The 70,281-nt window shown below is 50.1% G+C and overlaps 2 protein-coding genes and 1 non-coding gene across 5 annotated transcripts; all 3 read left to right on the top strand.

The window, feature by feature from the left end:
* The first annotated feature begins 36,717 nt into the window (after positions 1–36,717).
* LOC121458178 lies at positions 36,718–36,820 on the top strand. The gene has a single exon (XR_005975817.1). It is a non-coding gene; the product is annotated as a U6 spliceosomal RNA (small nuclear RNA).
* A 12,858-nt stretch (positions 36,821–49,678) lies between these two features.
* Positions 49,679–54,848, top strand: Syt8 (synaptotagmin 8). 2 transcript variants are annotated; one of them, XM_041666899.1, is made up of 9 exons: positions 49,679–49,948; positions 52,414–52,624; positions 52,768–52,916; positions 53,304–53,402; positions 53,546–53,704; positions 53,778–53,945; positions 54,083–54,188; positions 54,292–54,425; positions 54,519–54,848. In XM_041666899.1, the coding sequence occupies exons 2-9, from the start codon at positions 52,531–52,533 to the stop codon at positions 54,750–54,752; spliced, it is 1,143 nt and encodes a 380-aa protein (XP_041522833.1). In that variant the 5' UTR covers positions 49,679–49,948; positions 52,414–52,530; the 3' UTR covers positions 54,753–54,848. The 2 variants fall into 2 exon arrangements, with proteins under 2 accessions (XP_041522833.1, XP_041522832.1); XM_041666898.1 differs by having other exon boundaries at positions 52,744–52,916.
* Positions 54,849–55,730: 882 nt separating this feature from the next.
* Tnni2 (troponin I2, fast skeletal type) lies at positions 55,731–58,855 on the top strand. 2 transcript variants are annotated; one of them, XM_041666896.1, is made up of 8 exons: positions 55,731–55,929; positions 56,891–56,920; positions 57,127–57,133; positions 57,583–57,624; positions 57,792–57,920; positions 58,061–58,150; positions 58,353–58,529; positions 58,665–58,855. In XM_041666896.1, exons 2-8 carry the CDS (start codon positions 56,913–56,915, stop codon positions 58,758–58,760), a joined length of 549 nt encoding a protein of 182 aa, XP_041522830.1. In that variant the 5' UTR covers positions 55,731–55,929; positions 56,891–56,912; the 3' UTR covers positions 58,761–58,855. The 2 variants fall into 2 exon arrangements, with proteins under 2 accessions (XP_041522830.1, XP_041522831.1); XM_041666897.1 differs by lacking the exon at positions 55,731–55,929 and adding an exon at positions 56,225–56,278.
* Positions 58,856–70,281: the final 11,426 nt, after the last annotated feature.

Below are 70,281 nucleotides of genomic sequence, written 5' to 3'. Positions count from 1 at the left end.
GTGCAGAAAGTCCTGCCTTCCTGGAGTCTATATGTCAGGTGAGGAGAGACAGATAGGAACCAGGCAGTTCATGCAGACCTCGAAAGCTGGCACAGAAATGGGGTGCAGGAAGTCATGGGGATATTGCAGTCACAGGGCCCTCATTTGAGCAGCTATAAGGAGGTGAACAAGAGCCAAGGACACTGGAAAGTAAAGAGGCCAGAAGGTAGCTTGAGTCTTGGTCTATTAGGAGAGAAGAGAAAGAGATGGGGGAGGAGTAGACAGGGACACTGGGTGCTCAGGAAAGGATGAAGGCAACTGAGAGATGCAGCAGCTGTCCAGGAAAAAGGAAGCAGTACATCATTCTCATTCAGGGCTTCATCCCAATCAGAGTGGGTGAAGCTAAGTGCTGGGTGTGCAAAACCTGTGCACAGAAGCGATCTAAAGATCAAGCCCCGGAGCTTCCCAACAATATGAGGCTAAAATGAGGGGACACAACAAAGGAAACCAAACAGTACTCATCTGGAGGCAGAGGCCAAGAGAGAGGAGTGCCTGGGAGCCCCAAAGAAAGTGTCTTATGGGAGGAGTGGCTACGAGTTAGGCGGAAGACAGAAGCCACCACGAGACATTGAGATTTGGCAATCTGACCCGGACACCAGTCATGTCAGTGAAGAGGGGGTGACTGTTCTGTTCCGTAATCAAGACAGGACGGTGTTGACAGAGACGTGGGTGGCAGCGAAGGAAGAGTGTCACCCGTGGATCTGTCCAGGTGATGGGAAGGGCAGTGGGGGAAAGATAATCTCGAATAAACTGCAATTGCAGTAGAGTTAATGATCCTTCCCTCGCATCAAACTGAGCAATCGATAAATCCCAGAGGCACTGGAGACTTAGCGGGGAGCAAACAAAGATGCCTTTCTCCAGGACTTGGGAATCAGCAGGTTTGTTTAAACAGCAAGTGTTGGAAGGAGATTGCTGTGCGTTCCAGACCAGTCTGAGCTATAGGGTGGGACACTTTCTTAAAAACAAACAACAAACAAACAAAACAAAAAAAATAAACAAAAATGGCCAACTGATCTAAACAATCACATGACCAAAGACAGAATCTCAGAGGCAATTATTCAGAATAGATGCCTGGCACCTTCTGTCACCAGGGAATTACAGATTGAAACAACAATGAGACGCACCGCACACCTACTGGGTAGCCCAAATCCAGAAGGATGACGACATTGGTTTAAGGCAGGGCAGGGGCGTAGTGGGCAGTCCCACTCATTGTGGTGAGGATGCAGAATGGCGTAGCCACTTTGGAAAGCAGTGTGCTGTTCTCTTTCAAAACCAAATGTCCTCTTGTTGTACAATCCAGCAATTGTTCTCCTGGGTATTTACTTGGAGAAGCTAAAGACTGAAGTGAGGCACGACGGCTTGTGACCGCCAGGAGAGCTGGAGAGCAGTCTGGGCCGCTAGATCCTGCCTCAAGAAACAACAGAAAAGAAACGTATGTTCCCACAAGAACTCACACATGCAGGACAGCGGGGACTTTATTCACAATGGCACCCATCTGAAGGAACCCCGATGTCTTCAGAAAGTGGTTGGATAAAAGTGTGGTGTGTGTCCACAGGGGAGGATAGGATTCAGGGTGACAAAGAATCGAGCTGTGGAGTCATGACATGAGGACCCAGAGATGCACATTGCTAACAGAAAAGCTAAACATTTGAAGCAGCGTGAGCCCGGAGAAGCGTGGAGAGGAAGGCAAACATGTATCTGAGGGCTTCTTCATGACAATGACACTCTTCTGTCTAATGCTAGTGGTGGAAATGTCACATGCAAGATGCAGAAGGAGCAGCCCAGGCCTCAGAAGTAGGCTTCTGGCTGCCTTTGGTCCTGTGTATTTTGAGCTCTTAGTTAAGGGTAACGAAGAGTAGAATAGGGCTTCCACGCTGTCTGAGTCCCTCCCTGGTGGTGGCCCCTCTGAGCCAGTTCTCAGGCCCCATTTCCTCATTTCCCCAGCTCCAGGCGGAGGTTGGGAAATGTCTATGAAGGCTTCTGGTTGGGGGTTACTGGGACTACAGGCCTCCTGGAGGTTGCCCTGCCTCCTTCCGGTCTCACATCAGCTGGCCTGAGTTCTGCTAAGGAACCTCTATTTCTTACTGCCAAGATGTGTGGTCAGGTCTCATAAAGGTCAGGGAACCCTGATTGCTCTTCAAGCAGAGGAGGGAGGGGGACTTGGTCGGGGGAGGGGGAGGGAAATGGGAAGCGGTTGCAGGGAGGAGGCAGAAATCCTTAATAAATAAATAAATTTAAAAAAAAAGATGTGTGGTCAGGCAGAGCTCAGCTCTGGCTGGCTTCAGGTCAGCTTACAGCTTTCCCTCTGTATGCTTCCTCTTCAAGGTGCTCCCCCCCCCCCCCAACATGCCCCAGTCCCAGTCTCCCCTGCTCTCTCTCTTTCTGCCTCCGAAGCCCTATCGTATGTGCAGCCTCCATTTAACTCTCTACAGAGGGTGGGGTATAAGCTGGGGACATCAGGATGGAAGGAGACTTCAGTGTGTGTGTGTGTGTGTGTGTGTGTGTGTGTGTGTGTGCGTGTGTGTGTGTAAGCCTTCCTTGGAGTTAGCCTCCAGGTCTGCCAGCCTTGCAGGTAGGCTCTGAGACCCCTGTCCCATTGTTGTCATTAAATAACACAAGGAGGAGCCGTGTCCAGATCTCCTTGACCCCACGGAGCACTGAGATGCCCATAGAATCTCTGAGTACAGGGGTGGAAGGAGGAAATGGAGCTAGAAGGTTGTGGGTGGCCCCAGTGCTAAGTGGGAAATGGTTTCACCTCAACCTCCAACCTTGTGATGAGATGCTGAGTCACCCCATTCCTCCTTGCCCCTCCCCCTCCTGGCTGAGTCATTCATCTGAGACCTCAAGGCCAAGCAACTCAGGCCCTAGGAGGAAGGGGGTGTGGCTCCCTGGCACCCAACAAATTTCCCTACAAGTTTTTCAGGGGGCATCTAAGGCCATTTGAAAGAACGAGCCATGAGTTAGCTGAAAGGAGGGACTTTAGCTGTTGGGAGGAGGAGCAGGGATGGGACAGCTGGCATAGTTAAGGCAGGGGGGTTCCCCTTAATACAAAGGTAACTAAGGATCTGCCTTCAGCCCTAACAATGTCCAATACTCCTAGGGTGCCTGAAGGTCTCTGCTGACTGTCCCAAACATGAGGCCAGCTTGGTTTCCAGGAACAGCAGAGCCCTGCAGATAGGTCACAAGGAGATCACCCCCAAGCAAGAGCAATCACCTTCAAATCACCTTACAGAGCCAGAAGTGAGATGTGGCCAGCAGCACCACAGCTGAACCAGAACCAGTCACCCAGCCCACCTCTCACCTTGCCAAGTTCTCCTGTTTAAGTTCAGAGCTCTCACCAGTGCCCTGATGTGTATCTTTTCAACGTGGCTTTGGGGGTTAAAATCCCTTCTTGCCGCTTTACCGTGTTGCTGTTTTCTTTGGGGTGAGTGACCATAGGTGACATCTTGGCAATCCAGAGTTGGGCCTCTGGCTTAGGACTAATTACTGGTAGGTGTAGGGTATAGGGGTGAGAGCAGACATTAGAAGAGAGTTGGTGAAGAGAAGTCCAGAGTTCCAGTGACCCATAAGCCCTCTAAAGAGGTCAAGCCCTGGGGTGTGGTATTCCTCCATCTTGGCTGTTCTGGGGGAGCTGGGTATCTGTTAGTCATATGGACACCCATGAGCCCACAGGCTCGCGTGCCTTATAGATGACTACAAAAAGGCTGGATAGGTGACTTGCTATTTTCCAAGTTGGCCACATTGGAGAATGAGGTCAGGAGAAGCTGATGAGAGAGAGAGAGAGAGAGAGAGAGAGAGAGACAGAGAGAGAGACAGAGAGAGAGAGACAGAGAGAGAGAGAGACAGAGAGAGAGAGACAGAGAGAGAGAGACAGAGAGAGAGAGAGGTCTAAGAGAGGAGATGGAGGTGATCAAGAGAGGCATACAGAGACCCTGAGGGGCAGAAGTCTCCAGGAACCTGGTCGGGGAAGACTTGTGAGAAACCTAGAGATGACAGGTTCAACTAGTGGGCCATGAATCGTGCATGCGGGCATGAAGCTGGGTTGGGGGAGGCAGGAGGAAAATTTATTCTGTTCCACTTAGTGCCTGAACAAGTTCCATCACTGTCACCTTTGGGTAGATAGAACATTTGCCCGTGCTCGATGCCTTCTTGTGGGCTCTGGGTATGATGGCAAATTTTTTTTGTGTGTGTACCGAGATGTTAGTAGACATCTAGCACTCTAGATGTTCCTGTGAAGGTATTTTCTAATGGAATTAACATTGTCCTCAGCAGGTCATGAGGAAAGCACACAATGTAAGCAGGCCATGTCTAATCAGGTAAATACCTTAGAGAAAAATGCTTCCCCAGGAGCAAGTGTTTTCCTGCCCCCTTCTTGGAGGTCCAGCTACTCCTCAACTGTAGCCAGTTGTTTAAAATAAGTTTCCCTCCCTCCTCATATCCTGTGTTTGGCTCCTAGAGGACCGTGATGAAGACAGGCAGGCTTGGGGAAGGAGCCCTGGGAGGTGCCTGGATGGTCAGAAGCCATGCAATCTTGCCACATAGTGGAAGAAAACAGGCTTGAACTGAGACTATGGCATCAATAATAGAAGAAGAGCTTGGGCACGACAGCAGAGGAGTGCTTACCTAGAACACAGGAAACCCTGTATTGCATCCCCAGGACTGTAAAAAGTAGAGAAGGAAGGAGGCAGGGTGGGGGACAGGGAGAAGGAATGAGACAAAGGCAATAGGTGCTGGGACGCAGATGTCACACTGCTTCCTGCCTGTGTCTGTGTCCTATGGCTGCTGTCATAAGGGAATACAAACTGTGGGACTTAAAACAACACATCCTTGTCCTCTTGCAACTCCAGAGTCCAGAAGTCCAAACTCAATGGCTCTGTACTGCTTGCTGTCTTATGAGCATACTGTGCCGTCTCGGAGGGCTGGAGGAGACTCTGCTCCCTTCTTCCTCAGCTTCTTGTGGTCCTAAAGTCCAAGGCTAAGACCCCACCCTGAACCTCCAAAGATTTCTCTCTACTCTCCACTTTCCCCCCTCACATCTCCAGCAACCATCTTGCTTTCTCTGGAAGGACCCATATTTTACGCTGTGAGGTCCCCTCTTCCATTTCAGCTGCCAGGGACCCAAAAAAGGACATCTCAGAATGGGATGTTATTCTAGTGACCAAACTGTGATTGGTGGAAATGGAGAAGGCTGTGTTTAGAGTAGAGAGCATGTGGTATCTGGGAGTTGGACCCATCACTGGAATCCCCAGGACCAGAAAATGATGTTGGAGAAAAGCTGGTGAAGTTTGCACGAGGATACGATTGGTGGAAAACGACGGCTGGGAGAAGTGTAAGACTATGAAGGGATGGAAAGAGGTCACGTGGAAGGAGAGGTGAGATTAGGTGGTCAGAGTCAAGTGATATGGGTCAACAGGAAGATCAGAAGGGACAGGTTCTGGGGGTGGGCTGACAACCTGGACTGTATATTCAGGATAGTCATAATGATCTTCATAGAGACTTACCAGGGCTGGCCTGGGGTCACTTCAGAGCCAGAGAACTCCACAGATGCCATCTGTTATGTGACTTTTACTCATGTGGCTTTTGGGGGCGCACCACCCAGCTCCCAAATAAATCACACTAGAGGCTTATTCTTAGTTATGAATGCCTTACCTTAGCTCAGCTTGTTTCTTGCCTGCTTTTCTTATCTTACATTATCCCAACTACCTTTTGCTTCTGGACTTTTATCTTTTTAAGTTCTGTATATCTTACTTTCCTTCTTACAGTTTATGTTCCTTGATCTTAACTGTGTTTGGAACTCACCCACTGTGCTCTAACCTTGGGCACCCTTCCCTCCTGGCACACGGGCTAAGATCAGGCTACTCCTGGGAGCCTTCTGGCCCTGCCTCTGGGACCCCACCTGGTATTACATTTCTCTTATGCTCTGCCTATCCCCTCTGGCCTTGGGAGACAACGTCTCTCAGCTTTGTGCATGCAACCACACTGGGACAGAGTGGGTAGGTGACCCACCCTATAGCTATGGCCACCATCGACATCACTGCAGATATGGCCACCAGTGTTTCAGCAGGAGAGAGACCTGTCTGACCTCCATTTTCAGTTGCTCTGGCCTAGACCTTAGGGAAATTCTGACTTCCCAACACTGAAGGGCCACAGGACATCCTGCCTTACAGAGTGTGTCCCTGCTGCAGAGTGAAAGGATGGAGAGAGCCTAGCATCCCTGTTTTATGACTGTGGTCCAGCTCCTATACCTGGGGCAAGGCATTAACCCTGGGATGACCTTGTCATGCATGAGCCTGGTAGAAAAGAGCTGGCTCCTGGGAGGCCAGGGCAGGGACTCATCCTTCAGTCCTGCCCGGGAACCTGTTTTGCAGGGGCTCCAGGAAAATACTTTAATATCTGCCCTCCACCCACAGCCACAAGGCCTGTTCCCCAGGGTAGGCCGGTGGCAGCGGTCAGTACCTTTCTGACTTTGGATACCAGCTTCCTGTGGCACCTGCCCCTCCCAGGCAGCTGGATCAACGGGTCTGGGTTTACAACACCCCCTCCTTGGAGCAATGACTCAGGAGGAAAGGGAGTGGTGGGTGGGCCATGTGTCCCCTCCATCCCTGAACAGATCCCCAGCTCTTCAGGCCTGAATGGCCACGGTAAAGCTGGCTGGAAGGATGGGGCGGTACATCTCAGAGATAAATCTGAGAGCCCACTTCTCACTGTGGAGAACGATGCTGGCAGTGACACAATACTGTCCTCTGCGTGTCCCTGCTTCACTTATAACAGTAAGGATAGATTAGCCAGCCCTGTGGCTGTGGGTGAACCCTTCACCTCTGCAGACCTCAGTATCTCTACTGTCAGCTCTGTGGCTCTCATGAGTATGGGGTGGGTCACCTACCCACTCTGTCCCACTGTGGTTGCATGCACAAAGCTGAGAGACTTTGTCTCCCAAGGCCAGAGGGAGAGCGTGAGAGAAATGAATACCAGGTGGGGTTCCAGAGGCAGGGCCAGAGGGCTCCCAGGAGTAGCCTGATCTTAGCTGTGTGCCAGGAGGGAAGGGTGCCCAAGGCCAGAGCACAGTGGGTAAGTTCCACACACAGCTAAGATCAAGGAACACAAGCAGGGCACAGGGGAAGGCTGCAGGTGTGTAACTGAACCCTTCCCTCCTGCCATAGGGACTCCACAGTTCTAACAAATGACATTTATTCAACTCCAGCTATACTTAGCCTAGAGCCTTCGGAAACCAAGAGCCTGAAGAATGGAGGTATAGCTTCACTGGTACTTGCCTAGTACGCCCCAAGCCCTGGGCACAACCCTAATACCACATAAGCCAGGTGTGGTGCACACCTATAATCCCAGTGCTTGGGAAATGTAAGCAAGTAGGATCTGAAATTCAAAGCCATCCTTGTCTACTGAGGCAGTTAGAAGCCTAGGCTAGCAGCTAGCATGCCTTTAATCCCAGCACTTGGGAGGTAGAGGCAGGCGGATCTCTGTGAATTCGAGGCCAGCCTGGTCTACAAGAGCTAGTCCCCAGGACAGGCTCCAAAGCTACAGAGAAACCCTGTCTCAAAACAAAACAAAAAAACCAGAAACAAAAAAAGCCTAGGCTAGCAGCACCTTCCCTGCACGGGGATCTGGTACAAAACCTTCTGGAATCAAGGCCCCAAGACAAGAACTCTGTGGTTAGTTGTCACAAGAGGTGTGAGCTTGGGCAATAGTTAGGTTTCATGTCTGGACCTGAGCGCAGGGCCTCTGGCTTCTGTGCCCTCCCTCTAAGAGAGAGAGAGAGAGAGAGAGAGAGAGAGAGAGAGAAAGAGGCAAGAAGACAGGAAGGGGTGGCAAGAGGTCCCCAAACTCCCTGAGTCCATCATACCCAGGTATACCAAAAGGTTACCCTGTGGGGCACCATGTTGGGAGCCTCAGCAAAGAAAAATTGAGGTGTGACTGCTGCAGAGAAGAGAGTGGCTCTGCATCCAGTCTAGGCAGGTCAGAGGTTGCTGGTAGTGCTGGAAACAGGGTCCCTTAGTGGTCACAGCCCAGACACCGGATCCCTCTCTCTCTCACTCTTCTGCACTGGGTTTCTAGGAATACATTGTGAGACAGCTTCACCTGCAGGGGTCAGTGGACAGGAAGAGAATAGTGGGGTTCGCACGGCCCCATCACATCAGGCCTCTCCTCCGGGTGTTCTTGGGACAGCCTGGAGTCCAATGGGAGCCAGCCTCTGGGTGGGGTTCTGTACCAATGTATCCAAAGTGAATGCCTACTCCCTCCCAGGATGGAGTGCCCGCAGTAGGACAGGGACCTTTCCTTGGTTCTCCCCTCATTTCAGGGTGATGCTGTGTGGGCATCCAAGATGGCTCCTGGGCACAGAAAGAAAGCTTAGGTTACTGAGCACAGGGCCAAGAGACAACCAAGAAGGGATGGGAGGGACTTTGATGGCTTCACTCTTCTGTCCACAAGGCCTTCTTCACACCAAGCACTGCAGAGAGACGGCCATCTCTGTAGTTGTGCAGGGAAGGGTGTGCTGTGGGGGACCTGGAAGAGACAGACTTTAGCAGGGCTGGTGATGTACATCTGACCCCAAGCTCTCACACTCAATGAGCCTAAAGACAGAGAAAGATCACATACTTCCTCTCTGAGTGTCCATCACCATGTGACTGTTGGCCCCAGGGTGCTGACCTTTGTGCATATGACCAGGGCTCTTCCTGCAGATTTCATGCCAGCCAGCAACTTCCTTCCCTTTCTGGAAGCTGTTCTTGCTGCCCCTATATTGGTATTGTCATGTGATGCTGGCCTTGGCTCCTCGACCCCAACTCTGGTCCTCAGGAAGGCAGCCCCTTCCTCTCTTGGCCACAGATGACCACCCTGCATGCACATAAATGAATCTCCCCACGGGTCAGAGCCTTTTCAGAAGTAAATCCTGCACAGATGCTCTGCTGTGTGGCCTTTGACCCAGGCTCTGGCTGCAGGAGATGGTCTTCCTGCCTTAGAGGCCGGGTTTGTCAAGCCCTTCCCCTGAAGAGACCACTTTGGATATCCGCTTCCAACTAGGCTGTGTCCCCAGAGATATTCCAAGGAGTGCAGAGAGGTACAGTCACCTGGCCCTACTGGCTATGGGTCTGCCGTCATTGATGTTGATTGTCAATGTGACAGAGCCTAGAATCATACAGAGCTCACACCTCTGCACACCTCTGTATGTGAGGGATTTTCTAGATGGGATTAGTTGGGATGGGAAGACACCCAAAATATTGAGTGGCATCATTCCATGGTCCAGAGGAGAGAAAATGCTGAGCGGTGGTGTTTATCTTGCTTTGTTTCCTGTTAGCAGATTATATGTGATCGGCTGCCTCATGCTCCTGCCACCGCGTCTCCCCCACTACAGTAGCTTGTGAGCCAGAGCTGGGGCTGGCTGGTGGCGCACGCCTTTAATCCCAGCACTTGGGAGGCAAAGGCAGGCGGATCTCTGTGAGTTCAAGGCCAGTCTGGGCTACGAAGTGAGACCCGCGTAGCAAAGAAAAACCAAAAGCAGCAGAGTGGTGGTGGTGCACGCCTTTAATCCCAACACTAGGGAGGGCGGGCGGGCGGATCTCTGTGAGTTCAAGGCCAGCATGGTCTACAGAGCTAGTTCCAGGACTTGCTACAAAGCTACCAAGAAACCCGGTCACAAAAACAAACAAACAAATAAACAAACAGAAAAGAGAAACCAAAAACAAAATACCGACCCTCAAGAAAGCTTCCGTCCCTACAGTTGCTTCTGTCGGGTATTTTGCCACAGGAGGGGACAAAGATAACATCTGGCCTGCCCAAGTGTATGGACTTGAGCAGGGTGCTCAAAGTCTAGGATGGGAGGTGACATTTCAGACCTCAGAGACCACGGTGCGATCAAAATGAAGGGCAAGAGTTACCTGTAGATGGTGGCCCCCAGCTGCCTTTCACACCCATAGACCACACCACAGCCACCAGACTGTCTTCTTTCATCCCCTCCACCCTTGCCCAAGGCTGGGCCTTGTCCCTGTGCCCCAGATGAGGACACTCAGGCCACCCACAGGAGGAAGTTGCTCAAGGATACAGCATCTCCTAGTCTGGACTTTTTCGTCACCTGTGCAGTTTTGAGGTAGTCCTTGTCTCCATCAGGGTTATGACTGGGCTCTCCCATTTAGAAGCTGTATCTGTGAGTCAGGCATCAGGATCCCTGATGGGCCCAAGGCTGTGGTACCCTAGTGCAGAATGTCCCAACACAGGGCCTCCCTCCCGTAGACAGCGGAGTGGAGGAGCTCTCAGGTCCTGCCCATTCCATTCCTCTCCTTGCTAGGCCTGGGCAGGAAGAGCCGGCAGGTCCTGAACAGGAGAAATTCTAGCCCACAGACTCAGCCACATACCCCGGCTGGACTAGGAGGAAGGCCCACACCCTGAGGCCCACAGAGCAGTCCCACTGCCACTCACCTATACTGGCATCTACCCATGCCTCTACCTTCTATCTCTGTCCTTCCCACTTCTTAGTTCACTGTCTTGTCCTGGGCTAGAATTAGCCCCAAAGATGCCTGCATGATCCCGGAATCAGAGGTTAAGGAGTTTGTGATGGCTTGAATCAGATAACCTGTCTCACTTCGAGACTCGAGCTCTGTTTTAAGCCCCACAATCGGGTCCACTCACTGCAGTGTGGTGATGGTGACAGCTAGTTAATGCAGGCTCTTCCGCTTTCTGCAGGACTCCTGGAAACTTCCAGGATTCTACCTACCCAGACCCAAAGCCCTCACAGCCTTAGCCTGCCTTGATTGTGGGGTAGCAGCTCCACCCGCAACCCAGGACCTACCAGGCAGGTGCAGACCCCTCTGTCCTTCTTGCTTGCTGTGTGAGGACACTGCAGTGTTCCCCAACCAACTCTCCCACATTCTGAGCCATATATCAGCCGTGTTTTGTTCCCATAGCCTGTTTACAGCAAGTGTTTATCACCGCCTCTCTTGTAGCCTGATTGTCCACAGGAAACCGGACGTTTTGGGATTTGGACACTTGAAACATTCTGGGATACGTCCCCTGGCACAGTGCAGACATCTTCAGTTCCCCATACTTCATGCTGCTCCCTCCCCATCCCCAAAGTCCCCAGTAGACTCTGATCATCTTGTCCCTGCAGATGAGCTGAAGTTTTATATAGATGGAACCAGACATCATGTGTCTGTCCTTGTCTGGCTTCCGGCACTCGGCGTGATTATTTTGAGATTGCATCCACATCGCCTGGATTTCACTGCATTTGTTTCCCACAGCTGCAGTAAACAACTTGCTGGGCTTTAGTGGATTGTGGAGGTCAGAATTCCTAGGGGTCATAGAACTCAAGTCTGGTGTCAACCGGATTACAGGAGGAAACCCCCAGCTCCTTTCCTCCCAGCTCCCAGACCTCTGAGTCCCTTGGCTCTGAGCAAGGGACTGAGCAATGCAGAGCAGGCATTGGCCATTGGGGCACTGATGTCATCGTGTCAGATCCACCTCCCAGGCCTCAACTTCAGCTTTTGTAAGCACCTCGTGATTAGGTGATTACATTCCTCATTCTGTGATCCTTGATAATCTCCCGTTGAGGTCGGCTGCTTAGCAACCAGAATCCCTGGTACTGGGTTCCTAGTGCTGGCCTATGAGGAACTAACACACACACACATACACAGATTCCCGGAGCCTGAGGCGTGAGCCTCCTTGGGGACCACTTTTCTGCCCCCCTGCCACTCTCAATCCCTCATTAGTTTTAATTCCTGAGTAGTTTTCCAACGTGCATAGGTTGGTCTACTCATTTAACTGTCGGAGGTCTTTTGTCGGATTCCAGGTTGAGGCTATTACAAGCAAAGCTGCAGGAAATTTCACACACAAATTTGTCTTCTCTGGGGTTTATTATGGTTTTGCGTCTGTACAAAGACTCGTCAGAGTTTGGGGAGATACAACGTAAAAGTTTGGGTAACTGAACACATTCAAGTGGTGTCCTCAACACCCTCCTCGCCACCATTCAGTCTGGCTAATTAGATTCTAGCCGTTCTGGTCAGGGTGTGAGACGAGGTGCGGCACAACCTTCTGGCTCTAATTCGCATTTCCCTAATGGGCTATCAAGTCCCGGGATGTGTTCATTCAGACGTTTCCCTATTGGATTGTTTGTCCTGACTACTGAAAGGGACGAACGAATTCTTTTTATATTAGAGATCTAAGCCCTGTCTCGAATCTGATATTTTCTCCCTGTCTGTGGCTTTTCTTTTCATTTTTTTGATTGTGTGTTTCAAAGAGAAGGTTTTTGTTGTATTTTTGTTTTTGTTTTTGTTTTTTTATTTTTTCCCCCTGTAGCCCAGGCTTGCTTGGAACACACTATGTAGCCAAGGGTGGCCTTGTACTCATGAGAATCCTACTGCCTCAGCTTCTTGAGTGCTAATATTACAGGTGTGAGCTGCCATCCCCATTTTTTTCTAAAAAAGCATTTTATAAATTGATTGATTACTTTTCTCTAATTCCATTTTATGCTGTATTTTTAAAAGATTTTGCTGCTAAATTCAAGGTGTTGTGCTTTTCTTTAATTGATCCTGAATCAACACAAGAGGGAATGTCAGTAGGGGACAATCTACATTGGGTCGGCCTGTGACCATGTTTGTTGATTCGTTGATGTGGAAAAACCCAGGCCACTGTGAGCAGCACTATCACTTAGGCATGCGTGTCACATGTACTTTGGGATTTGACTTGCTGGCCTGACTGCAGAGATTTGCACTTATGCCTCAGACTGTGTTGGGTTCTTCTCTTACTGAACTTCGGCGTGCTGCGGAGTCAGGGTGGTGCTGCCTTCTGAACAAGCTTGGAAGACATGGCTTCTCACCTTCATGGAACAATTCCCTGGTAGTTGATGCCACACTTTAGAGGTTGGGAGGTGCTTACCTATAGAGCCTTCTGGGGGTTTTCCTTGCAGGAATATTCTGTGCGCACATGTTCATGTATGTGGAGTCCAGAGAACAGCCTTAGGTATTATTCCTCAGGAGCCCTGCATCTCCTTTGAGACAGGGTTTCTCACTGCCCTGTAACTGGCCAACTAGATTAGCCTGGCTGGACAGTGTGTCCCAGGGGTTCTACCTTTCTCCACCTCCCCAGCACTAGGGTTATAAACCCCCACCATTACCCCTGGCTTTTTACATGGGTTCTCGTTTTTTCTTTTTTGTTCTGTTTTGGTTTGGTTTGGTTTTCTGAGACAGGGTTTCTCTGTGAAACAGCCCTAATTGTCCTGTAACTAGTTCTGTAGACCAGGTTGACCTTGAACTCACAGAGATCCACCAGTCTCTGTCTCCCAAGTGCTGGGATTAAAAGTTGGGTTTTTTTTGGTTTGGGGGTTTTTGTTGTTGTTTGTTTGTTTTTTAATAGAGAATGGGGTCCCGTTCTTTACCATTGTCAGACAACAGGAATGGACTAAAGGGCCTCTATGCTCCTGACTAAGATGACAGATAAACCCTCCAAGTCACTACTGCCCCAGTAGCTTTATGTCCGTGAAGGAAGTTGAGATTGTAGCTAAGAATGTTCCTTCATGCAAGGCAGGGGTAGCGCCCACCTTTAGTCCTAGCACTCAGGAGTCAGAAGCAGGAGGATCTCTGTGAGTTCAAGGCCAACCTGTTTTACAGAGTGAGTTCCAGAACAGCTAGGGCTATACAATGATACCCCATCTCCAAAACCAAAAGCCAAAACCAAACCAAAACAAAGCAAAACCTTCAGGACTGGAAAGATGTATCGGTCAGTAAGGTGCTTGCCTTGCAAACATGGAGTCCTGAGTTTGGGAGAGCGCTCCCCTAGAATGCATGAATCCTGGGTTCCATCCTCAGAACCCATGAACCAGTGGGATAGAGCACACTTGGAACCACAACACTCGGGAAACAGAGGAAGGAGGATCCGGAATTCAAAGGCATCCTCAGCCACAAAGCGGGTTTGAAGTCAGTCTGGGCAACATGAGACCCTGTCTTTTTAAAAAAAAAAAAATTGAATTTCTGGGTTCCATTAAAGAAGTTTGGATAACTGGCTCCACTGGGCCTTTCTTCTCCAACTCATGCAGAGTTAGACAAAGCTTCACACTCTGTAGTTTTGTTTGCACTGAGGTCAGAATGCTTCCTGACTTTTCCTGCTTGAGGTCTCCAGCTCCTGTCTGCTAATCTCAGCATTACATCAGAGTTCTGTTGCTGGGTAACAAACGCAACAAGACATAGAAGTGAAAACCCACCCACACTTGCTGCATAGTGGTCGGTGAAGACCAGGCTGGGCTCTGGAGTCGGGACTCAGCTGCCTATGCTCATGCCTGGACCATGGGGTCCACTCCCAAGATCCTGTTTGTGGGTAGAACTCAAGCCCTTGTGTTTGCAAGACTGATAATAGGTCTTTAAAAAGGACAGGGGAGAGGGTTTGGAAAGATGGCTTAGCAGGAAGACTCAGCTCAGATCCTGGCAGGCACCCTTTATAACCCAGCATCTTGTGCACACCAGCTCCAAGGAGGGCGGAGACAGGAGGATTGCTGGGATTTGCTGGATTCCACACTAGCAGAGAAAACCCAAGCTTCAGGTTCATGGAGAGACCCTGCCTTAAAGGAACAGGTGGAGGGTGGTAGACGAGGATGCTCAAAGACCTCTTCTGAACTCTGTGTGTGCACAAACATGCACACCCATACACAGATATAATTTTTTTTTTAAAAAAAAAGGAGAGCTTGGGCTGGAGAGATGGCTCAGCGGTTAAGAGCATCGCCTGCTCTTCCAAAGGTCCTTTTCAATTCCCAGCAACCACATGGTGGCTCACAACCATCTGTAATGAGGTCTAGTGTCCTCTTCTGGCCTGCAGGCATACATACAGACAGAATATTGTATACATAATAAATAAATAAATTTATAAAAAGAAAACAAAGGAGAGCTTGGTATGGTGGCACACACCTAGAATCCAGCACTACGGTCAGAAGAATCATTTGTTCAAGGTCAAGGCCAGCCTGAGTCACATGACATTCTGTCTTCATTTGAAGCTGCACTTGAAACAAACAACTTAGGGGAGAAAAGTGTTTATTTCAGGTCAAAATTCCAGGCAATAGTCCATCAGAGTGGAGAAGTTACAGCCTCAGGAGCTTCAAATAGCTGGTCACATGATATCCGCAGTCAGGAACAGAGCAAAATACATACATACGTGCATGCCTGCTTGCATGTGCCTGCCTCAGTTTCTCCACTCCTTGTTCAGGACCCCCTGCCTAGGGAATGGTGCTGCCCATATTGGACTGGGTCTTCCCATGTCAATTAAAAATCTAGACAACCTATCCCAGAGATGCCTGCAGACCAAGCTGATCTAGACAATTCCTCAAATGAGACTCTCTTCCCAGGAGAGTCTAGGTTGTATCCAGTTGACAGTTTAAATTAACCAGCGCAGGTGCTTTCACTGTGTGTGCGCAGGTTTCATGTGGACATCCGTGAAGTTGCCGGATGGATTCTATGGTCAATCGGGCTAAGGTTTAGAGGAAACTGCCAAACTGTCTTCTAAAGCGGCCTTACCGTTCTGCACGCTCAGCAGCTTTCTGCTGTCTGACATCCTTGCCAGCCCCTGGTGATGTCACCCGGTGAGCATTAGCTATTCTAACAGCAATACAGTGGTATCTCATGGTTGTTTTAGTTGTCATATGACACTGAGCATCTTTTCATATGCCTATTTGCCACCTGCATCCTGCATATCTTTGATGGTGAGATTTCCTTCTATATATACCTTTGCCTATATTGTAAGGCATCTATAGGATATGTGTGTCTTTGAACTCAGAGCTTTGTATATGCTGGGCAATCCCTCTCAACTGGGTTATGTGCTTCACCTCACTCATTTGTAATATCTTTATTACATGTCTTTACTGGAGAGAGAGAGAGAGAGAGAGAGAGAGAGAGAGAGAGAGAGAGAGAAGCATGAATGAGAAAGCAAGAGGAAAACTTCCGGGAGTCTGTTTTCTTCTTTCATCATGTGGGTCTTGGGATCAAACTCATGTCGTCAGACTCAGCAGCAGTACCTATACTTGAAGAGTTGTCTTTCCAACCTCTTTGCAATTTTTTAAGGGTTGTTTATATACTTTGGGATCCAAGTAAATTATCAGATAAATGTCACAAACGTTTTCTGCCCAGAAACTTTAAACTAAAAAAAAAAAATCATTACTTCCCATATGTGTACAAGTGTTTGCCTGCATGTGTGTATATGTACCACGTCTACAGCAGCCAGAAGCACACTGGATTCCCCTGGAACTAGTTTTACAGACAACCGTGAGCCATGATGTGGGTGGTAGGAATGGAACCTTTGTCTTCTCAAGAGCAGCCAGTGCTCTTAACTGCTGAAACATCTCCCATCCCCAGAAGTTTTAAATTTTAGTGGATCCCAGGTTATCAGCCCTTCCTTCACAGGCAGTGTCTCTGCTGTCCCTCCGAGGTCGGCTAACCGGCTCTTCTGTTCTACTTATCTTGGGGGATTTTGTGAGTTTGCTGTGCAGCTGGGATTCATTCATTTGCTTACCTAGCTATTATCTGTTTGTCCGCCTGTCTATTTATTTATTTATTGTGGTGCTGGGATCAGCCCCAGGACATTGCTTATACTAGCTGGGCCTGTGCTCTTCCACTGAGCTGCACCCCAGTCCTGGGATACACTTTGAAGTAAGTTTTGAAATCAGTGCCTAAAATTCTTCTTTCTTCATCGTGCATTGCCTGTGGAAGTCCAGGTGTTCGGCATCATTTGGGACAAATCTAATCTTGCCTCCCTGGTCAGAGTCCAGAGGATTCTATTGTGCGAGCCTCTTCCTGGATTACAGAAAGTTTATTGGGCTGTTTGTCTTTTCTTTTGCCTATACTACACAGCTTTTAGTCTTTTTAAAAATATTTTTATTTATGTGTGTGCGTGCACACACACACACACACACACACACGATTGTGCGTGTCTCTGTGTGCATATGCCATATATGTGCAGTGTCCAGAGCAGCCAGAAGAGGGTGTCACATCCCCTGGAGCTGGTGTTATAGAGGGTTGTGAGCTGCCCAATATGGGTACTGAGAACCAAACTCAGGTCTTCTGCAAGAGCAGCAAGTGCTCTTAACCACTGAGCCAACTCTCCAGTTCCTGTAGTAAAATTTGAGGGCAGGTTGTGCCAGTCATTGGAGTGGGTTTCTCTACAATACTGTGTTGGCTATTTGGGGGTCTTTTGCCTTTTCATATAAATTTTATACTCTGTCTTTTTTAAATTGATATTTATTGAGCTCTACATTTTTCTCTGCTCCCCTCCCTGCCTCTCCTCCCCTCTTCAGTCCTCCCCCAAGGTCCCCATGCACCCAGTTTACTCAGGAGATCTTGTCTTTTTCTACTTTCTACTTCCCGTGTAGATTAGATCTATGTAAGTCTCGCTTAGTGTCCTCAAACCTTGAAATACCTCTCGGATGTTTTTGTGGTTTTTTTTAAATTATCTTTGCTTTAGCTTTTGGATGGGGTCTTGCTGTGCTGCCTGAACTTGAACTCAAGGTCTCTAGCCTCTCAGATGCTGAAGTTACAGGTATCCACCACCATGCCTGGCTTACCTGCTGAGGTTTTTTTTTCTTAATTGCATAGTTTTAAACCTACTTTGAGAAGAATAGAAATATTCAGGATATTAGTCTTCTACCCAGGAACATGAAGTTACCTGTTTATCCTTAGAGTTATGTTGTTTATCCCTGTAGTTTTGGGGAAAGTTTTGTTGTATCGGGGCTTTAGTGGCTCCTCTATAGTTAAAAGCACTGTTGCTCTTGAAGAGGCCTGGAGCTCAGTACAGCACTTATATCAGATGGCTCACATCTGTAACTCTAGTTCTAGAGGGTCTAATGACACCAAGAATGCACATGGTGAACAGACAGACAAGTAGGCAAAACACCCAAATACATGAAAAAAATTAAAATTGAGATTTAAAAAAAAAGAATGACTAGAGAAACATGCTTTGGTTGGTCCAGTTTCTGGATCTATTTGGGATTTAAGGGTAGAGAATTGAGTCTTAATAGGTTAAAGAAGAGGGAAACTGTTCTAGCCAATAGGCATGTTTCTGGGGTTCAGGAGGAGCTCACCCATTCCTCCCTAGATGTTCAAGGAAGATTTTAATCTGTAAGGGACCAGCTTCAGGTGTGAGCACTGACTACCCAGATCTGAGCTCACTTGCCCATGGTCCACCCAGGACACTTGACCTCAAGGAAGATGGATAAAGAGGACACACATCCCAAGCCTTGGGCAGTCCTTGTGAATCAGAGTGAGAGTCCCAGAACTGGAGCAGGGCAAGGGCCCCTGTTTCCAGACGCAACGTGACTGGGCTTGAAGCCCTAATTGGACCAAGGGACAAGAGCAAACACAGTCTGAATCAGAGATCCTATCTCACTGAAGTCTTGCTACAGGTGGGTACTTCCTGGACGAAGGGCACAGAACAAACTCATCTGCCTTGATGTACGATGCTAGCAGGCTGCAGCTCTGGAAGGGAGCCAGGGAGGTGATAACTCTGGCTGGAGAAGACATACGTGGGTGTGCGTGTTCATTCTGGTGCATGTGTGTGCATGCTTGCGGGGGCCAGAGGACAACCTTGGGTATTGTTTCTCAGAAGCCAACTGCCTTGTTTTGAGACAAGGCCTCTCACTGAAGATGGAGCTTGCCATGAATGCTAGAGCGGCTGGCCATTGAGCTAGAGCGGCTGGCCATTGAGCTAGAGCGGCTGGCCATTGAGCTAGAGTGGCTGGCCATTGAGCTAGAGCGGCTGGCCATTGAGCTCTAAAGACCTGCCTGTCTCTGACTCCCCAACACTTGCCATGAATGCTAGAGTGGCTGGCCATTGAGCTCTAAAGACCTGCCTGTCTCTGACTCCCCAACACTTGCCATGAATGCTAGAGTGGCTGGCCATTGAGCTCTAAAGACCTGCCTGTCTCTGACTCCCCAACACTTGGATTACAGGAGTGTGGCATCACACATGGCTTTCTTATGTGAGTTCTGTGGTTCAACTAGTGTCTTTACACTTGCAAAACAAACATCTTACTATTTTCTAATTTTTTAAAGAAAAAATTATTTCTCTCTCTCTCTCTCCTCTCTCTCTCTCTCTCTCTCTCTCTCTCTCTCTCTCTCTGTGTGTGTGTGTGTGTGTGTGTGTATGTGTGTGTGTGTGTAAGAGAGAGAATATGTGTGGAGGTCAGAGGACAATTTGTGCGAGGGAACTTTCCCCTTCCACCATGTGGGTTCCAGGAATTGAACTCGGGTCATTAGGTTTGATGACAAGTGCCTTTACCCACTGAGCCGTCTCGCTGGCCCCGTACTCTAGTTTTGAATAAGAACTAACTGAGTATGCTGAGGGATCATGTCTGGGGTTTGAGAAAAAAGGACAAGCGTTTTCCCTGGGTCTGAGCTCAGCTGATAGCCACGCTGAAGCAAATGCAAGGTCTTGTGGAAAGACCCTCTGGCTGTTCCTAACCATTGCCAGTTTCGCAACGCGTTCTGTCATATGAGAATGGGGAGCCGATGACTGGATTCCTGAGCTGAGCTCGAAGACGAAATCTAGTCTGTCATTAAACCTTTGGCAGTTGGGGCATCCAAAGTCATGAAATAGACCCAATAGATGCCTCCAGAAGAGACTGGTTGGAGGCTGAATCAACTTGAGCTCTTCATGACTGGAGAAAGATGAAGGAACCACAAGGCAGAAGGGTCCGTGCCCTGCACACCTCTCTGTAGGGCATGTATGAACCACATAGCGATCTCGGAGAATAAGCGAGGTGCCGTGAGCTCAGCACGTACAGCGGCCTGATGTGTATGAATCACCAGCTGCCAGTTTTATGACAACACTGCCTTACGTTACTGTCATTGTCACCATCTCGGTATGTAGAGGACCTTTCCATGTCAGAGACCTAGTTAGTCATTGACCAAGATGAAATACATAAGTAGCCCAGAAGAAGGACAATTCCCTTAATGGATGGAGGCTTCCAGTAAGTAATTGCAAAGAAAATATTAACCACTGCTCGTTAAGCTGTGAATACAAAGCAAAGCAAACAACCAGCTCCTGATGGAGAAGGAATTGTTCATGCTCCCTGAGCTGTACAGGTCACGTGTGCATGTTGTGTGCGTTTGCTGTGCGTGCTTGTTATGTGTGCATGTCATATGTGCTAGTGTACTTGAGCATGCAGGTATGTGCTTGTGTGCGTGCATGTATGTGTAGGCCAGATGTCAACCTTAGATGTCATTCCTGAAACACTGTCTGCCTTTTGTTTGTTTGAAATCGTCTCTCTCTGGCCTGGAGCTCACCAAGTAGGCTAGGCTGGCAAGATCTTCCTGTTTCCACTTCCTACCACTGGGGTCACAAGTGCATGCCACTGTGCTCAGATTTCCTTTTCTACACCTGGAGATCGACTCAGGTCCTCACATTTGCAAGGCGTGCCCCCCACTGCCTGAGCCATCCCCCTAGGCCTTGTACTCCACCCCCCACCCCCTCCCCACTAGCTGAGGACTGAGCCCAGGGCCTTGCTAGGCAAGCACTCTACTACTGAGCTAAATCCCCAACTTGCTTGATTTTTTTTTACTCTCTTAACACGACAGAAAATAATACAAAACAAATGCCTAGAAGGGGTGGAGTACGCCTTTAATTCCAACCCTCAGAGGCAGAGGCAAGTATGTCTCTATGAGTTCCAGGTCAGCCATGGCTATACAGTGAGACCCTGTCTCAAAAATCAAACCAAAACAGAAGGAAAGGGATGCAAATGCAAGTCCTGGGATAGCTCTGGTCGTCTCTATTAATTACCTCTCTTATAACAAAATACTTGAAAGAAATAATCTCGGGGAGAAAGGGGTTTACTGTGGCTTCAACCTCACAGGGATTTGCCATCGTGGTAGGAGGCATGGTGGTTCCTAACACTAAGCTTATTAGTGTTGTCCTTGTTAAATGACAGAAGCAGCTTAGAGAAAGAAAGACGAATTTTGGTTCCCAGTCTTGAGGTAGGGGTGGGCGCGGTGGCTGCAGCTGCAGCTTTGGTACTAGAGCCTATGGCTGGTCACACCATGGGGGCAGATAAGAAGCAGAGGAAGGCTCAGCCTGGAACTGAAGCTGAGACCAGGCTACCCACAAGTTTCCTGTGCAGCCTGTGGCCAGGTCCAGTCTCCTGAAATGGTCAGCTGGGCCCCACATGTTTCACCACATTAAATGAAAATTTACCAGCAGAATCACTGTTTTCTTATGAAGCTGGAGCGGCAGATGGTTGTGCTCTGCCATGTGGGTCCGGGAACTGAACTCAGGTCCTCTGCAAGAGCAGTCAGTGCTCTTAACAATAGAGCCATATCTCCAGCCCCATGAAGGAAACTTTTTTAATTTGATAACCGTTAACTGCCCAAAACTCTACTGGGCAGCCAGAGAGATGGCTCAGCAAGTAAAGGCATTCGCTGCAAGCCTGACTACCTGAGTATGGTACCAGGGACCCACATGGTAGAGGACTGAACTGACTCGTGATGGTCGTCTGACCTCTGACCTCCACACAGAAGCTGAGGCACAAGTGTGTCCTCCCTAGATAGATAGGTAGATAGATAGACAGACAGACAGACAGACAGACAGACAGACAGATAAATAATGTAATAAAAAAATGTTTTTGTTGTTTTTGAGACAGGGTTTCTCTGTGTAGCCCTGGCTTTCCTGGAGCTTGCTCTGTAGACCAGGCTAGCCTCAAATTCAGGGAGTCACCCGCCTCTGCCTCCCGAGGCCTGGGATAAAGATGTGTGCTACCACTGCCTAGCAATAAGATATTTTTTTTAAGTTAAGACAACCACTGTGATTAAATACTCATTGTTGAGTGCCAGATTAGCTTAAGCTATGATGCAAGGCTATGTCCTAAAAATAAAAATGAAAGAGCAGAAAGTCAGAAGAAAGGGAGGAAAGAAGAAAGAAATAACGAAGGAAGGAAGGGAGGGAGGGAGGGAGGAAGGAAGGAAACTGGACACGAGCTCCCATTGTCACTATTTCTTCCTTAGACCTGGCAGAGTTCTGATCAGTCGGGGTAGGAGAAGAAAAAGTCTACATGTAAGGAAGGAAATGTGTGAGGATATAAAATAAGTAGGAAGAAAATCCTTTTTTTATTCCAAGACAGGGTTTCTCTGTGTAACAGTCCTAGCTGCTCTGGAACTCACTTTGTAGATCAGGTTGGCCTTAAGCTCACAGAGATCCACCTACCTCTGCCTTCCGAGTGCTAGGATTAAAGGTGTGTGCCACCACCACCCGGCTAAGAAAATCTTTTTGTTCTCAGGTGACAGGACTGTTCACCCAGAAAACCAAAGGGAATCTACAGGAAAAAAAAAAGCTAGCAAGAGGTTCTAACAAGAGGTTCTAGCAAGAGGTTCTAGCAAGAGGTTCTAGCAAGAGGTTCTAGCAAGAGGTTCTAGCAAGAGGTTCTAGCAAGGGTCCACACAGAGCAACACAAATCAGAGCACACCTCTACATGGAGGACAAGAGAACACAAACTTAAAAATACACTGGCTTTGGGGCTGGGAAGGCGGTTCAGTGGTTAATAGTGTGAACTGTGCTTCCAGCGGTCCTGAGTTCAGTTCCCAGCCCTCCTTAAGTTGGCTCAGAACACTCTATATATTTCCAGTATGCGCTCTCCCCCTTCCTTCCTTCCATCTCTCTCTCTCTCTCTCTCTCTCTCTCTCTCTCTCTCTCTCTCTGTCTGTCTCTGTCTGTCTCTCTCTCACACACACGGATAAAAACCAAAATTAATCCTTAAAACAAATGTTAGTTTGGCATGGTAGCTCACACCTGCATTTCCAGCCCTCAAAAAGGAGTTAGGAAGATTTCTGTGAGTTCTAAGCAAGCCTGGGCTACAAAGTGAGACCCTGTCTCAAAGCAAGTGCATTATCAATAACGTGGTAAGAAAAATATCCTAGAAATAATTCTAAAGTACATGTCTGTGACACTGATGGAGAAAATCATAAAAAAAAAATTAAAGTGGACAAAATGGAAGGACCTTGCTTTGTCCCCCAGACCTGTAGCCAGAGTCACCCCAGTAACTGTGGTTGCTGTCACAAGGTGTGGGGGGAAGGACGACAGGGGACAGGGGAGGGAGGATGGGGATGAGACAGGACATGACCGAGACTACACATGCTTCCTAACACTGAGAAGGAAGAAATGGTTAGGGACAGAGTGAGCACAGAAGAGGGGTCGCTGTGTGTTCTTGGGGGGCGGTGAGAGGAAGGATGTGTCTATACTCAGAGGGTTGGGTGTGTAGCTGTTGAGAAGAAGCTAGGCTTGTGGCCCAGGGCCAGCATTCAAAAGGTCTGTTTCATGGCTCTCTGAGGCTCAGATCCATTGAGGACAGCTTCAGCAGGGCAGATTGTACAGTGGTCAGGCAACTGAATGGTTTTGGTCAAGATGCACAAAGACAGTGGGAGAGAACCAAGGATTCCTGCAGGGACCCACACAGAGGAGTCCCTGTTTGTGGATCTGTGGTAGCTGGTTGATTTTCAATGAGGCTAGATCTAGAATCGCCATGGAAGGAAACCTCTAGGCCTGTCCGTGAGGGAGTTTCTGGGTTGGGTTAATTAATGTGGGAGACCTCCCCTGAATGTGGACAGCGGCATCATGGACTTGGGTCTAGAACTGACTGAAACAGAGGAAGTGAGCAGAGCACAGGCATTCTCTCTCTGCTTCCTGACTGTGTGACCGGTTGGTTGGTTGCCTCATGCTCCTGCCTCCACACCTTCTCCGCCATGACGGACAGCACTGTGAGCCAAAGCAAAGTTTCTCTTCCTTGAGTTGCTTAAATTGTTGGGTGCTTTGTCCCAGCAGCAAGAGAAGTCGCTGCTCCAGAGCCCAAACCAGAGAGTCAGGGCACAGGAAAAAGAAATCTCATCTTGAATGTGGACACTTAAAAAAATACGTCAGCTAGTCCGACTGTGGAATGTGACAAAAGTCCTTGACCAGCTTGGGTTTGGCCCATAAGCAGAAGAATTCCTCAGCATCCCTGGCTTTTGGGCGCTAAGGTGAGGTCAGGGATGTGGATGGGCTTAGGGTGGGGCCTTGTTCCAGATAAGCTTTGAGTGAGCACCTTCTAGCCAAGCTCCTGGGGCTCCTGTGAACAAACTGAGGAGCCTCTGTTGATGGAGGAGATAACAAAAAGTGGATGGACAGGTGGGGATTGAGACATCAGCAGGTGTGGTGTGTGTTCTGGGTGAAGACAAAACCATGCCACAGGTGAGTTGTTTGCCAGTCACGCTTACTTCCTGGTGGGACAAATCCCTAGCCTGTCCTCTTGAAGTCCCCTGTTTGCCAGCTCTGCCCCTCGCTCGCCTCCCTGAGTAGCAGGAACATAGAAGGTCCGCTAACCGTGAGGTTCTTCTTGACTGCACTTCTCTTTGATGTAAGTTTTACAAATCCTGCCCTGATTTGGCTTATAATTAGACCCAGGTTCTGGAAGAGTTTGGAGACAGTGAGCCTCTTCTATAGGGAATGGTTCCACCTCTATTCATTGCTTGTCTCTTTGCCACAATAAAATACCTGTCAAAAGAAACTTGGGAAAGAAGGGGTTTATGAGGCTAAAAATTCAAGGGTCTAGCCCATCATGGTGGGGACGGCATGGTGGTAGGAGCATGAGGTCACAGTATGCCCAGTCAGGAAGTAGAGCAGGTTGAAGGCTGGTGCTCATTTTGCTTTCTTGTTTTTGATTTGGTCTGGGACTGCTCCCCCCCCCCACAAAATGGTGCTGCCCTCATTCAGGGTGGGTCAGTTAACCCAATCTAGAAACTCCCGTATAGACATACCCAGAGGCTTACCTCCCCGGTGGACACCAGTATGAGCTATCACAAGGACTAAAGATAGGGTGATCTCATAAACGATGTGGAGAATAAAAAAGCCCGTCCTGGTCAAGACTGCTGTCCCTTGGCCTTTTGTAAGAAGTCACCAGGTGTCATCTGTTGCTACAAGAGCTTTTGCTGTCTGAGTCAGATGGGGTGTTAACTTCCCTGAGAGTCATTTGTTTCTAAGAGAGTTTCAGTGTGTTTGCCAGGGAGCAGTCTGTAGCCTTCTCGTGTTTAAACAACAGGTTCCTTGGCTTAGAAGTCTTTGTCTCTGAGGGCGACATGGGTTGTTGTCAAGATGCCCTGGCTCTATCTGTTCAGAATTTGTCATTCTTTGTCTTCTTGCAGAACTTATTTGTGGGTCGTGTGAGCATCTCTAATACACCTTTGTTTAAATTTCATTAGTGTTTATTGTGGTGCTGGAGTGTGTCTCAGTGGCAGACAGTGGTAGAGGCCTTGCCTGACCATGCACAGGGCCTTGGGTTGCATCCCTACCACAGAAAACAAACAAGAATACCATGTGTATTTGTGTGTGTGTGTTACTGTATAAACTTGTTAGTGTGGGTGTGCACATGTGTAATAGGGTCTCACTATGTACCTGGTACTTGCTATGTAAACCATGCTGGCCTTGAACTTACAAAGATTCCCCTCCCCACCTTTGCCTCACAAGTACTAGGATTAAATGCATTCACCACCATGTCTGACCCCCATCTATATGTACACACACACACACACACACACACACACACACACATTTTATCCTATTTATTTTTAGATTTACCTTATTAGTGTGTGTGTGTGTGTGTGTGTGTGTGTGTGAGAGAGAGAGAGAGAGAGAGAGAGAGAGAGAGAGAGAGAGAGAGAGAGAGAGAACAGGTGCCCACAAGGTCCAGAAGGGAGCCCTGGAAACCTGGATCTTGAGTTAGAAGCACTTGTGAGCCACTGATGTGGGTACTGGTGATCTAACTCAGGTCCTTGGTAGAGGAGGATGCACCTTGAACCTTTGAGCCATCTCTTCAACTCCCACCCTTATTTTTGAGGCAGAGTCTCTCAGTGAACCTGAAGCTCACTGTTTTGGCTAACATGGCTGGCCAATGAGCTTCAGTGACCCCTGGTCTTCACTCTGGCCCAGTGCTGGGGTTACAAGTAGAAGCCCTCACGTGGGTTCTGGGAGGCTGAACTCAGGTCCCCAGGCTTATGCACCAGGGACTCTACTGGCTAAGCCATGTCCCTAGCCCACCCTGTCTTATTTTTAGAAACAGTTGAACTCCAGGGATGAGTGGCTACCTGCTAATTTAATCCTCACCTCCTTCTGTCATAATGACTGGTTTTCTTCTAAGCACAGTCTTATCAGCTGTGTTCTTTAAATTCAATGGACTCTGGGAATAGAATGTATTTTCTGTTTTTGTAATTGCTCCATTTGAATTCCATCTCATTTCTGAGATAACTATTCCCTGACCTCTAACTGTCTAGAATGTCTTTGCTTTGAGTTTGAAAGCATCTCTCCGGGTACCTTTCTTTGGTTTTCGGAGAGCATTCTGCTCAGATTGAGGTCTGTATGAGACGGGTAGACAGGGGTGCAGGAGACTTGTGTGAATGGAAGTTACCAGAGGAAAAAAAGCCACACCTTTGCTAAAGTTTCAACAAGCTGATTGACTGATAACTGCTTCTGTGAGTGTGGGGAGCTGGAATGTTGCAGGTCCAGAGCCAAATTAACTTGGGCAATCTTCAAAAGCCCCATAAAAAGTCATTTATTGACCGACTTGTGTGTGACCTAACATCCTCATGACTATCAAGCAAATCATTTTGGACTGCATTGACTTGAAGGAGCCCCTAGCTGCTACCAACCCAAAGGCTAAAAATATCATCAGACGGCATTCAAGGCCTATAGTAGATACTCCCCTATTCTTCTGTACCCCACCTACCTGATGTTTCCATCAGTATACTTGAAAAGTGTACTTATTTGTGACTTTCTTTGTTCCGTTACTATTGAAACATCATAGAACTCTCTCTTACCACACTGGTATTTGTAGGCAACCTGCATCTGTGTTCCCTAGCCATGGTCACTCAGATGTGTCTCCAGAATAAACTGACTCTTGTTCCCTCTGAGGTGAGAGCTGTCAGTGTGTGTATGTTCATGACATTTACTTATGGGCTTGCTTACTGTCAGTTTATTGAAAATAGATTCTTTTCTCCAACAATATTATCTTTAGTATAGTTTCTCCTCTCTCTATTTCTCCCAGTCCCTCCCTATCTCTCCCCTCTCCAGATCCACTCCTTTTCTGTTTCTCATTAGAAAAGAACAGGCTTCTAGGAGATAGCAACCAAATGTGGCAAAATAAAATATAACAAGGTAAAACCAAAATCGTCACATCAAGGCTGGACGAAGTAAACCAACAGAAGGAAAAGAGCCCCAAGAGTAGCCACAAATCATCAGAAAGGCTTCAGCTAATGGGAGCAGATGCAGAGAGCCACGGCCAAACGTTGAATCCCTTCTCTTGGAGCTCAGGGAAACCCTGCAGAAGATGAGGAGGAAGAATTGTCGAAGCCAGAAGGGTTGAGGACACCAGGAGAATAGGGTCCACAGAATCAACTAAGCAAGGCTCAAAGGAGCTCATAGAGACCCAAGTAGCAATCAGGGAGCCTGTATGGGTCTGTGCTAGGTTGTCTGCATATATGCATATATGCATAGTTGTGTCACTTGGTGTTTTTGTGGACCTCTAGCAGCAGGAGTGGGGGCTGTGTCTGACTCTTTTTTTAATATTTATTTATTATGTATACAATATTCTGTCTGTGTGCATATCTGCAGGCCATAAGAGGGCACCAGACTTCTTTACAGATGGTTGTGAGCCATCATGTGGTTGCTGGAAATAGAACTCAGGACCTTTGGAAGAGCAGACAATGCTCTTAACCACTGAGCCATCTCTCCAGCCCCTGTGTCTGACTCTTTTACCTGCTCTTGAGACCCTTTTCCTCCTATTGGGTTGCCTCGTCCAGCCTTGATATGATTGTTTGGGCCTATTCTTATTGTATTTTGTTATCCATGTCTGGTTGATATCCCTGGGAGGCCTGCTCTTTTCTGAAGGGAAACGTAGGAAGAGTGGATCTTTGGGAGAGAAGAGGCAGGGTTTCTCTGTAACTTTGGTGCCTGTCCCGGAACTAGCTCTTATAGACCAGGCTGGCCTCAAACTCCCAGAAATCCGCCTGCCTCTGCCTCCCAAGTGCTGGGATTAAAGGCGTGCACCCACCACCACCTGGCTGTATGAAAGAACACTTTAAAGAAAGAGTATGCATAAAAATCAGAGACTCACTCATTCACACACTCAGGAGTCCCACAAAAGTACTAAGTGAAAATTATAATATATACGCAGAGGACCTGGTGCAGACTCGCTCATGCGGCTTCAGTCTCTGTGAGTTTATATGTGCCTTGCTCAGTTGATTCAGAGGGTCTTGTTCTACACTCTTTCTACCCCATCTTCCATAGGATTCCCTGAACTCTGTGCGAGAGGGATTTGATGGAGGCTTCCCATTTACAGCTGCGTGCTCCAAGGTCTGGCTGTGGGTCTCTGTATTTGTTCCCATCTGCTGCAGGAGGAAGCTGCAGGAGGAAGTCTATGATGATTGACTGATATTTAAGTATAGCAGAATATCATTAGGAGTCATTTTATTGTTACTTATTATTATTTTTTTAGAGCAGTAATATTTGGTTTTACCCTATGTCTCTGAGATATCTAGTCTCTGGTTCTTGGTCACCCAAACAGCACCAAATATGGATTCTATTTCATGGAATGGGCCTTAAGTCAACCAGACATTGGTTGGCTATTCCCACAAGTTCTATGCTACCATCGCCCTAGTATATCTTGTAGGCAGGATATATGTAGATCAAAGGGTTTGTAGCTGGGTTGGTGCTTATGTTTCTTTTTTGATAGCCTGGAGAGTTTCTTCCTGTACCAAAGACACTAGAACATGGTGGGTGAAGGCCCCACGTAGGCTCCAGCTCAAGTTCTCCATGTTCAATGAACTGTGTGAGTGTAAGCAATGAGACTCCACAATCTGTTTTTAGAGAGCAACCCATTGTCTTAGCAACAGCCTGGGTTGTTTGGGGATTTCCATGGAACCCCCTTCGCCAGCAACTCAATTGAATGCAACCCAGTCCCAGTACCGGAAGTCTTCTTTGGTGATGAGAGGCCAGTTGAGGCTCGGTCACCCCCATCATTAGAAGTCCTCATTAGGATTTCTTCATGTATTTTAAGAATTTTCCCACAACACTAGATTTCCATATCATCCCTCAAATGTCCCTCAATTCTAGCTGTCTCTTCCCCACATTGCCTCCCTTCCTTGAGCCAGGGTCTCTTTGTTACTGGAACTTGTGTAACACAGACTGGCCTCAAACTCCAGAGCTTCCTTCCTCGGCTTTCCTAGAGCTGGGATTACAGATGTGCACCAGCACATCCAGCTAAGCACGTATCCCTAGCCTCTGACATCGAAGAGTGCATTGAGGCTGAACCCCACTCACACAGAGAGGAGGTGCCCATTACTGTGATGCACTCAGGACCCCCCAGGACCTTTGCTTAGGAAGAGAGACTACCGTCCAAATTGAGGCTAGTCTAGAGATGTCCTTGTGCCTGTTGAAGTAGCTGAATTTATAATCAAAATGCTACTAAAGAGGCTGACGAGCTGGCTCAGCTGTAATTAGGTTATATTGCTCTTGCAGAAGATTAAGTTGGGTACCAGCCATGTCAGGTGGCTCACAATTCCCTCTCATTCTAGCCCCAGGGAGTTTCAGTGCCCCCTTCTGGCCTCTGTGGGCCCCTATATTCTCATGCAAACAGGGACCACACACAGACTTACACATAAACACACAAAGCTAAAAATAATAAAAGAAACCATTTTTATTTTGAAGTTTTAACTATGAAATCCCCAGGCCCTAATGTGTTTTCTGGAAGCTACTACAACCCTTCACGGAAGAAATGATTGTTCATACTCTTTCCAGGTCAGGAGCGAGTTGCTCAGCTGTGAGGCCCATACCAGCCAGACAACGAAGCAGGTAGAGGTGTGTGCAGACCGCAAACACTCAAAAGCTCTGTGCCTTCTGGACTGTGTGATCTGAATCCTGTGGAAATTAGAAACCAGCAGGCAAGACATGGTGGGACATTGCTGCAACCCCGGCCCTAAGGATATAGAGGCAGCAGAATTCAAGACTAAGGAGCAGGCACCATAGCCCAGGGGATAAAAGTACTGCCATACCTGGCATCCTGAGTTCTAGCCCCAGAACCCGTGTAAAAGTGGAAAGAGAACATTGATTCTACAGATTTGTTCTCTGACCGCCACACATACATTGAAATGCGCACACACATACAAACAATAATAAAATAAATTTAAAAAATATAATTCAAGATTATCCTAGGATACATGAGACCCTGTCCCTCAAACGACCACTGTGTCCCCAAAAGAAAAATAGCTGGGCATGGTGGTGCATGCCTGCAATCCTGAGCACTCAGGAGCAGGAGGAACAGGAATTCAAAATCACCCTCAGCTACATAGCAAGTTCTGGTCCGTATGGGCTACATAAGCCCCTGTCTCAACAAACCAAAGGAAGGAGGAAAAAAAGAGGAAAGGAGGGAGGGAGGGAGAGAGAGGAAGGAAAGAAGGAAGGAGGGATGGAGGAAGGGAGGGAGGGAGTGGGAGGGAGGGAGAGGGGGAAAGAGGGAGGGAGAGAGGAAGGAAGGAAGGAGGAAGGGAGGGAGGGAGAAAGGAAGGAAGAATGGAGGAAGGGAGGGAAAGAGAGGGAGGAAGGAAGGGAGGGAGGGAGGGAGGGAGGGAGGGAAACACAGCTTACCACCATCATAGCAGCCCATGCATCATTGGTCTGACATCCCTGCCCTGGTGTTCTGGCACACTGGCCATTTAAGCCAAAGGCACTTGAGCAGCAGCAGGTGCAGAACAATCCCTCTGACCTTCTGCCTGTTTCTGAAAAGTAGGAGATGAAATTCTGTTGCGAATGACACAACATCCTTATCTGCAATGGTCCAGAAGTTTCAGCATGGGCCTTGTTAACTCTTATCTTTTAAGCCTCCCAATGTAATTTCATTTTTCTGCTTCCTGACTTAAACACTCCGCATTCAATTCGGCTCCCGAACTGAGGATTTCCAACTGCTCTTTTGGGTGGGAGGGGGCAAGGGGGTGTCTCAGTTCCTTTGAGAGGTTCCCAGCCTCCATAAAACCAGGCTTCTCTGTAGTTCTTCTGGGGCCACCAGAGAAAGCAGAGGAATGAATCACCCCCATGCTTTCTGCCTATGATGCTTGTGAAGCAAGGGCGCTCAGAGAGAAAGTGCTCAGGGCTGGTGAGATGACTCAGCAGGCGAAGGGGCCTGTGGCCAAGTCCGGCAACCTGAGTCTGATCCCCAAGACCCATGTAGTGAAAGAAAGAACCAGTTTCTGCAAGTTGTCCTCTGACCTCCACATGCCATTGCCCCACTCCCACATGCAGATTAAATACATAGACTGAAAATTAATAGGAGACAGAATGGGGAGATGGTTCAGGGTTAAGAGCACTTTCTGCTCTTCCAGAGGACCTGAGTTCAGTGCCCAGCACCCATATCTGGCAGCTCACAACCATCGACCACTCCAGGGGGTTTGATGCCCTTTTCTGGCCTCCATCCACACTTGCAAACATAAGATGCACACTTACGTATGTAACAGAGCTCAGACCTTAGCACAACTGATTCTGTGATGGAGGTACCGTTCAGGACATGACATTTAGCGTGTAAACAGCACCGGTTGCCAAAACTAAAACAAAGGCTGGATCTATCCAAGTATATAGTTTGAGGAAAGTCTCTAAATGGACTAATCTTGCTTTTTGGCTCTGTAGTTCCACTTCTGACTAACTGTTCTTGTTAACTGAAGTATGCCAACATAGAACATTGTTTTTGTGTTTAATAGATTACCCTAAGAAAGGCTCAGGGCTACACTGGAATCTTGAACCATTCAATGTAGTCACCGGCTCATAAAGACTTTTTATTGTCTTAAAATCATATCTGAATTGACTTCTCTGGTGGACACACCATAACGCATAGATAAACACAGAAACAAAAATAAATCTTTTTAAAAATGCAAAAAGGGAGGGAGCAGAAGGTAGACTTTCCAGGAGGGGAGATACAGTCCACGAAACAGTGAGGGCTGTTTCCTCACAAGACTGGAGTTTTCTAAGTCTGGGCTTGCTGGGGGATGTCACCTACTGGTCACACAGCTCCCCTGGGGGATGTAGCCTGCTGGTCACACAGCTCTCTTCCACAGTGCTCCTCTTCAATGAGACAGGAGACTCAGCTTCCTGGTTCTGAGCAACAGCAGCACCATGATCCCCAGTGGTCCCCAGGGACACTTGCTGCTTGTGGGGAAGGGAAGGACCGAGCTAGGAGGAGGGAGAGTCAATGATGAGAACAGAGATGCTAAATGAACTGAGAGCCTGGCCCCTGCACTCAGCAGTTAGGAGACTTGGAACTGCCAGTACCAACTATCTATGGATTCCTCTTTGAGATTTATTTCATATAAGCCCATCAAGATGCCAGTAGGAGTACAAAACATGTGTGGAATCTAAAAGAGCCAAGATGTTAAAAAAAAAAAAAGACATTATTAAAAGCCACCTGCTTTTCAAGTGGAACGTATTTACTAGGAAGTTGTGGTACTGGGTACCCTGTGTCATCAGTGAGGATCAGCCAAATGTAATAGAACGGCCACAGCAGATTCCACAGATACAGTTTTGTAGTCTCAATGGAGTGTAAAGGCCCAGTCTCTTCTGAGACTCAAAGCAATCTCTCAGTTGTGACACAAGAATCTCAGGACATCGAAAATGCAAGTGGCAGACAAGAATGTAAGCGCCTGACTTGGTTGACTTTGAAAATGTTTGCTCTTCCAAAGACGCTGACTGACAAGAGGGGGAGAAAAGTGTGTGAGTGATCTGCTCAATAGAACCCTTGCTAGGCACATCCTAGACTCAGTTTCTCATCCCTAGCCCTGAAGAAAAAGGACAAGGAAAATGGAGAAGAAGAAGCGGTAGTGAGGGGAAGAGAAAGAGGAGGAGGTGGTAGTAGTGGCATGGGGAGCTGAGGAAGCCTTGAATGGATGTATACAGAATGGATGAGGTCATGAGTGACTGTGTATTACTGACCAGAACCCCAAGGCCTCAAACCCATGCCTTCCATCAGTTGAGCGAGGCTCAGAGGCTTAGCAAAGCCTTTCCTATACCAATGAGGCTCGGAATTGACAAAGCCTTCCTCTGGCCCAAGTACCAAAGTTTTCAAAGGATTGACCAGTGTGTAAGGGTTGACCAGTGTATGCTGTGGAATATTTCTCTACACTGTGTGAAAGTATGTCACTGTGATTGATTTAATAAAAAGCTAACTGGTCAATAATTAGGCAGGAGGTATAGCAGGGACTTCTGGGCAGAGAGCATTCTGGGACAAAGAAAGATTCAACAGCCAGACACAGAGGAAGCTGGGTGGGCAAAATGCAGATGAGGTCACGAGTGTGTGGAAGAATGTAGATTTAAAACTATGAGTTAATTTGAGTTATAAGAGCTAGTTAGAAGCAAGCCTAAGCTAAGGCCAAGCTTTCATAATTAAAAATAAGTCTCCTTGTCATTTTTTGTGAGCTAGAGGCCCAAAGAAAAATGTGTCAATAAGTGTACGTAACAGCTAGCTACTGCAGCTTCCTCCCCCCACCCATGACTGTAACCTGAGACTGCTCCCCTACAGAGACCTCCTATGAGACTAGCTAATCTGTCCTTCTGATGTGCAAAATAAACCTGTTAAGGTTGGTGCTGCTCAGTCAGAGTGAGCAGGGCCCTCCTGATTCTAGCCCCCCCCCCCCCCCTCTCTCTCTCTCTCTCTCTCTCTCTCTCTCTCTCTCTCTCTCTGTGTGTGTGTGTGTGTGTGTGTGTGTGCGCGCGCGTGTGCGTGTGTGTGTGTGTGTGTGTGTGTGTGTGTGTGTGTGTATGACTGTCTTTTCTTCATTTCCTTGATGTCCTGGTCAGATTTCCAAGATTAAGTCAGGCTAGACCCTGTGAAGAGGGGCATGGGAAGAGAAGGAAGGCTAATAAGAAGAGGAGGAGGAGAGAAGAGAACAAGGAGGAGGAGATAATTAAAGCACACACCAGTAAAGTGTGTTAAAGAAGAGCTGTTGGGGGGTGGCTTAGACCAGCGTTTCTCAGCGTGCTTTCTGTGGCCCAGGTGGCTCCCTTAATGACACTGACTCACCCAGAGCTGTGTTATTCTTCTTTCAACGTATTAAAAACAAAACAAAAATTTATTTTGGTTTAAAATGTTTGACACACCTCTAAATTTCCCCTTTTAAAACAAAGTCTTAAGTAAGCAACTGTTTTCTTCTAAATGTAATATATTTGTTTTATTATTCCTCCTGTTTGTTTTTGCAGTATCTTTCTAAAGACAATTCACATTGGGCGATTGTGTACATAATAAAGCATCCCTTCTGTACCAGCGAGATGGCTCAGCAGGGAAAGGTGCTTGCCTCTAAGCCTGAGATCTGAGTCCATTCCCCAGGACCAGACCATGCAAGGAGAGAACTGACTCGGATGAGCTGACCTCTGACCTCCACAAGTATGCCATAGCAGGAGTTCATACCACTGCAAAATAAATAAATATAAAACTTAAAATGAAAAATTCCTTTTAATGAAAAAGAAAAGAAATAGCAACAGACAATCCAACTGCTTAGAGAAAATATGCCATTCACTTATCCAACGATGGATTTGGGACAAGAAGAGGTTGTGGGCTCTCAAAATTTAAGAAGGAAACAAAGAACTCTAAAAGACATCAGGCATAATATTTAAGCAAGTTTACCAGCACACACACTACAGGCAGAGACACCGTAGCAGCACACACACTACAGACAGAGACACCGTAGCAGTACACACACTACAGACAGAGACCCTGTAGCAGCACACACACTACAGACAGAGCCGCTGTAGCAGTATACACACTACAGACAGAGACACCGTAGCAGCACACACACTACAGACAGAGACACCATAGCAGTACACACACTACAGGCAGAGACACCGTAGCAGTATACACACTACAGACAGAGCCGCTGTAGCAGTACACACACTACAGACAGAGCCGCTGTAGCAGCACACACACTACAGACAGAGCCGCTGTAACAGCACACACACTACAGACAGAGCCGCTGTAACAGCACACACACTACAGGCAGAGACACCATAGCAGCACACACACTACAGACAGAGCCGCTGTAGCAGCACACACACTACAGACAGAGCCGCTGTAGCAGCACACACACTACAGACAGAGCCGCTGTAGCAGCACACACACACACACACACACTACTGAGAGACAATGTAGCAGTTGCTTTTCTTGTTGCTGTGACCAAATATCAAAGAGTGAGCAATGTCAACAAATCCAGATTATTTTGGCTCAGAGACTGATTTGATTCAGTCCATCCTAGGGGAGGAAGCCATGGTGACAGTAGGCTGTGCAGCTGTGCACATCTTAGCCAACCAGGAGCAAAGGAAAGCTGTCAAAACTCCTAGACTGGCTCTAACCTTTTGTGCAATTACTTCTTCCTAACCGAAGCATTCCCTTCTTGAGAGTGTGCTTAAGATCAAAGGAAACATGGAACATAAGACATGGAAGGCCTCTCCTGAGATTATATGAGCAGTAACGATGGTTGGAGAGGAGACTCTTCAGTGGAACTGCCTGCAGGCTGTGCAGGGATCTCCAGGGATGCTGCTTTACCAAGTTATCTGATGCTGGGCTGGGCTTTTCGGTGCTGCAGCTGACTGTAAGCTATCCATGCTCTTGTAAGTGCACCCCACCCATACTTCTGTCAGTTGTACCCCAGTCCCGCTGGCTCACTAAGATGGACAGACTTTTGGTCTGTTGTCTGGGACGTACTTGGGATAAACAGACATTTGTTCATAACTCCCCTGGAAAAGTCATACCACAGCTCCCTTGAGCAGCTTCAAATTAAGTCCCACCTTCCAGAAATTCCCTCGCCTTCCAGACAGCACCACCACTGGGGACCAAGTTCAAACAATTGAGCTCACGAGGGGTATTCCACAGCCAACTGCCGCAGATACCCAACACACTGAGAATCGTGGAGATTAAAATAGAAACCACGAGTTCTCACCTCCTGCCACTCAGAATGACTGACAGTTAGGAAACAGGAAAAAGAGTTGAGGAGGATGTGGAACTGAGGCCTCACCCTGGCCTTGTGGGAACCCACAAGGGCCTGACTCTAAGGGAACAACCTAATAGTTTCCTGTAAATTACAGTAGACGTTTACATAGGACCACGCTTGGCTCTTCACGAGGTTAGGAGTGACAAGGAGGCTAATGTTGAAACATGCACACACACATGAATTCACAAACATAAATACATGCACACACATGTACAGCACACACACATAACTCACACACATGCACACATCATACATACACAAAAGAGCTCATGCTCATATATATTCTCACATACACATAAACACCACTAAAGCACACACATGCACTCCCAGACATATACACCACACACAAGCTCTTGCACATATGTGTACTCATACCATATATATATATATATATATATATATATATATATATATCATACACACATGAGCTCATGCACTCACATACATGTATACCACATACATAAGTTTATGTATACACACATGCATGCATGTACACATGCACACAAATGCAATTAATGCTAGCCCTGGGCATTGCGATGCAGTGATAGTTAACTGGGTTGACCCTAGGCTTCCTGCTCCTGGAGGGTGTCTTGCTCTTGGTCCTATGTGCTCACTCGTGTGTGCAGCTCCACAAATTCAGGTGGAATAGTGAACATCTTTAGCATCTTAAGAATTTAATATGCTCTCTTTGGCAGCACACATACTAAAACTGGAACTCTACAGAGGTTAGCATGACCCTTGTCAAAGATGATATACAAATTCACAAAACATTCCATATTTCTAAAACATTTTTTAGCTGTCAAAAAAAGAATTTAAGAAATAAACTTGCACAGCCGAGCATGGTGGTACATGCCTTTAACCCCAGCGCTCAGGAAGCAGAGGCAGGAGGATCTCTATGAGTGTGAGGACAGTCTGGTCTATAAATCGAGTTCCAAAACATCCAGGGTTATTATTTTTATTTTTTAATTTATTTATTTATTAAAGATTTCTGTCTCTTCCCCGCCACCGCCTCCCATTTCCCTCCCCCTCTCCCAATCAAGTCCCCCTCCCTCGTCAGCCCAAAGAGCAATCAGGGTTCCCTGCCCTGTGGGAAGTCCAAGGACCACCCACCTCCATCCAGGTCTAGTAGGTGAGTATCCAAACTGCCTAGGCTCCCACAAAGCCAGTACGTGCAGTAGGATCAAAAACCCATTGCCATTGTTCTTGAGTTCTCAGTAGTCCTCATTGTCCGCTATGTTCAGCTAGTCCAGATTTATCCCATGCTTTTTCAGACCCAGGCCAGCTGGCCTTGGTGAGTTCCCGAGAGAACATCCCCATTGTCTCAGTGTGTGGGTGCACCCCTCGTGGTCCTGAGTTCCTTGCTCGTGCTCTCTCTCCTTCTGCTCCTGATTTGGACCTTAAGATTTCTGTCCGGTGCTCCAATGTGGGTCTCTGTCTCCTTTCATCGCCTGAAGAAGGTTAATATTCAGGAGGATGCCTATATGTTTTTCTTTGGGTTCTCCTTATTTAGCTTCTCTAGGATCACTAATTATAGGCTCACATCCAGGGTTATTACATAGAGAAGCCCTGTCTCAAAAAGCAAATAAACAAACAAATAAAACCCCTCCAAAACACAAACAAAAAAGAAATAAAGAAGCTTTTATTCATTCTTTTCCTATGCTGAGATATTCAGAACAGTATATGTAGCATGTGCTTTAGTTATTGCAACTCGCACATCTGTGCAAACACTTTAAAGATATGAATGATCATTTCCACACCTCCACACTGTCTTCACGTGTGTGTACAAGTCAGTGCACTGGTCCCATGTGCATCTCAACAGCAGCACAGCCTCCCCAGGCCTGGGGAGCCGGGCCACTCCTGACCAGATCATGGCCTTCCCATGCCTGGCAAGATGGACTTGGAGTCACTGCTGACCAGTTCCTTGCTTATTCTTGTGGTAAACTGAACTTCCCGTTTCTCAAATGAGCACCTTGAGTTATGCTTATTGCAATTTCGATGAGCAGCCAGGCCTGGTGGCTCAAGCTCTCATTCCAGCTACATGGAAGTCTGTTGTAGGCGAATCTCAAGTTAAGGCCAGCTTGGGCAACTTAATGAGACCCTGTCTCAATATAAAAAGCAAAAGAGGCCTGGGGAGCACCTCGGTGTTAGAGGACCTTCGCAGCACATGTAAGTCCTTGGGTTCCATCCTGAGAAATGCCACTAACCCTGCCAAATGCTGGGAGGCACTGCTGTGAAGTGCCTGCGTGGGTCACTTGCCATTGTACAGTTTAATTATCTGCCTTTCCTTGCTGCTTCTCAGGAGTCTTTTTGGAGAGTGGTAGATACCCCTGCACCACCACCACCCTCCCCTGCATGACCTTTTCACTGCTTATGGGATTCTTCTGCACTTTATTGAGCTGTGAGAAAGTGGAAGGAAATGTGCACTCACAGCCGCTGCTGAACGTGCCCATTTAGTCACAACTGCCTTCTCGCCCTATACTGCAGCTGGACCCCAGTATTCCTGTCTCCTCAATAGCAGAATGTCAGTGTGATGTGCACTCTTTCATCAAATGCTTGCAGCCTCCAGCCCACCCTCGCCCTCTGCAGGTGAGTGTGGCCAGGAGCTCAGCTCTGGTCAGCAGGCTGCAAGCCTGTATTCTGTAGTTCCTGAGCTTTGCTCAGGAGACACAGCAGTTTGTCTTTTTGAGTCTTCCTTTATTTATAATTTATTTTAATTATATTTACTTATTTGTGTGTACCTGAATACACACACATACTTTTATTATAGATGTACTTACACATACTTACCTGCATATACACATGCACTTGCAGACATGCATATTCTACACACAGTTGCACTTATACACACATAAGTATTTGCAAACATACATGTACCTGCACACACCAATCTACATACACAAATGCAGACACATGCATCCACATACATATAGGTAGCAGAACACAATACAACACAAATACATGTTCCCCCTTAGATCTAGACACACACATGTGCACACATATGCCTATATACATATGCACGCCAAGTGAGTGCAAACACACACATATATACCTGAATATGCAAATGAATCTGCAGAAATGCACCATACACAACAACACACACATGAACACACATATACACACCCTCACACACACACCAGCACACACGTGAACACACATATACACATTCTCACACACACACACCAGCACACACGCGAACACACATATACACACCCTCACACATACACCAGCACACACGCGAACACACATATACACACCCTCATACACACACCAGCACACACATGAACACACATATACACATTCTCACACACACACCAGCACACACGCGAACACACATATACACACCCTCACACACACACCAGCACACACATGAACACACATATACACACCCTCACACATACACCAGCACACACGTGAACACACATATACACACCCTCACACATACACCAGCACACACATGAACACACATATACACATTCTCACACACACACCAGCACACACGCGAACACACATATACACACCCTCACACACACACCAGCACACACATGAACACACATATACACACCCTCACATACACACCAGCACACACGTGAACACACATATACACACCCTCACACATACACCAGCACACACGCGAACACACATATACACACCCTCACACACACACCAGCACACACGTGAACACACATATACACACCCTCACACACACACCAGCACACACGTGAACACACATATACACATTCTCACACACACACCAGCACACACGTGAACACACATATACACACCCTCACACACACACCAGCACACACGTGAACACACATATACACACCCTCACACATACACCCAGGGTGGATGGTCCCTGAAGAAATGACATCTAAGATCTTCTGGCCTTCACATATGCATGTACACATGTGTATACACATCCTTCAGACACACCAAAATAAAAAAAAGACAGACAGAAAGAAAGAAAGATTAAAAAAAAGAAATGATGGCTTAACAGGCAGGAGAAGAGCAGGGAGGCAGGGAGTTTTTTGGGCTTTTGTCATTTAGACTTCAAAGCTGTAAAAATAGTTTACATGAGTGTGACACCATGAAACCAAACTGAGAGCAGACATGGCTGCTGTCAGGACCTCTACCTCCCAGCAGTCTTAACCACCAGGGAGAATTTATTTCAGGCAATTTTCAGCAGAGTAACCTGAGGATACTCTTGACTGCAGGGAGGAGAGGGGTCCCAAGACTACTGGTGAGGGGTCACAGGAGAGCTTCTGGCCTCGGGGGGGTGACCCCTTGGAGGGGGCTTGGAGGGCTTGCACCATTCCCCCTGCCCAGCACCCAAATGGCATGGGAGGTCAGATTATGTTCAGACCTCCTGTGGAGACATTGGCACCCACACTGAGGCAGAGAACTCATCATGGACAGTCATTTCAATAGCAGGTCCAGGGTCTGTGAGCCCCCACCCCCCACCCCCGCAGCTTGCTCTGCCCAGTGGCAGCTCTCCAAAGTCAATTCCATAGGTGACGACTCCTCAGACCAGCAGGTACTATTGTTCAGAAGATTCCATGCTCCTAACAAACTGGCCTCAGACGAATCACCCTGGCTGGTCTTTGAGGCCTAATGTCTTCAATAACTTCTTTGACCAGGAAAATGGGCCAGCGAACCAGGATGACATGGAGTCAAACATGAGAAGGAGAAAAGGAAGAATGAAGGGAAGAAAATGGGGAGGGAAAGGGGGGAAAAGGGGGTGGATGGATGGGTGAGATGAACAGAGGAATGGGTAAATGGAGAGATGGAGGGAATAGGTGGTTGGATGGGTGGATGGATAATGGTTAGCTGTATAGACGGGTGTGTGAATGTGTGTGTCGGTAGATGGATGCTTGGATAAATGAATGAGTAAATGTGTGGGTATATGGATGGTGGGTAGAGAGGTGGGTGAGTGGACATGTGGATGGATAGGTGGATGATGGGCGGGTACGCATGGAAGAGGAGGAAGTGAGGAAATGATTTTTTAGTAGGTGAAGCCTGGGGAAAACATGGCAGACCAGGCAGACACTATAGCGGCCTGCAGAGTAACGTGTCCTCACAGGCAGTGAGAGCAAGGGTAAAGTTCAGCTGCCATTCCCACCAGGGGCTGCTCATCTAGTGGTCACAGGAGACCTCAGAGACAGGGGCTGATGCTGCTCCTGGCTACAGAGAAGAAAAGGCAATAGTCTCTAGCCATGTTCAGAGTTACATCGCTGGCCCATAGGTGGTTCCTGGCACTGAGCTGAGGCTCACAAGGATGCAGGGTCACATGGGTACACAAACATACTTTGGGTCTGGGATGACCCAGAAATCTAAACTCAACCACAGGTACAGGGAAGTTGACCAGGCATCTACAAGCCTTCCGAGGCTGTCAAGCAAAACCAAGGAGAAGAGGCCCCTAGTAATAAATCCCCAGAATCAGACCCAGGCCTAAATACTTCTGTGACCCAGATAGCTGCTCAGTAACTGGAGTAACTCCCAGCTAGGTAGGGAGTCACAGGCCCAAGGTTGACCCCACTGATTGCCATAACTTGACAGCCCTGAGCACTCTCTGCAGGATGGACTAGAACATCAGGTAGACCTATTTGACCCTTAAGGCTGTTTCCAAAGCTTGAGAATCTTGGCAGGGTTTCCAGGGAGGGCACATGAGGAGAGGGAGGCTGACAGAGGCCCTGCTCAGGCAGATGTAAATGGGAGAGGTGGCATCCTACAGCCTCTCTGTTCCTCCATCCATGCAGACCCTGGTCCTGCAGAGGCATCAGAGGTGGAGACATAGGGCACCTTAGTCCCAGAAAAGGTAGGCACAGAAAGCTCTTACCCTCCACACATAGTCTGGGTACACTAAAATGGGCAGGGGCAAGAAAGGCAGGAGAGGACATTTAGAAGGTGCTAGAGAAGAGTGGGCCTCTTCCCCACCCTGCCAGACAAGGCTGTGTTTGGGTCTGGACTAGGTTCTGGCCTCTATCAGTGCCCATGTGTGAAGCAAAGGTTACGGCTACGGTGAGGAGTGAGGCAGGGTTGGGGAAAGCATGGACTCGAATCAAGCACTGCTCAAGTGGCTGGCAGCCCAGCCTGTGCAGGGGAACAGCCCTTATCCACCAGGGTCTGCCCACCAGCCCGGGCCCAGGGCCTCTAGGATGCATATTCCATTCAAGACTCCTGGCAGGTGAAGCTGGTTAACATGGGAGCTAGGATGCTGTGAAACCAAGATGCGGTTCTTGTTGGGGCGGGCCCATGGCCTTGACACACCACCACTGAGGCTAGAGCATCGCTTTGTCACCTGGAGGTCAAGAGGCCTCTTACCTTTCAGATAGAGACTGTGTTTTCACGCCTGTGTGCTCTTGTGCATTTGCATATCTGTGCAAATTTGCATGTGCACGCGGCCTTGAACATGGCTATGTGAGTACTCCACACAGGGTAGAAGAGCAGGCTGCACTTCCCGGAGGTTCCAGGTAGAAGTTGCCTCATCATGTGGTCCAGGGCCACTTGCTTGCCTGACTCCCAGGGGACCCAGTGCCTGTGCTCTCTGCCTTCCTTGCTTCGGGTCAGTGAAGTCTCCTCACCTCAGCCATTACCTGCTTGGTATTTGGCAGAAACACCTGGAAACAGGTGTATGGTCCAGGGCACTTGTTTCCAGGTGTTTCTGCCAAATTCCTCTGCCTGCCCTGTGAGCCTCCAACCCTCAGAGAGCAGACAATGTGGTACTACTTTCCCTGATGGCAGGGCTGTCACTGCAGGGCTTCTCATTTCCCTGCCTCTGAGGAGTTGATGCCCTCTTTGTTCTACTAGGTGGTCGTCTCTTCTTGTCTCACACACCTGCTTTTCTGGTCTGGAATATGTCATGGTGTCTTGCTCTAGGATATTTCTCAGCAGTGGTCTCTGATACCTAAACACTGAGGCCTTAGTCCTGGCCTGACCCTGGGTGAAGGACTGAGGAAGATTCAACTGGGATGTTAAAGTCTCTTGCAAGAGAGCTGATGTCCTGGGGTCCCAGTGACTTCTCTGCCTACTTAGGGTTTGTTCGGGTGGGTCTGGGGGAAGGCATAGCTTAGTCTTCCCCCCTCCCACAGATTTTTGCTCAGAAAGCCAGAGATCTGAACAGTCAGGGGCTTAGGACAGCCCCTCTGTGAGGAGGAGAGTCAGATTTCCGCGCTTGCTGGGACCCTGCAAGAGGAATGCGTACGGAAGGGGGCGCCCAAACGCCTGCCAGCCTTCTGGTCTGGGCTGCGCAGCCAAAGAGGAGCTAGGCTGGGGCCCAGGAGAGAGCAGGGGTCCACAGGAGCGGGAGGTCAGGCCTAGCAGCCTACAGACAGCAGGGGGAGCTGGGAGCCTGGCTGGTTCAGCCTTGCCTGGCGCCTGAGTGAGCCTGGCGCCTGCCATGCCTGACCTCTGGGTGCAGATTGGATCATTGTTTCTCCTAGGACCAGTAACCGCCCTTGGGTTGACCCCAGAAGGCTGAAAAGAGCCCTGAAGGTCAAATACTGAACCATCCTTATACCCGCTCAAGGACCAGCACATACTTGCAGATTCTATGCCAATAGTGAGGCTCTCCAATAACTTCCAGGCCCCAACATCAGTGAACCAGGCACCCCTCCCTAGGTTTGGGGAGACCTGCTGTGTTCACAAAGAAAGACTGTGGGCTATGGTTACCTGAGTCACTTTATTTTTCTGAACTTGGAGTCCACTGCCTTAGGTTCCAGGGAATCACTGTAACTCTGTCCAGGGATCTTTATACTGTAGTCCCCTGCAAAGCAGGTCTGTACACACAAGGTCCCCTTAGAGGAGAGGCCCTGCACAGAAGGACTCCTAGGGCAGGATACCCACACAACAGGGTCCCCATACAGCAGACTTCCTATACACCAGGGTCCCCCTAAACAGGGTGTCTATATAGCATGGTTTAACAGAATAGGGATCTACACAGGATTCCCCCAAGAGCAGGGTTTCTGCATGCCAGGATCCCTCAGCACAGGGAACCCACACATAGCAGGGTCTTCTGAAGCAGGGTCCCTGTACAACAGAACCTTCCAGAATAGAATCCTTGAACAGCAGAGTACCCATATGGCAGGGTCCCCCAGAACAGGGTCTCTGCACAGCAGGGACCCCACAGAGTAGGGATCCCACATAGCTGCAGTAGTTCTACAATACTTTGTCTATCAAAAAAACCCATCAGATAAATTTAGAAAAACCTTAGCCGCCATTAAAAGAACCTGGCTTGTTTGAAGGTGCTTCTTGTCTATTCTAACAAAAAGAAAAACAAAAACCAGGTAGAATCAGGGCCAGATCTCTGGGACAAGCGGGTACCTTGGGACAGTGGAACAGCAGTGGACAGGAGGGAGGTAAGATCCTGAATAATTGGCAGGACAGGAAAGAGGGTACCCTACACCAGGACCAGACTGCGGGCTATCCAGGGCTGCAGAGAGCAAGCCAGACCAGCCAAACAGAGCAAGAAGGCAAGGTGCTCCAGACTGGGGCCTGAAAGGAGCCCAGAGGTCTGGCCCTAGAAGCCTCCCTGACTCAGAGACACCAACTAGTTAGTTATCCGGATAGTCAGACATGTGCTTTCACATTCAGAGAGCATGGATGGTCATTTTTACCCAGCAAACACAGACGGTCTCTTACCCTCAGAGGATACCGAGGGCCCACATCACCCAGAGAACGGGGATAACTTACACATACTTGGAGAACTATGACCAGTTTGTCTATCAAGGACCCTGGAAAGTAGACCAGGTCTTCCCTCACACAGGCTTCTGGACCACCAGGTCACAACCATGTGACCCCAAGAAATCACTTCTTCTCTGTCTCCTATTGGCCTGGAGACAAGAGAAGCCAGTGTCCATCTTTTAGAGAGCCTGAGTGGGCCCAGGAGCCCAACACTCACTTTCCAGTGACCCTCCCAGCACTGGGGGGGGGGGTCCCCACTAGGGTTGGTGAGGGACTAGGGTCTACAGGAACAGAGATAAGACCCCATGCTCACCTCTGCCCCGCCCCCCCCAGCCTGGGACCTTGCCCAGGCTGATGCTGATGATTCTGCCAGTGGGCTGTCTGTGGGTGGGCAGCTGAGGGAGTTTGGTCAGGAAACAGCGGCTGTGGTGGAGGGCTCTTCCTCCCACACTGTTCATACAGCTGCTCCTGCTGGCAGCCAGTTCAAGACAGGCCTCTGTCCCAGGCTGGCTTTGGCTTCCCAATGTTCCCTTGGGTGGAGGACAGTGTGTGTCTAGGGAAGCCTTTGATCACATGCCCCCAAACTGAGGGTCTCCACACTCCCTCCATGCCTGCCCTCCTCTCCTTGGTTAGCCCGCGCCCCGCTTGCTGCTAGCGCCAGCAAAGCTAGGGTTTGCATTGGCTTCAGGCCAAACCCCGGAATGTGCCTGCTGGCTGCCCGGCAGCTGTTCCTGGAAAAGGGGCGACAATGCACAGACTGTCTGTGAGATGGGGGTGGACGGGGTGCAGGCTGCCCAGAGCTGTGCATGAATAGAGTACAGAGGCCCTGAGACAGGGATGAATGGGTTCACTGGGCCCAGACACCCCTGAATGGGTTAGGACATCCAAAGATGCATTGGAGCTTGGAACTGGCCACCCGGGAGCCCCTACCTAGGATATGGGCCTATGTGAGGTCTAATAAGAGGTAGTTGTGAACACATACCACCCAGAAACCCTGGTAGAATAGGGAACAGTGCACCCCAGTACTCAGATCCACAGATATACTCAATTAAGGCACTCAGATAGGGGTTACAAAGGGACAGTGCCCCAATTTCAGACACACTCAAAGGTCATTTCACCTCCACACTGGTATGTGTCAGGTAAAGCACTGTGGAATTCTGTTATGGGGGTGCAAGACACCCAGACTCTTGTATCAGTGGGGTTCATATCTCCCACATGCTGCTAGATTGTGGGGGGTCTTCAGATAGCCACAGCAGGAACTCTGGCTCTCAGAAGGTAAAGCAGCCAGCCTGGCGCCACGCATGAATAGAGACCGGGACCAGAAGGGATATGGACTCACATGGGCCGTGACGCCCGCTTGTGATGAATGGGCAGTGAACGTCCAAAGACGCAGTGGAACTTGGAACGGCTGCTGGGGGCCCTTGCCTTGGGATGTGGGCCTACGTGAGAGACAGGCAGTGGGGTGTTAGGCTGCCAAAGACCCTGGTGAAGGAGGACAAGCTGTCCAAACCTCAGGCGATGATGAAGAGGAAGACGGGGCCTCGGAGTGGGGTGCATGTCAGCGTCAGCCAGCACTCTTGGGTTGGCGCACAGCTCCTGGGTGATGGGGAGGGTTGGCGGAGACCCTGGAAACTGGGGCGGGGGAGCTGTGGCGTGATTCTTGAAGACTTTCCTACCTAGCAGTTTAGAAGAATAAGAGGCAGGCTGCCAGACACCCAGAAAAGCAAGGGTTCCCAGGAAGAGGTTGCAGGGTGCAGCTAGCTGGGAACCCTGAGCATAAGCTCTCTGTTTAGAAGCCACAATCGCCATATCTCCAGATATGTAGGTAAAGAGACAGGACTGTGTCCAGCCTTAAGTGACCACTATACTTGTGGGAAGGTGTGGAAGGTGCTCAGATCTGAGAACTTGTACACAGCACACAGACACCGGGATGTGGGTGCCTGCTGCACTTATGCAGAGACAACTGGGGTGGAACATGGAGACCCTCAGACAGAAGCATACAGGACAGTGAGCATCAGAAAGTGGGACTTTTGGAACCTAGCCACTGTGGTGCTAAGAGCAAAAGTTACCCAGACACCCAGACAAGCGAGGTATCGGGTCTCCAGTTCTCTGGTGGGCAAAATACCCACATAAGAACTCCAAGAAAGGGTGACAGAATCGACCAGAGAAGGATGGGGATGAAGCTAATGGCTAGAGTTCTTGCCTAGGATGCATGAGACCCTGAGCTCACCCACAGCCCTGTACACCAGGCTTGGTAGTCTGCAATCCCAGCACTCAGGAGGTGGAGGCAGGGGGATCAGAACTTCAAGGTCATTCTCAGCTACCTAGTGAGTTCTAGCCTAGCCTGGGCTACACAAGACCCTGTCTCAAAAACATAAAGAAGCTACTATACCTTTCAAAGCAAGGAACTGGCTAATGTCTGTAAGGCTCAGATGTTTCCAGAAGGCCACTTTGAGGACCTGGGGTTACCAGGATGGAAACGCTAAAGAGCCCGTGAGTGGGAAACTCAGACCCGCGGTACAGTGGACTGTGGGAACTCCATGTTCAGTTAGTGGGGTGTAGGTAGCACGCACTCAGACCCATGGGACACAGAGATGAGAACTCAGCAGTCAGCTCTCGTGCGGGCTCAGCTCAGGGGGCGCAGGTACAGAGTGCAGACACCTGGGCGACTGGGGGTGGGCAGGCAGCCCAGAGCTCAATGAATGGCACACAGAGAACGGAGACAAGGGTGAATAGGACGCTCACAGTGGTGTGATGCCCGGGAGCGGCGTGTCCAAAACCACAGGAACGTGGCGCCGGCCCTGGGCCTCCGGCCTGACGTGCAGTCCTATGTACCTTGTGTCAATAGGCAATTCAGAAAATGGGGTACAGGCTGTCCAAGACCCTGGTGACCACAGAATGGAGCTCCTGTTCCCAAATGAACAGGGAACAGGTCACCCAGCTGCAGAGACAGTTGGATATTTGGGGCATGTACCCCCAGGTATTCACAAGAGTAGATTAAAGACACCATTCTATGGTTTCTTTGGACAGAGACCACAAACCAATGTGTGTGTGAGGCCTTCATAAAGCTATATGATAGATGGGGTCGAACTCCAGTTCTCTGAAGCCCTTAGGAGATGCATCCAGTCGTTCAGTGAGTTCCACCATGATAGGGCATGTGTCCCCATATGTATAGGGGATGGAAGACTCACCTGGGCACTGCGGAGGTCAGGGTTCACATCCCTGGAGTCTCCGATAGAGTCTCAAAGCTCAGTGTGTCATGTCCAAAGACACTGTAGCATTACACCATGCCCAAGGAGGCTATGAGGCCCTGGTGTAGCAGTGGGAGTGCACAACCCATGCCAAAGCACAGGCAGGAGGTCCTCCCGAGAGGCCCCGATAATGGTGCCGTTTCTCTAGATCCTGGGATGATGGGGTGTAGCCTCCCTGGATGGTTAGGAGATGGGTACTGTGTTCCTTGGGTGCTTAGGTGGTGGATCAATGTGCGTTCTCCAGTGCTCAGGAGATAGGACACAGCCTTACCAGATGTTCACGCAATGAGGTACAGGCTCCCCAGATGTTTAGAAGTTGGATTCAGCTTCCCAAAGTGTCCAGATAATGGGGCTCAGGTTTGTTCTGATGCTGGAATGTCAGGGATATTGTACCTAGCTTGTATCCCACAATACACAGGTAACCTGAGTGCACACACAAGCTACATACAGAGGTCTGAGACAAGTTGAGTACCCATCTTCGGCTGTCTCAGACCCCAGGTAAAAGAGGTGCCTAGAAGGATAGGGCTCACAGCAGGGTCAGTACAGGCAGGGAGCACGTGTCCCATCCCTGCACGTCTCCTGCTTCTTTGCCAGAGGCTCTGGGCTCTCCCGCCAGCGTCTGCCGTGTGTTCTAACCTCAAACATTCCCCAGGCATCCTCAAAGGAAGCATCCGAGTCCAGGAGCCCCGCCAGGGTCTCCACGGGGCTTCTGGCTGCCAAGCCGCCGTCTGGGGGCCGCAGGCCTGGCCGTGGGCTGCCAGCTCTGTTTGGTTTTCTCCTTCCTGCCTCAGAACCTCAGACGCCGTCTCGCCACGGAGGCGCCCTCATTCTGGAGAGGCACAAAGACCCTACACAGCCGGGTTGTGGGAGCTACTTGTGGGGCCTGAAGCTCTGCTCTACAGGGGCCTGGTGGGTCCCAAAGTACAGGTGCTTGCTACCAGGGTGCCTTGATATCCCCGCAGGCACACCTCTGGCCCCTCTGATCATATTTGTAAGTCCCTGTTACATCACCTGAGTTATAACAGGGGATGGACCCACCACCTCATGATGCTGCCCATGCGCCCAGAGCCACTTGTGAGCAGCACGCATGTACCCCATATGCCGTGGTCCCAGAGCATCCTCTAGCTGGAGTTTTCCTCAAAAAGGCCTATTTGACCATCCCAGAGACTTGGAGACTTGGGCCTAGTGAGATAGGTCACGTTAACCATTAACCATTCCAATGTCTGACTGCCAGTCACGGATAAAGGGCTGTAGAGTGACCGGACCAGACCAACTGGTCAGAGCACAATGAGGAACTCAGACTACATGGTGGGACCCAAATTGATGGAACAGATACTGAGGTTAGATTATTGCAAGGACCTTGGACACCAGGATGAAGGCTTGCTCATTGGGAAGCTGAAAACTCAAGGGAATGGAGCAGAATGTTCTCTGAGGGTGACAACCAAGCCAATGGGCTCAGGTCAGCACTACACAACACCAGGCAGGTCCCCTACAGGGTTTCACCTTCTCTGTGTTTGAGTCCCTAGGTCTGCACTGCCAGGAGGCACACTCTTCAACCAAGCAGTTGTGACTCAGGCCTTCTGGGTGTGTGAGCCTGTACACAGGTCAGCCCAGAGAGCCTATCACCCCTGTTTGCAAAGCTCGCTGTGGGTGGGGTAACCTTCAGCCTTGAGTAGCCCCTAGAGATAGCCCAGAGTCCAGACACCTGCCCTAGGGCTTCAGACAAGGGGAGGCCCTTCTCTCTCTCAAGGGAGTTTCCTGGCTTCTGAGGGCCAGCAGTTCCAGCCATGAGGTGGGGCTCCCCAAAGCCCTGCCTCCACACCCCTTCCTCCCCCCAAGATTCTTTGGATCACTAGCAACAGGCGCCGGCTCTGCTGTGGCTCCAGGTGCTGCGTAAGAGTGGACCAACCAGCCTCGCGGTGGCTGGGGTCAGAGCAAGAAAGCCAGAGCCTGGCAGCCTCAGGAAGCAGTAGACATCAGGTGAGGGAGGACCACCGCTGTCCTGGGGGCAGGTGTCTTTCTTTCCTGGGGAAAGGGAACACAGAAACTGCTCCCTGTGAAGCTTTACAAGGTTCGGTTACACTGAGGGTGGAGGGAGTTGGTAGCAGGTCTAACCCAGAAGTAATGGGTACTCAATCCTAGACTGCCGGGGAATTTGGAGGAGAGGCCCAGCACAACTGTAAGTGGCTCCTGTCTTAAAGGGGGCACTGGGTGGCATCCAGCCCAAGCCGAAGTAATTCTGAGGGACCTGGAAGGGATACCTGGAGAAAGTGGGGCTCATGCAGGCCTTGGAGAATGAACAGGGTGAGAGAGGCTGGGGTAGTGAAGGCAGGCCTCAGGCCCGGGTATGAGTCAGCTGTCCTGACTAGAAGGGATTACAGAGCTGGGTGCACAGAGCTGCTGGGAGGGAGCCTGGAGATGTAGCAGGGACCCCCAACTCCCTTTTCTGGGCCAAACAGCTCTGTTTGAGAGAGTCTTCCTGAGCAGACTACGAAAGTCAGCAGGAAGGCCTGCCTGCCTGCCGCTCGGGCGTGCATGCTGCTTTCGGTCATACAAACAGGGATAACCAAGGCCCTGGCCTGGGACTGGAGAATCACAGAGCCTCTTTTCTATCTGTCCTGCTCAGGCTCAGCTTCCCTGGAAGTCCATTATCTGCAAGCTGAAAGCTACCCGTGGGTGGGGACCAGTGGGGAGAATGGCTCCACCTGGTGGCTGTATTTTTACCTGCACCTTTACCACCATGAGGACCTGGGGGTCCTAAGGGGCCTTAATCTCTCCAGGCCTTGAAAATCTCACTAGTATCAGGAGCTGGTGTTTCTGAGGACTCAGAATCCTCCAAAGCTAGCTTCCAGACAGTCTGCAGTCCCTTGTGGACATGTGTCACCACCAGGCTATCCAGAATGCCTTCGTGATCTACATGCAGTGAGAAGTCTGGCTTCTGTGCCTCTGCCACTTGTTCTTACTGTAAGGGGGAACTTCAGACAAGAAGGGCAAAGAAATGGACTCGCATATGCAAACACATACGAGAGAGAAAGAGAGACTGGGGTCTGAAATTAAGTTATGATCTAGCTGTATGATTCATAGGGCCTGGGGATGAATTTAAAATAGGGTACCTGTGCTCAAATTTGAGGGGTTTCAAGAGATGAGGAGGGCATTCTGCCTAACACTATGACCCTCTCAGGTCCCCACCAGCCTGCTCTCCATTATGGATTCTTGTAATCACCGTCTGCACCTCTGCTCTAGGGTCATGCCAACTTCAGGGCCCCAGCCTTGGGCCATCCCTGGAAAGGATGGATCCACGTGTGCAGCATCCCTACAGGGAGACCTGGGAGGCAGAACCTGGTCCCCTCCTGATTGTCTACCCACGATCACTGGGGGGTGGATGTTTCTGGGCTTTCTGAGCTATGACTGCCTCTCTCCAGTCTGCCAGGTCGTGAGGTGCTGATGTTGCAGGAGGGGGTGTCTTTGGAATCATGTTGGGGATTTCAGGCTGAGGGTACAGGAGAGAGAGGATCTGACCCCACAATTACTCACTCCTGGAGGGGTAGACTGCTTTAGTAACTTGTATGTAGTCTGGGCTTAGACATGGCCGGAGGGGTAGCAGGCTCTTGTCGCACAGTGGGGTAGACTCAAGTTAGAAAGTTCTGGCCAGCAGCTGCCATCTAGGGAAGCTGCGGGGGCGGGGAGGGAGGCTAGGGAGATCTGAGTTCATGGAGTTGCAGTAGTTCCCAGCCCCCAGCTGGGGATCCCACCTTTCCTGCTCATGGTGGAAGAAGCCAGCCTGCCTGGTGTGTACCCTCCTCAGGCCCTGGGCAGGTGGGATGCAGAGGTCAAGGCAGCTAGCTTCATGGCCTCCTCCTTCCCACTCCCATGCCAAGGGTGGCCAAGCAGGCAGGTAGGCAAGTTTAGGCCGGCATTGATTCAGCGTGGAGGAATGTTCAGGCTCTCCCTGCCCCTGCCTGCCCCCGCCTCGCCCTCATCCCCAGGCACTGCTGGCCTGGTGCCCATGCCAGTAAAGCTCCTTCAGCCTAGGCTTGCTGGAGCGCATGCCCAGTTGCTGGTGGCTTTATGCCCCAGCTCCCTCCCACATGACCTCATGGCCCAAGCTGCTCTTGGCTCTGAGGCTACAGTTAACTGGACTACCTGGTAGAACGTGGTACGTCTTTGGAATGCAGGGGGCTATGATGGGTCCTCCTCAGGAAATGAGACACCCCTAAAAGTGAGAAAAATCCTCTGAGTCCAAGAAAAAAAGGACAAAGTTCCTCCTGCAATGTGTGTTGGTTCCAGTGAGCAAGGGTCAGCAAAAGTAGGTACCAGGCTGCCCAGGCTTGGCCTAGTTGGCTGGGGCTGGGGACTGGGAAAAGTGGCAAGAGAACAGTCTCTCTCTGCCTAGCTTCCAGACTAGCACCCTTGCCCCTGGCCACCTCGGCTGCCTTCTGATCTAGGGAGAACTCAGTAGTTGCTGCTGCCAGCCGAAGAGGCAGTACACCACGGTCAAAGGGTCATCCCTCAAGTGACCTGGATTCCGCAGTTACCTCCTCCAAGCCAACAGAGGCAGGAAGATGGGGCGTGTCCCAGACCCCCGCAGCACCTCAGCCCCAATTGACACCACTGCTGAGCCCAGTCTCATTCCAGACCTCATTACCAGGATCCCCTGTGAGTGGTTGGAACCCCAAGAGTGGTGTGGGCATGGTCTGGGCTAGTAGACTAGTCCAGTCCAGTCTAGGTCCAGATTGTCTAGAGAGGCATTTCAGCAGCCTGTACCCTTGGCCCAGGGCCCCGCTGGGAACTCTTTATAGTCGTTCTTGCTGCTGGAGTCCTCCTGGTCTCTTGTCTGCTCTGTGGTGTCTACTGCTGTTGCCGCCGCTGCCAACGCCGCAGGAAGCAGCCCAAAGACAAAGAAGCTGTGGGCCTGGGCAGTGCTCCCAGCAGCACCACTACTCACCTGGTGAGGAGCGGAGACCTGTGTCTACCTGTGCCCAATCCTGTACTGGCTCACTGCAGGGAGGGGAATGCAAGGTCCAGGCTAGGGAGTTCAGGGCAGCCCTGGCAGGCCTTCCTGGCAGAGGAAGGAGATGAGCAAAGGTGATGGGGGAGGAGGCTTTCAGGAAGCAAGCAGATGCTGGTCCATGGGCTATTGGAAGCTCCAGTAGCAGTACGATGCATATCATGTCCGAAGTAGATATGGCTGGTCTCAGGGAGCTGCGCTGAGGATATGAGCCATTGTGTGGGCTGGCCTGCTGCTGGTGGTTTGACCTATATTATGAGAGCCCAGGCCTCCAGTTGAGGATTGGTCTCAACCATACTTATCTGACCACCCCTCCACCCACCCCAGGTTCAACCAGATGTGGACTGCCTGGAGCCCTGCTCTGGGGGGCCGCAACAGTGGGGACGACTGTTGCTCTCACTGGAGTATGATTCTGGAAGCCAGGAGGTAAGTCCCATTCAGGATGTCCAGAGGCTCCGTAGTTGATGGAGGGTGTATGTGATGGGTGAAGTGCCAGGTGGAGGGGAATGTGGGAAGAGGACCCCTCACCCCAACACACACTCAGGCTGAGCCAACCCACTGGACTCCAGATTAGGGTGGGCCTGAGGCAGGCCGAAAACCTGAAGGCCGAGGGCACAGCGGACCCCTACGCCTGCGTCAGCGTTTCCACTCAGGCTGGGAGAAGACATGAGACAAAGGTGCACCGGGGGACTCTCTGTCCCATGTTTGAAGAGACATGCCACTTCTCAGTAAGTCTGACCTGGGTAGGCAGAGCGGGCTGGGGCCAGAGCAGTAGGACCCATCTCACAGCCCTGCCTGCAGGTCCCACCAGCAGAGCTGCCCGGGGCCACCCTGAAGGTGCAGCTGTTGGATTTCAAGCGGTTCTCGGAACACGAGCCTCTGGGGGAGCTCCAGCTATCCTTGGGCACTGTAGACCCTCAGCATGTCCTGGAGAACTGGTACCAGCTGGGCCCTCCTGGTACCACTGAGGTAAGCCTGGCTGGCAGGGGCCCAGACCCTGCCTGTGCCTTAGGGGTGGCCAAGGTCTGGGTGCTGTACCTGCTGATCCCCAAACCCCAAGGGCAAAGATGACCCTCTCAGCTGCGGCCCTGTCTTGTTGCCCACAGCCTGAGCAGATGGGGGAGCTGTGCTTCTCACTGCGCTACGTGCCCAGCTCAGGCCGCCTGACTGTGGTTGTGCTGGAGGCTCGGGGTTTGAATCCAGGGATTTCAGGTAAGAAATCCTATGGGGGTGGACAGAGGGCTGGGCCCTTGTGCTCAACCTTCCCATGTGCGTGTATGGGACACACCCCTCTTGAACTTTCTTGTCCATGCAGAACCCTTTGTAAAGGTCCAGCTCATGTTAAACCAGAGGAAATGGAAGAAGAAGAAAACATCCTCTAAGAAGAACACAACTATGCCCTACTTCAACGAGGCCTTCACCTTCCTGGTTCCCTTTAGCCAGCTCCAGGTGAGGAGCGGGGAGAAAGGGCAGAGTGGCCTGGGACTTTGTGCTGGGTCAGACTGACAAAACTGACAGCCCTTTCCCATTCCATGTCTGCAGAGTGTGGACCTGGTGCTGGCTGTCTGGGCCCATGGCCTGCAGCTCCGGGCTGAACCTGTGGGCAAGGTGTTGCTGGGTTCCCGGGCTTCGGGTCAACCCCTACAGCACTGGGCAGATATGTTGGCCCATGCCAGGCGACCCATCGCCCAGTGGCACCACCTGCAGTCCCCCAGGGAGGTGGATCGTGCTCTGGCCCTGAAGCCTCGCCTCCCCCTGCCTAGGCCTCGCTCCTAAAAGAACCCTAATGGAGCTTCAGTTTCCCCTAATGGAGCTGTGGGCATTTGTCCAGGCTCTTCTGAGCTTTCTGTAATAAATGCCTTCTCTTTCCCACTCATGTGCCCTGCTGGAGCCCCGTAAGGAGAACCTGAGACACAAGGTGGGCTCCACCTTGGCACCACTGTCCTCTCAAGGATGGGGTAGGGTGCTCTGGACAGTTCTGCCAGTCCTGAGCCTCTGCTCAAGGCCTGATTACTAGGTCTTCCCTGGGAGATGGCACCATCCTCTCTGGCACCCAGGGGTGGCAGAGGAGCAGGGGATTAGAGCTGGCCCTGTGGGGACAAAGTGGGAGACTGGGGGGAGTAGCGTGTAGAGACAGTGTGGGGAAGAGACCCCCAAATCATGAGGGATGGTGGTATGGAGTGTCCTCTATACCATCAGCAGGGGGCAGTAGATGCCTTTGGAAGCTGCTCTGGGGCCTTTGGGGGCGCGCAGTCCTGGCCTGTGATGTACCTCTTAATCCCAGCACATCTGGCGGGCTTTAGCAGCTCCTACCTTCCTCTGATCCTCAGGGGCCCCAGAGCAGCAGGGCTGGGGCCAAGCCATGATCTGGGTGTCTCTGGGTGGGGTTCAGAAGCGGGAAAGGGGCGAGGGCCTGGCCCCAGTGAGCCGGGCAATGCAGGACCTGCCTAGGCAACCAAGAGCCCTGAGCCCCCACGGGTCAGAGAGAGGTTCCTAGGGCGGTGGCACCACTCTCTGGGGTTGAAGGACATGTTCCAAGTTGCCTGTGCAGAGAGACACCCATGGGCAGGGCGTGTGGCAGGCTGGGAGAGGCCCAGCTGCTGGTCCAGGGGCCCATTTTCTCCTTTCCCTGGGCAGAAAGGCAAGTTCACTACAAGAGAAGGACATTCCTCTCCTGAGCCCTGACTACCACACAGGGCCAGGGAAACTGTTTTTGTCTTGGGTTTCTTTGTTTGTTTCCTGGGGGGGGGGGGTATCCAATTTTATAGGAGGGCTGATGAGATGAACAATCACCCCAGGGGCCCAGGCAGGGAGGGAGCACCCAGCAGGCACTGAGTGGCCAGATGGGTGCTGAGCTACTACTAGGCCATGCTATTTGACAGTGACTCCAGTTCAGCCTACTTGGGAGGCCAGGTTTCACGTGGAGGAAGACTTCAGTGGATGCTTGAGCCGGGTGGGTACCTTGGAGACCCACATACAATATAATTCCTGCTGTCCTGAGGGCTCTTGCAGGAACAAGGGTGACATCTTGAACTTGTCACTGAGACATAAATAGAGCAAACCAACCCCCCCACCCCAAGACTTCTTGGACAGGCCAGTGCCTGGGCTGGCTGGCCAGGAGGCTGGGCAGGTGGGGAGGCTCTCCTCCTCTCTGTGCCCCCATTGGTCTGAGGAGACTCCATGCCCTTTCTGAGCAGGGGCCCGGCCTAGGGAAAGCCATTTATACCCCTCCCCCTGGCCCACCAGCCCAGCTCACTGCTGCCTGCCTGACCTCGCTCCCAGTCGTGCTGCACAGACTCTAGGTGAGGCCTGGCCCATCTTCCTGAGGCTGGAGAACAGGACACTACTCAGGCTAGCTCACAGGAGGACTTCCCTGGGCAGGGACTTGGGGTCTGGGGTCTGCTGCCAATAGCTCTCGCTCTGGGGGGCTCCCACAGAACTGGGACTGAAAAGCAGCAGGTGCTGGTAGGAGGGGGCAGAGGTCTTCATCAGGGCCTCTGATGGCAGGTTCTGACTCTGGGGACACACAAGTGAGAGGATATTCAGGTCAAGCAAGCAGGGACCTGAGCCCCCAGGCCGCATAGAAGAGCTCTTTCTCCTATGTATTTACTTCTCCAGCCAAAGAAGCAAGAGTTAAAAATAACAGGCTCACTCTGGCAGCCACCTGTGCTGGTCAGCCCCACCCCTCCCTCAGGGACAGCTGCAGCTCCTCAGGCCCCGCCTGGGACATTTTGGGAACACTTTCTCCTCTTACTTCTCACCCTCAGGGTGGGGGTGGGGGGTGTCCTCTAAATCCTTGCCCTCTGAGAAGGTCTGAGTTGGGGATAGAGCAGAAGCGGGCTGGTGAGCTCAGGCCTCCATGCTCAGCCTCGTGCAAGACGGACCCTGACATCTTCACCTCTCTCTCCCTACAGGCTCAGAGCTTGAAACCTCAGGATGGGGGAGTAAGTGGCACCCAGTGTGACCTCCCCCCCTCACTGCAGTCCCCTCACCACTGTTTGGGTCCCATATCTCCCAATCCTCTGTAGCTACCACACACCCCTTCAACCCCATCTACCCCAAGGTTCCATGGCTACTCCCATGGAACCACAACCTAACTTCTCTTTTCTCTCTCCCTCCCGCCTCCCTCTTTCTCTTCCTCCTGGGACAGTGAGGAGGTGAGTATCACTCAAGGCTATAATGGTGTCCTGAAACTAAGTCAGAAGACTTAGTCTCCCCTGAACAACCCCAGCGAGAGGAAGTACCTACCTGGTGCCTAGTGAGAGGGAAGTGAGATTTGGGCCTAATCACAGGGGAATCACTTCTCCTTTCTGATTTCTGATCACCACTCACCTCCTAGGCCTCCCCTTGCCACACCCCTTCCCCATTCCCTAACTCCATTACTGACTTCAGTCCTATGTGTCACCTAAGCAAAGTAGCAGGACCACAGACCTGTGTTCCACCTATAGGCTGGAGTGGGAGAAAAGAAAAGGAAAAAAACAAAAACAAAAAAATAGGGCCCTGGGCAGTGGCCCTGTGGCCTCCTTTAAAACCCCGGGTCAGATGGCTCCAAGGAGGTCAAAGCTCTACCAAGGCCTGACTCTGCCTTCTCTACCCTATCCTGCAGAAGCGCAACAGGGCCATCACGGCCCGGAGACAGCACCTGAAGGTAGGTACGGGCTGCCACAGAGGTCTAGGTACAGAGGTGGGGGTGGCAGTCACTGCACAGGGCCATCTGGGCCTGGAGACGGCACCTATAGGCTGCAGAGGGCTGGGGGTACAGAGGTGGGGGTGGCAGTCACTGCAGAGCCTCACTCCCGCCTCTCTGCTTCTCAGAGTGTGATGCTCCAGATTGCGGCCACAGAGCTGGAGAAAGAGGAAAGCCGCCGTGAATCCGAGAAGCAGAACTACCTGTCCGAGCACTGCCCGCCTCTGCATATTCCAGGCTCCATGTCCGAAGTGCAGGTAGTCCCTTCCTGCCACACACCACCCAAGGCCCTGCTACCCCTATTTCTCAGCCAATCAGGCCTGGTGGGTCAGGACGGGGAGGGGACAGGGATCCTCAAGAGTCAGGGTGGTCACCCAACCGCTGCCTGCCCACCCAGGAACTTTGCAAACAACTGCATGCGAAGATTGACGTGGCTGAGGAGGAGAAATATGACATGGAGGTGAAGGTGCAGAAGAGCAGCAAGGAGGTGAGAGGGGGGAGCCAGTGGCTTCAGGGGTCATGAGTGGAGGCGGGAGGGACAGGGGACTTGAAGCAGCCAGGTGAAGCCAAATGATGTAGGGGTGGGGCCAGCGAATATGGGGTAAAACCAGGTGGTGTGAAAACAAGGCCAACAACATCAGGGACGTGGGGGCTTCCAGGTCCCTAAACCTTCTGCTCCTTCTTCTTAGCTGGAAGACATGAACCAGAAGCTATTTGACCTGAGGGGCAAGTTCAAGAGGCCCCCACTTCGGAGGGTGCGTATGTCGGCTGATGCCATGCTGAAGGCGTTGCTGGGCTCTAAGCACAAGGTGTGCATGGACCTGAGGGCCAACCTGAAGCAGGTCAAGAAGGAGGACACGGAGAAGGTAAGCCAGGGCCCAGAGGGAGCCAAGAGAGAGAGAGAGTTCACTCACTGTCCCATTCGTAGAGAATGAACTGAGGCCCAGGGTAGTCTGGGGAAGACCAGGGTGGGTCTGAGGCCTCTCTGGTTCTACCCTCAGGAGCGGGACCTGCGTGATGTGGGTGACTGGAGGAAGAATATTGAGGAGAAATCTGGCATGGAAGGCCGGAAGAAGATGTTTGAGTCTGAGTCCTAACTGCCCACTGCCCCACCCCACTCCACCACTGGGAGACCACCCAACAGCCAGGCTGGGAGTACCTGGCCTCAGCCAATAAAGGATTCACATCCCTACCATGGTCTGGTCTAGTTCTGTCTGCCCACTCTGGAATCCAGCAGTAGTGATCAGCAGTGTGCCAGTGTGGAGGCCACACAGCTTGGGTATAGTCCAAGAGCTTTGGGCTGCACCCCATAACTGGGGTCCATGTCTGGACTTGTCTAACATGGCAGGGCCTGGAGAAGAATGACCAGGGACAGCAGCCATATCTGAGCAGGAGTTTCTAGGCTAGGGCCTCTGTGCCTTGGTACAGTCATCCACTCGGGCCTTTAGCAGGCGCACCCTGAGGCAAGCTCAGTCTCCATTCTTCCAGCGCTGCCCCTTCTTAGGGCTCCATCTTCAGCCAAAAGTCAGAAGCCACCCTGAAAGGCTGACCCTGTGTGTCCATCCCGAGACTCAGCCCTGACGCCTCCTATACACTCTACCTAGTGCCTGCCCCTCTCTGGACATTGAGGGATGAGGGTAAAGCTGAGCCTGCACAATTTTCCTGGATGCCTCATTGCCTGGATCTTACTGGTCTAACAAGGCCAATAATACACTCACTCTGAGAAACACGGGGCCTGGGATGGTACAGCACTTGACTTCATAGCTGGGCCACAGGCTCCAGGCCTTCCCACAGAGGTGCACATGGCTATTCTAAATCAGTAGTCTCTACTTCCTCCAAAGGCCTGTAGTGAGCTGATAAGACCTGGGTCCCTGTTCCTGGGTAGAACTGTGACAGGCCCAGCCTGGTGCTATCTTGACTCAGAAGGGAACTTGTCTTGTTTTTGTAAGTCCCAGGCCCTGGCCTAGCTAAGACAATATCCCCAACAGGTAAGACTATGGCCCCACCCTTGCTTTGTGGGAGATGCTTTCAGGGTCCTAGGTCTTTAGTAGGGATCCCAGAAGGGGTTGCTCCACCGCATCCTGGAGTTGTGAGTGACTCTGGGGGGGCTTTCACTGACAATCAGAATTCCCTTTATTGAGGATGGCTCCCTGGCCCTCCCTCAAGCGTCAGAAGTCTTGGTTCCACCATGCTCCTTTCACCAGTTCCCAAAGCCCCTTCTAGGCAGAGCCTCAGCCCTGAGCGTGTCCCCCAATGTCTAGACTGATTTCTACAGCAGCAGGTCAGACCTCTGGGGACAGTTCTGCCTCATCATGGGGCTGGGCAGGGCAAGTCAGAGCAGGTGGGCTTAGACACGGAGCAGCATGACAAGGCACATGCCGGGGGCCAGGGATTATGAGACGCTTCAGTGAGAAGCTGTGTATGGTGATGTCAGAGGAAAATGGGTACTGCAGGAAGCTGTACGGGAGCACGGTTCCAAGCTCAGGTTTGTACCTGGCAGAGCTGAGCAGGTGATTAGACAGTGACTTCAACAGAAAGACGGGCCTGAGCATGACACTCTGGAGGTAACTAGTGAGCCTGAGTCCCACCTGGGTTTGTACTTACCAGGAACAATGTGACTGCATCCTGCACATCAGGCATTTGAGGTCTGGGAGAGGGGAGGCAAGGGCACTATGGGCCCTGCTCTGGGCAAGGAAGGCTCAAGGCCATGGCGACTCATGGGTGTATTAGCTACTCCTCTCACTGTGGTGACAATACCTGATGAAGAAACTCCAGGAGGAAGGAAGGGTTGGTCTGAACTCATGGTTGGAGGGTACAGTGCACCACGGTGGGAAGGGATGGTGGCAGAAGTGTGCCTTGTCGCACAGCATCAGCAACCGGGAAGCTGAGTGGCAAAGACTGGCTTGCAGCTTGTTCTCTCCTTTCCACTCTCTCTGGCTCCACCCATAGGTCAGTGCTACCCAAGGTTATGGACGGTCTTCCCACCTCAGTGACTCCACCAGAAACTCCCCCTCAGACATGCCAAAGTATTAGCTAGTCTTCTGATGCTGGGGAAGAAATCGCCATGGCCGGAAACAACTTACGGAAGACAGTTGGGTAAGAGTCCATCATGATGGGGGAAGCAGGACTCAACAGCAGGCAGGGTGGCCGGAGCAGGAAAAGAACTCACATCTCACCACAGACATGACACAGCGGGAACAAACTGGAAGTGGGGCTAGATTTTAGTCTCAAGGCTCGTCCTCAGTGACACATTTCCCCCAGCAAGAAGGCATCACCTAAACCTCCCCAAACAGGGCTACCAAGTGTGAACCAAGTGTTCAAACAAGGGGAATAGCTCTCATTTAAGCCACCACATGCCCAGAGGTTTGCCTCAAGGGAACTCTAGATCCTGTCAAGTTGACAATCAATATTATTAATATTATTTTTAAAAGAAATTATCTCTTTTTTTTCTTAAAGCAAGGAAATATCAAATATAAAACTCCAGATTATGTTTATCTAGGGTCAGAGGGGACAGTGGGCACAGAGTAGGGGACATACCGGAGTAGAGCTCTTCACAGATATAAGCTTGGGACATATAACTCTTGGGCGGGATGGCAGATTTATGGGCACTTACTACATTTTTCCAGTGAATGAATGAAATACGAGAGACCTTTACAAATCAAACCAAACCAACTGACCCAAGGGTGATGTGCAGAGCCCTACCCCTGTGCTTAATGCTGTCCATGACCTCATGGAGTGACCCTGGTGACAAGTCATACATTCCCAAAGCAGCAAGACTGAGCAGAGCAGTGGATGCCTGTCATCCACAGCTTTGTATTCCAAAAAGCTCTCAATAGGTGCACGGTCCCTGTAAGGAGGCGAGGTGGGGAGTGGGGTAAGGGAGCCAGCACCATCTCCTGGGAGGAAGAAGCTAACAGAGACATGGAATGAGTGGGCAACCAGGACTTAGTGGCCAAGGGAGCAAAGGACCTGGGGTCATTCCCCTGAGTTCGAGAGCAGGTAAGAAGCTGGCTGTGGACCGTGGGGTCCGGATGTCTGTGAGAATTCCATGGATAATGGCAAGATATGGGATCTGGGCTGAGATGCAAATCACAGTCTCTTTAGACATGAGAAGGGCTGGTGAGAGGAGGGGAGAAAGCAGGAGAGATGGGGGTGAGAAATACCTACAGGGTACACAGCGAGGTCAAAAGTTGAAGAGCCCCTGGCATCCCAAGCGACTTGGGCAGAGCAGTGGCCAAAGGAAATTAAAGGCTTTACTTTTAAAAGTGTCCGCTGAAGACCAAGGAAGTAGGGCTTAGGTGGGCAGGTATATGGGGTGGTGCATGCGTGGTTGGTACAAAAGTGGGCAGGTGGAAGGGTGGCCAGGTTCGAGGGTGGGCAGGTGCCAGGCTGTGGGTCTGATGTGCAGGCACCTTCTTGGGAGGGACAACCCAGGAATGAGACTGAAGACTGGATCCTAATAAGATTCTCTTCTGCGAGCAGGAGGTAGTTGTGGGTGCTGAATATTTTTTCAGAAAAAAAAAAAAGCGGTCAACACAAAATTAAAAAAATGAAAGAAAGAGTGGAAGCCAGTCACAGGACAAAAACTGGCAGATCAAACACTGGCTACTTTGGTAACTGCCCTGGGGCCAGCAGAGGACTGCTCTCATGTTAGGGAAGTGACTATAAAGCTGTGGACTCTTAGGGATAAGGGAGGGGAAAATGGAGGCTGACAGAGAAGGTAAGCATGTTAGCCCTAGCAACACAGGCTCAGCCACCGTCCTCAAACAGATAACCCTGAAAAGCAGAGAGGAGCAGCCACATTGGGAAGAGGGACGAAGAGGTACAGAGACTCCCAAGTCTGTCCTCGGGGTCCGGACATGAGGTTCAGGGTTAAACAGGGGGCAGGAGGTGTGCATAGCTAAGCAGTCCTGGTCAGGGTGTGGTCCTGCCTGTCACTGACCCATCACTGTCAGCTCCAGGCTCTCCTGCAAGGCGGTCTGACAAGTTCTCAGAACTCCGTGAGATCTCTCTGGGAGACAGCCCCCCCCCCCCCCCGACTGGCACCAGGCTTCAGCCTTTCGCTTCACCAGCGTGAGACTCCTGGGAAAATTCCGATGCCATTGTTTTAATAATCTGATAGCCTAGAAGAGAAGCACACCTGTCTCTTTAGAAAGTCTTTACTCCCACCTGGACGGTCACAAGGGGAGAGTGAAGGGGAAGGGTACTTGGTAGTTGCCCAAGCCACTCTGATTCTGGATATTTCTGACAGTGTGAGATTAATTCTCTGAAAAGTTAAACTTTTCTCAAATGCATCAATGTGAGTGCCAGCAGTGCTTATTCGGAAATCCGAATTCGACGAGAATGTCTTCCTTTATCACTCACCACCTGATTTAGGGGGGACAGGGTTTCTTACTGAACCTGTAGCTCACAAGATTCAGCTAGACTGGCTGGCCTTCTAGCTCCTGAACTGCCCTGAACTGTCCACAGACACCCTGCAGTGCCCCACACTGGGGGAGACTAGGACCTGACCAGCTTTACCCAGGCCAGCTCTGTGTATGTTTGTTCCTCACCCAAGTCTGTCTAGAACAAGCCTACCAGCTCTAGCTCTCTCCATGTGGTGCCGGGGCCTGAAATCTGGGGTGTTAGAGTTGACCTCAGTGGTCCAGACCTACTTCACCCCAACATTAGGCCTCAATTAAACCTGGTAAGGTTACAAAATAGGCATAGGGAAGGGAACACCTGCTTGACCAAATGGACACTGGGTACTTCCCTCCTGCTTTTCTCTTCAGTACTGGCCCTCTGGCCACCAGTCTGTGGGAAGTCAGCCCTAGAATCGCTAGCTTGCCTCTGTCCAGGCCTAGAGGATGCCCCTGTGGCTTCCTCCAAGCAGCCTCCTTGTCCTTAGCCCTAGAGTCTACCATTCCTCTTAGTTTCCAAAACGACCAAAATTCTTTGTATGTGTTTAATTCTGCAAACACATAAGCTTAGCCACCCAAGCTGAGCCAGAGGACAGTTCATTCCCAAGAACAGCCCCTCCCCCAGGATGGGATTTTCATAGCTCAGCCTCCTAACCGGTGGAATCTTCACAAGGATCAACAGACACAGGTGTGAGGTCCTCGGGGTGCAGAGGGGTTTGCACGCCCACTGCCTGTGGTGTGCCAGGGTGCCCACACTCTGTTCCTTCAGCACACTATGGTTCCTATGAGCAGAGCTGTATACATCCACACACCAGCTGGTCCCTGGTCCCCTGGTTGTGTCCTGCTGTGATAGGTAGTTTTAATTGTCAACTCAACACCGTCTAGAATCACCTAGGAAGAGTCTGCATGAGGAACTGTCTAAATCAGGTTAGCCTGTGAGCATGTCTGGGAGGAACTGTCTTGTTTATATCAATTAAGATGGGAAGACCAGAATGGAGGTTCCCCGGGCAGCACTGTTTCCTGGTTTAGGCTCTGGACTGTATAAGAGTGAAGAAAATGAGCTAAGATTAGACACATGCATTTTTTTTCCTTCATTTCACAATGGGTGTGATGTGACCAGCAATCTCAAATTCCTACCTCTGTGGTTTTCCCGCCACGATGGATTATAAACTGGGACCACACACTAAGAAAGCCTTTGTGTGCTAAAGTTACTTTGGCAAGAGTATTTTATCACAGTGACAGATGTGAAACTGGAACACCTGCCCTCCAATAAGTGCCCGGCCTCTGCACAACCCCCGTCTGGAACATGGCTCCTTCTGGCCTTGTCCCTGTCATATTTACCTCCCAATCATCCATCCTTATCACAGTCTTTGTCCTGACTCATGGCCTTCCTGAAACGGATACATAACCCCACCACTGTCTTCAGAGGGAGCCTACCTAACCCGAGAGAGACAGCATCTCCCATTGGGCCTCCACATCCTTGGACTCACGTTCAAGGTCAGCCTGAGGGTCTTCCTGCCCCACCCCCTTGCACTTTGGTCCTCTTCTTATTCCTTTGGGTATGTCCTTCACACTTCCAGGTGTATCTGCTCAACCAACTCTGAAGATTGTGGGGGTTGAGGGAAACCAGGGAGGGACCAACAGGAGCCCAGCTCGGGCCCCACTGTAGTGTCCTTTACTTCCCCTAGCTCCCCAATTCTCTCTTCTCACATGAGATAATTTGACTGCCCATCTCTAATTAGAGGCTTGTAAAGGCCTCTCCTCACAAGGTGGCTCACATCTTGGGGAATAACTGTTCTGTAGGCACAGTGCAGGTTCCACATACAGCTCAGGTTATCCTCTCGCCCCCAGACCCACCAGGAACTTCCCCTTGCCTGCTCACTCTGCTGCTCCACTAAGAAAAACACAGGCTAGACTCCCCTGCCCCCAGGTATCTCCATCTTGGCAACTGTTGTCAACTACAGGGGGACACATTGTTGTCTCTGCTTAGCTGCAGATTCTCTTCCTCCCATATCTACCCCCAAAGTAGCTGACGCTGACCCTCCTTTCAGCTCACAGCTTACTGGCCTTTGGCCTGGACACTCTGAGACTTCTCTCCAATGTCTGTCTTCTCCTAATGCCCTTCATTTGGGCCATGCTGTCCCTGCCCCTTTGCAGATTTTCCCAGCATACTGGATGGTTTTGTGTGTCAACTTGACACAAGCTGGAGTCATCAGAGGAAGGAGCTTCAGCTGAGGAAATGGCTCCTTAAGATCCAAGTGTTAGGCATTTTCTCATTTAGTAATCAATGGGGGAGGGCCCATCCCATGGCGGGTGGTGCCATCCCTGGGCTGCTGGTCCTGGGTTCTATAAGAAAGTAGACCGTGCAAGCCAGGGGAAGCCAGCCGGTAAACAGCTCCCCTCCATGGCCTCTGCATCAGCTCCTGCCTCTGGGATACTGCCCTGTGTGAGTTCCTGTTCTGACTTCCTTCACTGATGAATAGCACTGCTGAAGTATAAGCCCAATAAAGCCTCTCCTCCATAACTCGCTTTTTGGTCATTGGTGTTGTACCAATAGAAACCCTGAGACACCCAGGATGGCCCCTCCTCTCCCATCCCTGGCCGTCTATTTACTAATGGGAACACAGCCCTCATGCTTTCCTAGTGCACCCCTGGCTGGCTTGGGGTAAGGAATCCACACCAGCTTCTGTGTAGAGAGGATGCATTGTTGTTCACCCTTGCTCTCCATGGCAAGACCCCAAGAAATGATTCTACAGATAGGAACTGTGGTAGGGCTCCCACCATGTTCTGCCCACAAGCGACTCGGCCCACAACACATATGTCCCAAGTCCTCTTCCTGTCCCAAGTATGTTGCAAATATTGTCTTCCTTCCTCAGGCCCCATGTCTAATGGCCAAGGTTCTGGAAGCTATGTCTGCCTATGGACTCCCTTTGCATGCCTGGTGCAAACAGGGACCTTCTCGACGACACAGATCCTAGCCTGGTCCCCTTTTCAGTGTCCCCTGCCAGAGGACCAGCCTTAGGTCCTCAAGGAGGAACTTGGGGTTCCAGAATAGCTGTGGTAGATCTGGCTTGAGAATGGGACACAGTGGGAAGCCCAGTCTCTAAGATGAAGGCTTGCTCATTATAGCAATGGGTCTTCCTTTTCTGACTGAGACCACCACTTTGTCAAGGCCACCCAGGAAAGTCCACAGGCCAGGAACTTAAACAGTGCTGTTCACTGCCTCACACTTTGAGACCGGAGGGATCAGAAATGGAGGTGTCATCGTGCTGGCTCCTCCAGAGACCTCTCTCCTTGGCTTGCCGACGGACGCTCTCACATGTCTCAGTGCCCTGACCATTCTTCCTGTAAGAACCGCAGTCAGACTGAATCAGGACCACACTGGTGACCTCATTCTACCATTACCATTTTTTTTAAATGTCTCAGCTTCAAATATAGCCATATCGTGAGAAGCGTCTGAGGAGTCAGGGGTTCAGTGTATGAGTTTTCAGAGGATCCAACTATCCAGTGCAGTTCCCAGGGCCACCACCTCCCTGTACCCCTGAACCTCAGGTGCCACCTCAGAACCTCAGCTTCCTGCCTGGCCCCCAGCCTCTTCACTTTGTCTTTCTGCTTCTCTGTCTAACTCTCATCTTCAAAGACATCTGTGCAGCAACCAAATTGCCCCAGACCACTTCCAGGGCTCTGCTCTGCCTGTGCATGGCCCATGGTGTGGTTTCTTTACCTTCAGGTGGGGTCTTCCCACTCCTGTCACGGCCGACCGTGCTCCCTGAGAGACAAGATGTACTGTTGACACACGGTGACTTGGCATGGGGGACCTTGCCTTCTTGCTACTGTCTGGGGCTCTGCACAGACCCATGGCAATCTCCATGTCCCCTGGTTCTGTCTGTGCTTTTTATCAAAGCTACCAAGGAAGCCTTCACTGAAGTTGACTTGCTCTGAGTTTTCTTGTCTTGGCCTGTCCATATCCTTGATCTCACACTTCAGACTGCTCTTAGCTCACCTTATGCCCTGTCTCCCATCTGTCACCAAGCCTGTGCTCCTGACCTAGCTCTCTCCCAGAAACCCCTTGGGACCCAACTGTCCGTGGCCCCCAGGTGATGTGAGTTGAAGCCTCCAGAGAAGGCCTGGATCCCCATCTTCTTATGCTTTCAGTGCTTGGGATTGAACCTAGGATCTCACACATGCTACCATTAAGCTCTTTGTGATTATTTGAGACAGAGTTTTACTAAATTGCCTAGGCTGGCCTTGAACTTACACTGTAGCCCAGGCTAGTCTTAAACTTTTGATCCTCCTGCCTCAAGCTTCCTAAGCAGCTAGAATTCCTGGCTTGAAACCCCAGGTCCATCCTGACTCCCCATCTTAGTCTTTTTTTTTTTTTTTAAGACAGGATTTCTCTGTGTAACAGCCCCTGTTGTCCTGGAACTAGCTCTCGTAGACCAGGCTGGCCTTGAACTCACAGAGATCTGCCTGTCTCTGCCCCCAAGTGCTGAGATTAAAGGTGTGTGCCACCACTGCCAGGCCCATATTAGTCTTATAAGAAAATATGCCAGGCATTGGTGATACACGCCTTTAATCCCAGCATGCAGGGGACAGAGGCAGGTGAATCTCTGTGAGTATGAGGTCGGCCTGTTATACAGAGCAGTTCCAGGACAGTCAGGGCCACGCAGAGAAACCCGGTCTCAAAAACAAAAACAAAATCGTACTTAACTGCTGGGCGGTGGTAGCACACTCTTTTAATTCCAGCACCTGGGAGAGAGAAGCAGGTGGGTTTCTGTGAGTTTGAGGCCAGCCTGGGTTATAGAGAGATTACCAGGACAGATTCAAAAGCTACACAGAGAAACCCTGTCTCAAAAAACAAAACAAACAAACAAACAAAACCCAAAACATACACACACACACACACACACACACACCTTCATGAGCACTGGATTTTCCCTTCTTTCCCTCTCCACCCAGTTCCCTCAGAGAGAGAACCTGGCGCAAGGAGCAGAAACAATTTCTTGGTGTGCTTAAGTCTGACTGCCTCAGACGATGCCATCGGGCAGCTGATTTCCTAGCTGGCTTTCTAAATGTGCCACACAAGGCTACTAAGGTTTTAAGTCAGGATTAACTATTTTAACCAGTTGGTTTCCAAAAGTTTTAAATTTCAGCCAGCACAGAGAGTCACAGATCCATCTGATCTCAGCCCACACTGTGCTTGAGTGGGATAAAATGGCGCCAAGCAAAATCTTGTGCCTAGGGGCTGAGGGGACGTTCAAACAAGATCCAGATGACAACACTTGGCATCCACAGTTACAATTTGGTGAGAAATACATACTCAACTTTCTTGGTTAAGACCACAGAATTCCTTCCTCTGTTTTTTTGCTACTTGGGGCCTACCAGCCTAGGCCATAAGAGCCATCTCCTATGGCATGCTAACCTAACGAAGGTGTCTTTTTAAGAAAATGGGTGAAACTATCTACATTTAAGCTGTGTTACATGTAGATCCCACAGGGACTTGTGCCCCCATGAAGATGTCTCACTTTATCATGGGGCTGAGCTCACTAGCAGAAAGTAACTGTGTTTTGCCATCATCTTGGCTAATGACATCATAAAGATGGTGAATGCCATGCGATAAGCAAAGGGCATAAATCAAAAGGGTGGCACCCATAAATTTCCTGGTGCCTCTGAGCCCTCAAGGGATTGCCCCTTTTGCACTATACTAAGGAGGTTACACCTGATCTCCATGGCATGTGTTTATTTTAAGTTTTTATTTAGCTTTTGTTTTAATTTTGATTCATTGCTTTACGTGATATATTTATTGGTTTCTAGAGGGGACTTAAGTATTTTCTCAGTGCCAGGCGGTGGTGGTGCATGCCTTAATCCCAGTACTCGGGAGGCAGAGGAAGGCAGATTTCTTTTGAGTTCGAGGTCAGTCTGATCTACAAAGTGAGTTGCAGGACAGCCAGGACCACACAGAGAAACTTTATCTCGAAAAGGGTTTTCTCAGCCATGTACCTCCAACACTAGCCAGGTATCAAAAGAAGCTGACACTTTGAAGTGGTTTAGACTTGCAAGGCTCATGTCAGTGCTTATCATCCCACAGCAAAGTCTTGAAAGCACAGATCCCAGGGTGTGTGGGCTAGTTTTATGTCAACTTGACACAGGCTATAGTCATCTGGGAGGAGGGAACCTCGCCTGAGAAAATGCTTCCATAAGATCTGACTGAAAGGCATTTTCTTAACTAGTGATTGGTGGGGGAGGACCCAGCCCACCGTGGGAAGGGCCATCCTTGTTCTGGTGGTCCTGGGTTCTATAAGAAAGAAGGCTGAGCAAGCCAGCACTACTTCATGGCCTCTGCATCAGCTCCTGCCTCCAGATTTTTGCATTTGAGTTCCTTCAATGATGAACTATGAAGTGGAAACATATGCCAAAGAAACCTTTTCTCACAGACTTGCTTTGGTCATGGTCTTTCATCATAGCCATAGCAGCCCTAACTAAGATACAGGGTTTGAGCGGGGGGGCGGGGGGGGCGGGGGGAGATGACCAAAAGAATACATTACCAGGTGCTAGACAAGCTGCGGCCAGTGGGCAGCTACAAGAGCTGGAAGCAAAGAAGAATCCATCTGCTTGGTCAGGAGGCTGGGGATGCAGGCTGTGATGGGTCTTAGTGGCTGCTATTGGTACCTAGACTCTCTAGGAAGATTTGTCTCTAGGCTATTCAGGACTCCTTTGCTCCATGCTTGCTTCTACTCGTTTCTGCTCCATCATGCCCTGGCAACCTACGCACTTGTTTTCAATTTCAAGTTGCTTTGACCTAAGCAGGCCAAGTAAAAAGAATATTCTGATGCTGTCTCTAAGTTATTGTAGATGTTTTCTGTGTACTGTATCCTTTAAATTATGGATACTTATTCCAAGATTGTGTGTGGTAAGATGTACCAGGCCTTTCTAACTCAGATGATAGAATCTTTTAAAGGAGGAATCACCCTGGGTGCTGTCTGCTTGCTGCCTATCTGAGAAATGTAATAAGGATTGATAGATTATAAATCTGAAGGGTCAAAGATAGTGTTTAAAGGAATCATTGGAAGTTTAATGCACAAGGAAGCAAAAATCTTCCCTAACATACAATCATTAGAGGCTAATTTTGTTGACATGTGAGATTTTATATATATGTTTATGCACACTCACACACGCGCATACACACACATATACATACATACACATACTTTTTTTTCAG

Source organism: Microtus oregoni, unplaced genomic scaffold (assembly GCF_018167655.1).
Source record: "Microtus oregoni isolate MIOR12 unplaced genomic scaffold, Mior012 000016F_ref0000370, whole genome shotgun sequence".
NCBI classification, from domain to species: domain Eukaryota; kingdom Metazoa; phylum Chordata; class Mammalia; order Rodentia; family Cricetidae; genus Microtus; species Microtus oregoni.
This window is presented reverse-complemented; position numbering and strand designations above follow the sequence as displayed.

What these genes read in the sequence shown, in the direction of transcription:
- Syt8 (XM_041666898.1), top strand. Translation starts at nt 52,531, where the DNA reads ATGGGGCGTGTCCCAGACCCCCGCAGCACCTCAGCCCCAATTGACACC. An exon ending in GCCCTCCTGGTACCACTGAG is followed by an intron (nt 53,946 to 54,082) that starts GTAAGCCTGGCT and finishes TGTTGCCCACAG; the next exon opens with CCTGAGCAGATGGGGGAGCT. An exon ending in TTCCCTTTAGCCAGCTCCAG is followed by an intron (nt 54,426 to 54,518) that starts GTGAGGAGCGGG and finishes CCATGTCTGCAG; the next exon opens with AGTGTGGACCTGGTGCTGGC.
- Tnni2 (XM_041666896.1), top strand. An exon ending in CCCGGAGACAGCACCTGAAG is followed by an intron (nt 57,625 to 57,791) that starts GTAGGTACGGGC and finishes TCTGCTTCTCAG; the next exon opens with AGTGTGATGCTCCAGATTGC. An exon ending in AGAAGGAGGACACGGAGAAG is followed by an intron (nt 58,530 to 58,664) that starts GTAAGCCAGGGC and finishes TTCTACCCTCAG; the next exon opens with GAGCGGGACCTGCGTGATGT.